Source organism: Pleurodeles waltl, chromosome 10 (genome assembly GCF_031143425.1).
Source record: "Pleurodeles waltl isolate 20211129_DDA chromosome 10, aPleWal1.hap1.20221129, whole genome shotgun sequence".
NCBI classification, from domain to species: domain Eukaryota; kingdom Metazoa; phylum Chordata; class Amphibia; order Caudata; family Salamandridae; genus Pleurodeles; species Pleurodeles waltl.
In genome coordinates this window covers 150,964,735-151,036,823 of record NC_090449.1, presented here as the reverse complement: position 1 = coordinate 151,036,823, position 72,089 = coordinate 150,964,735, and the positions used below count along the sequence as shown (strand labels likewise).

At 43.9% G+C, this 72,089-nt stretch overlaps 1 protein-coding gene across 1 annotated transcript; it reads right to left on the bottom strand.

Annotated features, from left to right (window-relative positions):
* Window positions 1-18,071: 18,071 nt before the first annotated feature.
* Window positions 18,072-68,475, bottom strand: MED9 (mediator complex subunit 9). The gene is made up of 2 exons (XM_069210065.1): window positions 68,292-68,475; window positions 18,072-20,594 (listed from the first exon to the last, which is right to left on the bottom strand). Exons 1-2 carry the CDS (start codon window positions 68,423-68,425, stop codon window positions 20,378-20,380), a joined length of 351 nt encoding a protein of 116 aa, XP_069066166.1. The 5' UTR covers window positions 68,426-68,475; the 3' UTR covers window positions 18,072-20,377.
* Between the last annotated feature and the right edge of the window lie 3,614 nt (window positions 68,476-72,089).

Below are 72,089 nucleotides of genomic sequence, written 5' to 3'. Positions count from 1 at the left end.
GTTCTGTGCTACTTGCACACAGCAAGGGATAGCTATGCTGCCTGTGGTATCTGATGAATAATCTGCTGTCCCTATTTATATGCTGCCTGAACACAGCAAGGGATAGCTCAGTTGTCCCTTGTCTATGCTGCCTGGATTCAGCAAGAGATATATCTGCTGTCTTTAGTAAGAGATTAATAATATGTTGTTCCTTGTCTATGCTGCATGCACAGAGCAAGAAATATCTCTGCTGTCTGGGTAAGTGATGAATATTCTGTTGTCCCTTGTTAGATGCTGCCTGCACTGAGCAAGGAATATCTCTGCTGCCTCTGATAAGTGGTGAATAATCTACTGTCCCTTTTTAGCTACTAGCACACAGCAAGGGATGGCTCTTCTGCCTGTGGTAAATTATGAATAATCTGCTGCCCCTTGTTCCATGCTGACTAGAACAGGGCTATCAAGGGATAGCTCTGCTGCCTGTGGTAAGTGATGAATAAACTGTTATCCCCTGTTCTATGCTGTCTGCACACAGCAAGTGATAGCTCTGCTGTCTGTAGTAAGTGATGAACAATCTGTTGCCCCTTGTTCCATGATGTCTGCACACAGCAAGGGATAGCTTTGCTGCCTGTGGTAAGTGATGAATAATCTGCTGCCCCTTGTTCTGTGCTACTTGCACACAAGGGATAGCTCTGTTGCCTGTGGTAAGTGATGAATAATATGCTGTCCCTTGTTCTATGCTGCCTGCACTGAACAAGATATATCTCTGCTGTCTGTGGTAAGTGATGATTAATCTGCTGGCCCTTGTCCTATGCTGTCTGCACATAGCAAGAAAGCTCTGCTGCCTGTGATAAATGTTGAATAATCTGTTGCCTCTTTTACGATGCTGCCTGCACTGAGCAAGGGATAGCTCTGCTGTCTGTGGCAAGTGATTAATAATCAGTTGTCCCTTGTTCAGTGGTACTTGCACACAGCAAGGGGTAGCTCTGCTGCCTGTAGTGATGAATAATCTGCTGTCCCTTGTTCTATGCTGCCTACACACAGCAAGGGATAGCTCTGCTGCCTGTGGTATCTGATGAATAATCTGCTGCCACTTGGTCTATGCTGCCTGCACACAGCAAGGGATAGCTCTGCTGTCTTTGTTAAGTGATTAATAATATGTTGTCCCTTGTCTATGCTGCCTGCACCGAGCAAGATATATCTCTGCTGTCTGTGGTAAGTGATGAATAATCTGCTGTCCTTTGTGTTGTGCTGCCTGTACTGAGCAAGGGATAGCTCTGCTGCCCGTGGTAAGTGATGATTAATCTGCTGTCCCTCGTTCTATGCTGCTGGAACGACTCTGTCAGTGACCGCAGCCTTAACGGAGGAATAACTGTGATCCGTGACTAGAGAGGGATGTCTCTGCGTCTGCCCAGAGCAAGGGATAGCTGTGGTGCTTGTGAAAAGTTAGGGATAGCTGTAATGTCCGTACTGAGCAAGGAGCCAACGGTAGATGGACTCATGTACCGAGCGAGGGGTTATACTGTTCATCAAAGCAAAGCGCTGCTGCTTGCCCTAACAGGATAGCTCTGCTGTCTCTGTTAACTGATTGATAGCACTGCTGTCTGCCACAGCAGGCTAGAACAGCTGCAGGTATCTAGTGAGGAATAGCTCTGCTATCATGTTGACTGATGCACAGTACTAATTTCTGCAGTTATAGAATAATCAAGAGGCGGACCTACGAGTAACTGCTGTCTGTGGGAAGAAGGCGCTATTTCTGCTGTCTGCACTCAGGAACCGATGACGTAGCTGAACTGCAGATAGCTCTGCTGCTGTGACAATATGTGGCTTCTGAGACTTCCGGGATCGTGGAGACGGGGTAGGAAACGGGTAACGATCGAGAGCAGCAGACAAAGCGCTACGAAGATCCCACGGGGTCCAAGGGACCCGATTCGAATAGATAGAGGGTGGGATAATTCCATACAACATGTAACAGGTATAAGTTCTTATGCCTTATTGCTCACTAATTAGGGTGATGTGATATATCGGGGCACAGGACCCCGCTATTCATAGGTTAGGGGACCTAGACCTGAAGAGATGCCATGGATCTGCTGAGACGAATAAGGCAAGAAAAAGGTTGACCCTTTAGGTGAATGTAGGACATTATTTCCCATCATAGTCCTGCTTTGTTTTTAACTTCTAACAGGGACTTTTGTAGTAATTTCAGGGATACCCTAGCTAATTAAAATCTTTGGTTTACCAATTTACTAATTCAGTCAACACTGGGTTTCTGAGATTCCTCAAAGGTAGACGGCACACACTGGGAAAAGATCTCCGGCAAAGAGCCCCTTTTCAGGGCCTGTTGGGCCTAGCAGCGCCAGCCCAAGGAGCTAGCCCGATGATGAAGCGTGCCACCTTTAGGGGTTCGGGAGTGCTCTTGCGCCAATATTTTCAATATCCAGTCAAACCTGATAATCATTAGGGTACACAAATGGTGTTAAGCATAATTAATTTTTGAAGGAATGCCACATTTTGGTTTTGTGATTATTGCACTATTCACTTGCACACTCATGTCTGTGCTACTCCATGCGATGAATGACATGCATGGATTGTTTATGAAGAGTAACCGAAGGCACAATTTATCATGGTATTACCTGAAAATGTGTATCTTTATTTAAAGCCAGATTGCACCTTCCTCATGCCTCTATCTGTTTCTCCATAACTGCAATGAAACCTGACCCACTTACAACTAATGAGTACACAATTAAGCACCGACTGTAATTGGTTAATAATAAAGCATCCTGTATCCAACCTACAATTAGTGTCCCTCAAGACATCATGAACAGGCAGACACAACCAAAACATTGACCTTGTTTTCTGCTAGAGCTTTTTGAACAGCGATAGCGCCAAAACTACTGGACAGAATTACACCAAATCTGGTAGAAAGTTAGATCCAGGTCCAGAGAGCAACCTTTTTTTTTTGTTCTGGTGTAAATTCTTTTAGTAGTTTTCAAGAAATTAAGGGGAAAACAAATTTAGATCTATATATAGGGACACAAAGGATTAGCGACCCCTCCTGATCCAGTGTTGAGATCTGATTGGCTGACAGCAGTTCAACAAGGAAGCCGTGGAAGCGCTGTCAACCATGTTGAGACTCGGCCTCAAAAAAAAAAAAAGTAAAAAAAATAACAAAAGGCACCAGAACATCTTGATCCCTTAGCTCTGGTGCTGGGAGCCTATAGGGACTTCCCCAGGGCTAAAAAGCATTAAAAAAATGTTTTTGCCACACAGTCGCAATGGGGTTGTGAATCCACTGCAAAAATAAATACATTTTAAAAAAAAAGTGTGGACTCCTGCGCTGTGTGATTTCAAAGCCCCAGGGTGGCTGAAGTCCAGAGGGCATTGCAGAATCATACAAGGGGGTCTCCTGGCCCCTCCCGCTGGCCTGGGGACTTCTACCTCTTCAGGGCTATAAATAATATGCATAGGGTCGTGAGTCCAGCCCCCCTCCCCCCGCTGCTCCAGGGATCACACCTCCCTGGGGCAAATAGCTAAGGAAAACAAGCATTTGCAATGCAATAGGGTCTCACATTTCTCCGAGTTACAGCTATTAGCAGTTGTAAACTCCCAACCGGACTTTTATTGCCACATTAAATGGAAAAAAACAGCGCGATCGCGCTGCTACAGTTCACTCGTAGTGAAACCTATCTGCGAAAGTGAAATTATCTAAGTAACCGGCAAAAGTGCAATTAACTATGTAACAGGGTCGATGTCATGCAAAGCGCTGGACTTCTGCTAAGCGAGATCGCGCTGCGAAAAAAAGATAAAAAGTAGTCCACAAACCTGATGGGAAACAGCGAGCCTCGCATGTTTTCAGTACTTGGTCTCTGCGCTCGAGGAGGGCTAACCACCGGAAAAGGCATGACGTATGCATGCCTTCCACTAATGAAAGCAAGCAGATTTTGAAAAGCAAGCCCACGAACCAATGAAAGACACTGACGTGACATGGACGGGGCTCCAAGCCCTTTCTATCTACTAAAGCGTCTTGCAAGTAAAACGCATGCGCAAGTGCATGCGACGCCGGCTCGACCCTAAACAAGGGGGTTCCTTTGGGAGCCCCAGGTCCCAGAGATCACCACCTCACTGGGGCTTCTAACACTTTGGAGGGGACCATGCAGCCCCACTCGTGGAGCCATTGATGACCCCCTTACTTGAGGTAACTATAACTGGTGAATTTCTATGGTTTTGTACATTTAAAATGTGAGCGTAACTATAACGTTCCTGTAACCATTGTTTTGAGAGAGAGAGTGTGTGTGTGTGTGTATATATATATATATCCCCCCCGCACCCCCCCAAGTGCCCAATAATAGGACATTTAGATATTTAAAGCTTGATTGCTGCAGGACACTGGAACAAGTCAGTATCCCCAGCAAGCGCATGGGAAGAACAGCTGCACATTTGGTTATTCAATTAAGTCACATATATAGTTACAATGAATGTAAAACTGAGGGAAAACAAAAGGTCATTTGAGTTAAACCTTCTCGTAATAGTCTCATTTCAACCACTTGAGAATGTTTATAGGGGTGATCTGATAGAAGGGTATGCAGTGTTCCCTCCCTGGGATCGTTAGCTCGCAGGAAGATACCACATAGGAAAAAAGCAAGCAGGACATTTTTTGGTGCTTTACCACACAGATCCAATATTTTTAAATGACATTAATATTATGTGGGTGACAATAAGGGTGTAATGTTTTTTTTAGGGTTTGGGGCAGACAGAGGTAAAGCAAGGTATGGGTTTTTCGGTTCAGTGAAGGGCAGAAGCAAAGGGGGGGAGATGAAGGGGAAAAGGGATTTTTAGTATTCAAGGGCATGTAGAGGTTGAAGGGAGGTAAGGGTTTTTAGTGTTCAGTGAAGGGTAAGTTTTTTTTTTTTACAGGTTTATGGGTGGGTAGAGGTTAAATGAGGTAAGGGATTCGTAGAGTTCAGAGGAGGGTAGAGGTAAAGGGAGGTTAATGGATAAAACAGCAGGGGGGTCTGGAGGAGTCAGCCACACAAGAAAAAAAAAAGTATATATATATATATATATATATATATATATATATATGGAAAATGTCACTTAACCAGTGTACATCTGTTCGTGGCATGTTGCGCTGCAGATTCACATGCTGTGCACGGTTCCTGCCATCTAGTGTTGGGCTCGGACTGTTACAAGTTGTTTTTTCTTCGAAGAAGTCTTTTCGAGTCACAGGACCGAGTGACTCCTCCCTTTCGGCTCCATTGCGCATGGGCATCGACTCCATCTTAGATTGTTTTCCCCGTCACAGGGTGAGGTAGGAGTGGTAGAATGAGGATATTAAAGATGTCCATGCAATGGAATCGATATGTATGTACATAGCGTGTGGTAAAGGAATATTTATTTACATATATACAATTTAAATGCAACTTAAACGGCTACAGGCTCCCGGGGAGGTGGGAGGGCGCCTGTGAATCTGCAGCGCAACATGCCACGAACAGATGTACACTGGGTAAGTGACATTTTCCGTTCGATGGCATGTGTAGCTGCAGATACACATGCTGTGCATAGACTACAAAGCAGTAATCCTCCCGAAAGCGGTGGTCAGCCTGTAGGAGTTGAAGTTGTTTGAACTAATGTTCTTAGTACAGCCTGTCCTACTGTGGCTTGTTGTGCTGCTAACACATCTACACAGTAATGTTTGGTAAAGGTATGAGGTGTAGACCAAGTGGCTGCCTTACAAATCTCTGTCATTGGTATATTACCTAGAAAGGCCATTGCTGCTCCTTTCTTTCTAGTGGAGTGTGCCCTTGGTGTAATGGGTAAGTCTCTTTTAGCTTTGAGGTAACAGATCTGAATAAATTTGACTATCCATCTGGCTATGCTCTGTTTAGATATAGGGTTACCAGCATGGGGTTTTTGGAAAGCAAAGAACAATTGCTTAGTTTTACGAAATTATTTTGTTCTGTCTATGTAATACATTAGCACTCTTTTTATGTCTAATGTATGCAGAGCTCTTTCTGCTACCAAGTCTGGTTGTGGGAAGAAGACTGGGAGCTCTACTGTTTGGTTTAGATGAAACAGTGAAATGACTTTTGGTAAAAATTTTGGTTTGTACGTAGAACTACTTTATGTTTGTGTATTTATATAAAGGCTTCTTCAATAGTAAACGCCTGTATTTCGCTAACTCTTCGTAGTGAAGTGATGGCTATTAGAAAAGCTACCTTCCAAGTTAAGAATTGGATTTGTCAAGAATGCATGGGTTCAAAATGTGGGCCCATGAGTCGTGTAAGTACAATATTAAGATTCCACGAGGGTACTGGTGGGGTTCTTGGAGGTATGATCCTTTTTAGTCCTTCCATAAAGGCTTTAATAACTGTGATTCTAAGAAGTGACTTTGTATGTTTAATCTGCAGGTAAGAAGAGATTGCAGTGAGATGAATTTTGATGGAAGAAAAAGCGAGATTTGCTTTTTGTAGGTGTAGTAAGTAGCTCACAATGTTTTGTATGGAGGCTTCTAACGGTGTGATTTGGTTTGCTTGGCAGTAGAAAACAAACCTTTTCCATTTATTAGCATAACAATGCCTTGTTGTCGGTTTTATTGCCTGTTTAATAACTTCCATACACTCATTTGAAAGGTTTAGATAGCCAAACTCTAAGACTTCAGGAGCCAGATTGCTAGGTTGAGCGATGCTGGATGGGGGTGTCTGATCTGTTGTTTGTGTTGTGTTAACAGATCTGGTCTGTTTGGGAGTTTGATGTGAGGTACTACTGAGAAGTCCAACAGTGTGGTGTACCACGGTTGGCAAGCCCACGTTGGTGCTATGAGTATTAGTTTAAGTTTGTTTTGACTCTGTTGACTAGGAAAGGAATTAGTGGGAGAGGGGGAAAAGCGTAAGCAAATATCCCTGGCCAACTGATCCATAGAGCATTGCCCTTGGACTGAGGGTGTGGGTACCTGGATGCAAAGTTTTGGCATTTTGCGTTTTGTTTTGTTGCAAACAGATCTATGTCTGGTGTCCCCCAGCGGCAGAAGTAATCTTGTAGACTCTGGGGATGTATTTCCCACTAATGAGTTTGCTGGTGATCTCGACTGAGATTGTCAGCTAACTGATTGTGAATGCCCGGTATATATTGCGCTATAAGGCGAATGTTGTTGTGAATTGCCCAATGCCAAATTTTTTGGCCTAGGAGGCATAGTTGTGACAAGTGTGTCCCCCCCTGTTTGTTTAGATAGTACATTGTTGTCATATTGTCTGTTTTGACAAGAATGTGTTTGTGGACTAGAAGGGGTTGAAAAGCTTTTAGTGCTAGGGAGACCGCTAGTAGTTCTAAGTGATTTATGTGAAGTTGTTTTTGTTGATTGTCCCATTGACCTTGTATATTGTGATTGTTGAGGTGTGCTCCCCATCCAATCATGGAAGCATCTGTTGTAATGACGGCGTGAGGAACTGGGTCTTGAAATGGCCGCCCTTTGTTTAAATTTACGGGGTTCCACCATTGAAGCGAAGAGTGTGTTTGGTGGTCTATCAACACTAGATCTTGAAGTTGACCCTGTGCCTGCGTCCATTGTTTTGCTAGGCACTGTTGTAAGGGCTGCATGTGTAGCCGTGCGTTTGGGACAATAGCGATGCATGAGGACATCATGCCTAGTAGTTTCATTACAAACCTGACTGTGTACTGTTGGTTTGGTTGTATGCTTGACACTATTTTTTTAAACGATTGAACTCTTTGTGGGCTTGAAGTGGCAATTGCTTTTTGCGTGTTGAGTGTGGCTCCCAAGTATTGTTGTATTGGGGATGGTTGCAAGTGAGATTTTTGGTAATTTATAGAAAACCCTAGTTTGTGTAGAGTATCTATTACATATTGCGTGTGACTTTGACACTGGTCTGGAGTGTTGGCTTTTATTAGCCAATCGTCTAGATATGGGAATACGTGCATATGATGTCTCCTTATATGAGCTGCTACTACAGCGAGGCATTTTGTAAATACTCTGGGTGCTGTTGTTATCCCGAAGGGCAATACTTTGAATTGGTAATGTTTGCCCAGTATGACAAATCTGAGGTATTTCCTGTGAGATGGATGGATGGGTATGTGGAAATACGCATCCTTTAAGTCCAGTGTTGCCATGTATTCTTCCTGTTTTAGCAAGGGAACTACGTCTTGTAGTGTGACCATGTGGAAATGATATGATTTGATGAAGAGGTTTAACGTCCTGAGATCTAGAATTGATCTTAGTGTTTTGTCTTTTTTGGGTATAGGAAATATAGAGAATAAATCCCTGTTCCTTTTTGATGGTGTGGTACTAGTTCTATGGCTTGTTTTGTTAATAGTGCTTGCACCTCTATTTGTAGTAGGTCTAGATGTTGTCCTGACAGTTTGTGCGTCCTTGGGGGAACATCTGGAGGGAAATGTGTGAACTCTATGCAGTAACCATGTTGGATAATTCATAGAACCCATGTGTCCGTGGTTATGTCTGACCAATGTTTGTGGTATTTTGTTAATCTTCCCCCCACTGGTGATGTGTGTTGGGGAAGTGTGACACTGAAGTCACTTCTGGTTACTGGGGGTCTGCTTGGCAGGCTGAAATTTTCCCCTTGCTCTTGGGTATTGTCCCCTGTATGAACCACAAAACACCCCTCTCTGGTATTGAGACTGGTAGGTGTTTTTTTTTGGGAGGTGGATGGCTCTGAGGGTTTCGGTCTAAACCCTCCCCTAAACTGTGGCTTCCTAAATGTTCCCCTATACTGGGAAGAATAGAGCGCGCCCATGGCTTTGGCCGCGTCTGTGTCCTTCTTCATTTTTTCTATTGCAGTGTCCACCTCCGGCCCAAATAGTTGCTGCTGGTTGAACGGCAGGTTTAAAACCGCTTGCTGTATTTCTGGTTTGAAACCAGAACTGCGTAGCCATGCATGCCTCCTGATGGTAACTGCTGTGTTGACAGTTTGTGCTGCTGTATCGGCAGAGTCCAGTGCAGAACGGATTTGGTTGTTGGAGATGGCCTTTCCCTCCTCCACCACCTGTTGAGCCCGTTTTTGATGTTCTTTTGGTAAATGCTGAATAATATCCTGCATTTCGTCCCAATGTGCTCTGTCGTAACGGGTAAGGAGGGCCTGTGAATTGGCGATACGCCACTGGTTGGCCGCTTGCGACGGCACTCTTTTCCCTGCTGCGTCAAATTTACGGCTTTCTTTATCAGGGGTGGCGCATCCCCTGAGGATTGTGAATTTGCCCACTTTCTTGCGGCTCCCACTACAACAGAGTCCGGAGGGAGCTGCTGTGTAATAAACACAGGGTCTGATGGGGGAGGTTTATATTTCTTCTCCACCCGCGCTGTAATGGCCCTTCCCTTGACCGGTTCTTGGAAGACCTATTGTGCATGCTTAAGCATGCCTGGTAACATTGGCAGGCTTTGATATGACGCATGCGTGGACGCCAGTGTATTGAAAAGAAAGTCATCCTCCACTGGTTCTGAGTGCATACTGACATTATGGAATGTTGCCGCTCTAGCCAGTACTTGCGTGTAGGATGTGCTATCCTCTGGAGGAGATGGCTTTGAAGGATAACACTCAGGAATGTTGTCTGAAACTGGTGGGTCATATAGGTCCCAGGGGTCTGCATCATCCTGCATCTGCACATTATGTGTGGGTGACTGTGCAGTTGGCGTGCCAACTGGTGACCTTGTCCGTTGTGGCGAGTGAGGTGGCGACATCTCAGATGAGAAATGTGGGATTGGTGACCTTTCTCTAACCACCTTTGCTCTTGGCTGCTCAGTTTCAGTCTCTGCGTGAAAAGCCAATTTTCTTTTAAAGTTCAGCGGAGGGATGGTTTGAATTTTTCCTGTGTCCTTCTGGATTAGTAACCTTGGTTGAGTTTGGTCAAGCTATTCCAAATCCAGCTCCTGCTCAAACCTGTGCCTTTCTTTAAGTTGTTGGGAGAGCCCATGTTCTTCTGTATACGAAGTCTTTTTCGGCTCCGAAGCAGTTTTTTTCGGTACCGAAACACCCATGTATGCGGTCGGTCTCGGCTCCAAGAGGCTCTTTCGAGGCTTATTCGATTCGACCAATCGATGTCGACTCTTTTCGATGTCGGTTTCTCGACCCGAGTCGGAAGACTTCGGCACGATCTTGGCCTTTTTCAGTGCCGAAGCTGTTATTTGCTCACCGCTTTTCTTGTAGGTCGAGTCATGGCCTTCCGGCAGTGGCGTCCCCGAGGCCTTCTGTTTTTTCAACTGACTTTGGGGCTGGGTCGGGCAGGCGTACTCACTTTTTGTCCTGCCATCAGTGGTCGGTCTCCGTCAGAATCGTCCCATTCCGAACCCTGGATCGAGATAGCCATTTCTTCCTCCTCGACGTCGAGGTGTTGTGTCGACTTCAATGCCATCTGCAAGCGCCTTGCTCGTCAATCTCTCAAGGTCTTCTTCGACCGAAAAGCCTTGCAGGCCTCACAGGTATCCTCTCTGTGTTCTGGCGACAAACACAGATTACAGACCCGATGCTGGTCTGTATAAGGATACTTGGCGTGGCACGTCGGACAGAAGCGGAAGGGGATCCGGTCCATGAGTCTTCGACGACGGGTGTGGTCGGGCCAACCAGGCCTCGGTTGAGTGCGGAAGCCCCAAAGTCTCGCGGTTGTCTCGTCGGTGCCGATGTATCTATAGAAAACCGGTCCCGAACGCAACAATACCGACGGATTTCGATGATTTTTTTAAAACTTTCCCGATTCGAAGAGGAACACGTCCGAACCCGATGGCAGAATAAAACAATCTAAGATGGAGTCGATGCCCATGCGCAATGGAGCCGAAAGGGAGGAGTCACTCGGTCCTGTGACTCGAAAAGACTTCTTCGAAGAAAAACAACTTGTAACACTCCGAGCCCAACACTAGATGGCAGGAACAGTGCACAGTATGTGTATCTGCAGCTACACATGCCATCGAATATATATATATATATATATATATATATATACATACACATACATACACATATAGAGAGAGAGGTATACATAAACACAAACATAAATATATATATGTATGTATGTATTCACATATTTTTCAAAATCATAATGACGCAAAGGCATACATTGTAAAGCCCTGTGTGGCACTGCAATGCATAGTAATGCCAGCGAGATAAAGAAATGCGGAGTACAGACCAGCATTCTAAGGTCTCATATTTGAAAAAGGTCAAAACAAACCAAGGCCATTAAAAAAAAAATAAACATCAATAAAAAATTAACAAATCAATACACTAGGTGATGCAATTTCCACACATTTTTGTTTGTGCACTGTATACTTTTATTAGTAAAACTGTATGCCTGTGCAAATGTAATGGTCATTTCAATTGAAAGTGTATTGTCTTTAATGGCAGTGCACTACCATACCATGCATACTCTGCTGTACACCACTAAACTTGAATCTGCACTATTCCACTTTACACCTCGTCACTGCACTCTGCACCACTCCACTCTAAACCACTGCACTGTCACTTCATGCCACGCACCTCTACTCTACCCTGTACCACTCTATGCCAATGCACTCTTCACCACTGCACTTTACCACACTCCTGTCCAGCCAGCCCACACCACTCTGGACAACTCCACTCTGCAACACTGCACTATACACCACTGTACTCAATGCCAATGCACTTTACTCTGTAACACTCAACTTTATGCCCCTGCACTGTACGCCACTCTGATCTATTCTGCACCACTGCACTTTATGCAACTGCACTGTACGCCACTCTGATCTATTCTGCACCACTGCACTTTATGCAACTGGACTCTGAATCACTTTACACCATTACAATCTAAATCACTCTACACAACTGCATTCTACCCTGCACCACCCCGCTCTAGGCAACTTCACTCTATACCTCTTTAGTCCACTCTGCGGCATTCCCATCTATGCCACTCTACTCCTAACGCTGCACTCTGCATCAATGCACGGTCACTGCACTCTGCATCACTGTACTCTACACCACTCTATTCTGCACACTGCACCCTGCCACTAAACTCTATACCACTTCACTTTGTGCAACTCCACTCTACACTACTCCGCTCCACACCATTACATTCTATAGCACTATACTCTATGTGCCATTCTACACCACAGCACCCTACGCCACTTGACTACTCTGCACTACTGCCCTCTGCATCACTCAACTTTATGCCAATCCACAGCACTCTACTACGCACCACTCTAATCTAGGCAACTGGACTGTATGCTGCTGAATTCAATGCTACTGTACTCTATGTTACTCCAGACTATGCCACTCCAATACACAACACACTCTGCCACTCCACTCTTCACCATTCTACTCTACGACACTCCACGCCATTCTACCCTACGCCACTAACTTTTAGCCATACAGTAGAGCAGCCTCGTCGGTGAACAATATGGCTAAAACACACTGAAATAGACAAGACCTACAGGCTTTGCCAATGTTGATTTTCTATTTACTGGTCAAAGATTATCGTCCACAATCTGTGAACAGTAAATAAAAAACAAATGAGGGCTGTATCATAAAAAGTAAAGGTAGGCGATACTGGAGTTTCTTACCTTCTAAAGAAGCTCAGGTGGCAAGGGGGCCTTCATTGTAGTCCTTTAATCGTTCTCTGACACAGAACCTTAAGGGCAATAATGAGCGCTCCCTTGCCAACAAACCCTTATTCAAAATAGAAACAAAAACAGGACTGCAGCAGAGGAGCCTTCAATACAGTCCGGCTTTTGTGTTTGGTCAGGCTTTCATGTCCTTACTCTGCACACAAAAGCACATTAAATCCACACCTATTTGCTTTGCAACAGCTTACTGATCTAAGGTACCCAAAACCCAGAGCTTAGGTATTCGAAGTGTAGCCAAATTAGGACCTGGTACAGTGGTTAAACAAAAGGCCTTGCCACCATTTCTGTGGAATCCAAAGGGAGGCTTACAAGCTCTACTTTTTAAACAGCACTAGTCTGTGCGTCTTGTTGAGCCGGTTATTTTATCTGCTCAACACATTTAACCTGCCCTTGGTCTAGCTGCAACTATAACTGGAGATCAACACATCCTCTTACCATGATCACGTTATCTGCCACTGGTCGACCCATTTTCCAAAAGTTCCCATTCCCCTTTGAAATATTACTGCATTTTGCTTAGTATTTTTCACTGTACTCAAGCCTTGAATTGTTCAACAATTACCGAAATGTATGAACTTCAAACTGATTTTTTTGTAAATTTTATGGGCTGTGCCTATGTCAGGGAATACAGTAAAAGAGTATTTTTATTTGGCACCGACGCAAAACTGAAAATGTGGATCTCAGTTATATACACCGCACCCTAGTTAGTTACCTCACAAACACTCAACGCACTTTGAAGCACACAAATCAACCATGTTTTACCCGTTTCCACAAGCCGTAACTAGTTCCCACTGGTTGATGTAAAAAGAAAAACCTTTCTTGCAAAGTTGCATCCGATGCCTTTGCAAGGTCCAAATATATAGTATACACCAGATTGCTTACACAACTTTAAGGGCCCACAGCCTCTCCACCCGCCGAACCCCCCAAAAAAAAAAAACACAAGTTGGACACATCCATGTTACCTTAATTGGATTCTGCAGATCCAGTCAAAAGTATACAAACCACCTCTCAGTCAGAATGTGTGTGCCAAATGTAACCTAATAATGGTCACTGTTCTCTAATACTGGGGCGGCTCCTTAGCTAAGGGGGAGGAGCGTGCCCCTGCTGCTTTCACAAAGCGTTATAATTTTCTTTTTCCTGGGAGCCGGGATAGGCCGGGGCGGGGCTGAGCTGGAGGGGGCTGGATAACGGCAGGAGGGGGGAGTTTAATGTGCACAATAACTGTGCATGTCTGTTTGGACGGCCGTGTTCGGCCGGCCAAACAGACATGCGCACTTTGCATTTCTCCACCCGGCTGTATTTAGCAGCCGGGTGGAGAAAGTGCACAGGCCTTTACTCTCTCTGTGAGCGCTAGAGCAGGGCAATAGTCCTGATCAAGGAAATACCCTGCAGCATTAAAATACTGCAAACTTGAAGCGTTTCATATGAAGTGTCTGTTTAACAGCAGTTCTTGTTCCCATGTTCATCAGAGGACTAGAAGACCATGTTCAATGGTGGTTGAGTGTGATATGCCTACCTCCCCACATCCAGGGCCGCTGTACGCAGAATAACAAAGAGGTCGAAGCACTTTGGAAGTTAAAGCCAATGTTTAATGATAGCTGAAACAACATACTTCCAAATTACCCCGTCTCTTTGTCTCTAAAGGTAAAGTAGCCTACTTTAAACACCCCACCTTAAAATTAGCTACCCTTCTAGTTTAAGTGGTCTAGCAAATTGAATTTCCAAAGTAACATTTGGAGAACTGCAACAGATTTCAGGGATTTGAGTCTTTTAGCTGTTCGGACATTAAATTGCCCACTGTGTCATTTCAGCTCCACTCAAAATCCCGTCTGAAACACTACTGATTTAGAAAATGTTTTATATAACCACAAGCCCTTGTTCCTGAACCCATTGTTGTTTTGTTATTCAACCAAACGTCTAGCCACATCAAGAATGAGTCATTCCTAAAAGTTAAGAAGCATCCTTGGAAATAATTGATTCAATTTCTTCCACTTTCACGTTTTTCAAACTCTGGCTAGTCCTTTTTCCCTCTTCTTAGCTTGTGTTTAAATAACGTTTTGGGGTGCAATATTCCCTTAAAAAAACCCACAAAGGTTACAGGGACAGTATAGTTAAGCTCACATTTTAAACATACAAAACTAACGAAATTCCGCTGTTACAGTTCTAGTTAGTTCAAGTAACTATAACCCATGCTCTAAGGCAACTATAACTCGCGTTCCCGCCATGCAGTTATCTCATCAATAATTTTACTGCAAACGTTATAGTAACATTATCACGGGTGTTATAAAAGAGGTCACGAGTGCGATGATATCTGGAGTAATTAGCAGTGCATGGCGAGGGCTCGAGGGAACCTTCTTGCCAGAGTGCCGGCTTACCGGAAAGAAATGTACATGTACCCAAATTGTTAATCTGCAAATGTAAAGGGAGCTTGGAAGCCGGGATTAGTTTTAATTGGTGGAATCACTTGAAGCTTCCAGATGACACATTTATTCTTTTTTGCAGGTATTATAAGGGAGTTGCCAGCAAAGCTGTGAAGTGTGTGCTTTTAAAAGCCAGATATATAGAAAAATAAAAGATGCACCACGTATAGTCCGGGTATTACTAGAACCATTTTTGGAAGCATCTTTTGGTGTATTTTGTAGCATCCTATCTTATAATGTGTGTAATTTGTGTAGTGCCATTTAAAATAATGACTTACATGTTCACAGTACTTTCTGTCACAGACTAGGATTGTGTAGCACTAAACATACACAAGCCACTATTCTCCACTGCACCACCCAGTTCTGTGGCTCTCTGGTGTTTCATTAACCAGTTGAGGTTCAGACTGTATAATAGGGAATTTCCCACTGATTAACGTAACTACTATTTAATTTTCATTTACACTGTGCATAATCTTATATGTAGTTACCTGAAAGTGACAGGCCAAAAACAGTTAGAGAATATTTTGTATTTTTAGCCATGTCTTTGACCATGCCCCCACACTCACTCATCCCGCCCCCTTTGCACACAGTCTCACAATTCCCATGCTTTTTCTAATGCACTTTGGCCATTGGACTGAAGAGAACAGCCTTCCCTTAGAGCTTCCAAAACATCACCAAGCTTTTCCTTCACATACTGCAGCCACGCCCACTATTTCCTACTTACTATACTCTCTCATCACTGCCCTCTGATGGGCTCAGATGGTGTTGCATTTGTACCTGGTGCTGCAGTGGGAGAGGTAAAAGGAGATCACAAAGTCCTGAGCGCCTCCATCACCACGGCATTCTTCCCTAAGGACTGGAAACATGCTGAAGTGAGGCCCCTCCTGAAGAAACCATCCGCTGACCCAGAAGATCTGAAGAACTACCAGCCCATCTCCCTGCTCCCCTTTCCGGCGCAGGTTCATGACAAGGCAATCAACCAGCAATTTACTGGACACCTGGAACACTACAACCTCCTTGACCCCTCTCAATCTGGATTCCGAGCCAACCACAGCACTGAGAAAGCCCTGGCCACAGCCACCAACAACATCAGGGCCCTCCTAGAGTGCAGCAAAACAGCAGCCTTCATCCTTCTGGACCTGTCAGCTTCCTTGGATGCCGTCTCCCACCACATCTTTATCTACAGACTCCAACAAATTTTAATCCAGGAAGACGCCCTCAAATGGATCGCCTTATACCTCACCGGAAGAAACTTGGAACCCAAGAAGATCATCTGCAGCGTGCCACAAGGATCGTCCCTCAGCCCCACCCTCTTCAACACATACACAAACACCAAAGCCAACTCCAACAGATGTATGATGAACACTGCTGACTGGATGAAGGACAACTATCTCAAGCTTAACACGGACAAGACGGAGATCCTCATCTTTGGGACCAACAACTTGACATGGAACAACACTTGGTGGCCTGCTGAACTCAGCCCTCCCCCCACCCCACAGACCACATCCACAACCTCAGTATCATCTTGCACAAAAAGTTATCTATGCACAAACAAGGAAAGGCAGTCTTGTCCGCCTGCTTCCACACCCTCCACATGCACCGTAGGATTTTCAGGTGGCTCCCAATCAACACCAGAAGGACCATTACTCAAGCCCTCGTCAGCAGCAAGTTGGACAACGGTAACACCCTTTACCTAGGAATCACTGCACAGCTCCTGAAGAGACTACAGACAACACAAAACTCAGCTGCAAGACTCATCCTTGACCTCCCCAGATGGACTCGCATCACCCCACACCTCAAAAAGCTACACTGGCTGCCAATCCAGAAGAGATGCCAGTTCAAGATGTTGACCCACGGATACAAAGCCCTGTACAACAAAAGACCAGAATAGATCAAGAAACGAATGACATTCAACCAACCAACCAACCAACCAGACACCTGCGATCCGCCTAGCTCTTACTCTCAGACACCCCGCAGATCCGCCGACCCAACAACGAAGGACGCTTCTTCTCTCACCCTGCAGCCAAAGCTTGGAACAACCTTCCCCTGCACCTCAGGAACGTCGAATCACTTCGTAAATTCAGGAAAGGACTCAAGACATGGCAGTTTGAATGAACAGAGCACGACAAAGCACCCTCAATGGTGACTTGCCGCACTTTATAAATTCTGATTGATTGAGTGACAAAGAGGAGCAATGAGCTCTCCCAGTCTGACTCATTGTTCACAACACAAAAACAACATAAGGGAGATCATGAGCGAACAGTTGTTGTTAAACTGTATTTACAAAAGCTATTGGCTAAACTGTTTATAATGTTGTGTTCTGAATGCCGATAGACTGGTGGAATACTTTTAATATAGTAGTTTATTTATCCAAAGTCTCTGTTTTGAACGAGCATGTAGCTGTGATGCCTCATTTTTACTGTGTACTGTTGGAAACTAAGCTAAGTCCAGTTCTGCTGCAGTGCCCCTACAGTGTATGACCTTCAGACTGTGATGTTCTACCAAACGTATTAACTGCTTTAGTCACTTGCCTGCATGTTCCCAATGTAAAAATACCTCCAACCCACTAATCACCTTCCTACCACGTAACATGACATAGGATTACAACACACACACTCACCCTCAGAGTGATCTCTTAGCAGTATCAACAGGTGTTCACTGTTATCCAACTCTATGACGCTTCTTTTATTGGCTTCAGGAGGATAAAAGGCTGCGTGGTCTCACCAAGATTCAAATTTGTGATCATGGGATCAATTTACTGTGGTAGATTCATTATTCCACTCTGCCATCAGGCCTTATTGTCTACTCAGTGCCCCTTTGCTCACATGATGTCCATTAGGCCAAACATACCCTGGATTATTTTATGTTCTCGAGACCCATTGCCAATCAGCCTCCTTCTTTTCCACCGCAGGTAGTGATTCAGGTTCTTTGAAGTCAGAAAGCTAGCTATGTGTCTCCGTGACTTAAATGCACACCAATGACATCTGCTGTGATCTAAAGATCACAAGTTTGAAACCAAACAATGCATATCGTCTTCTATCCTTCTGAGGTCGATAAATTTAATACCGTTAAGTTTGAAACAGTAATAGCTTTTATTACAATGCTAAGGAATGCAGCATGAAGCTCAGAGTAAAACAAAAAAAAAAAAAAAGACACTGTCAATACAAGAGCATATGCTAAATAACAGTAACATGCTTAAAAAAGAAACAGATTTTGAGGTCATGCTAAGTCACAGAAAAAATATATTCTGCCTTTCTCAGTTCTCCGTTTTATTGGTGGCTGAAGGTTTTTCAAACTACATTACAATAACGTACCACCTTTTGATACACTGTGAAATTAAAACATCTTTTTAAAGGATGTTAAGAACCTAGATTACGCACTCCTCTACGTGTTGTCCTAGTTTGCCAGGCTGGGCTAATAGACCACACAAGAATCATTTTCCCTTATTCTGCAGGCAATGGCTGCCTTCTGGAGCCCAATACTTAGTCACTGCTGAAGGCGAATATGCCTTTCCTGATAATTTGTTGAAACAAGCTCTATTGCTGTTGCCCCCATTTAGCTTGGTAATCTAAGAATCGTGAATATCATGATTGTAATGGTCCAATCATGACCTTGGAAATAATTACTGTAAGATCCTTTAATTGATCACATCTTTAGGAACAAGGAAAATAGTGTTTGTTGTTACTATGGTAGGCAGACAATCCGATTAACACATTTTTAGTAATTGACAAATACAGATTTTTCGTTTTACATGGCTGATCAAGTTTCATCAGTTCCACAACAAAATTGTTTTTGTAATGAAAACTTTAATGCTGAAACCTCAGTTATTTGGATAAAGTGAGAAGATAAGTTTGCTTTTTGTAGTACCTAAGTTTAGTATGCCAGGGGCCAACTGCACATTAAGAGCAATCATCCTAGATTAAGAACTGGCTCCTAACCAAAAGAAGATCTTGAAATGCACAGATACAGTAGCTTTTAATGTGTTACTGGGCAAATTTATATAACACTGAGGCTATAGCATATATAAAAAGGTTGCATTCAAAAATATTCAAGCAGATGTGTTTGGAATTTCACACTACATGGACCTCAGTCAGATGAGGCAAGGTGGGTCACGGCGAAAAGCCGCCATCTGATTTTCAATTTTGATTTTCCATATCGACGGCCACTCACATGATGAAGTACGCTACTAGACACGTGGGCTTAATATCAGTATACCGAACAGAACAGATTTGTAAAACTTACCAACTCTCTGGCAGACCCATAACAGACTCTTCACACATGGAGGTTACAGGACTTGTTTATGGCACGAAAGAGTTGCAAAACTAAGAATCCCACAATATAACCATGGATGTGTTGGACCTAAATGGAAAAATGAGAACTAACTCCCAACAATTCAACTGATTTAGGAGATTTATTGAGCAATATATTTTCACAGTCATTTGGGGTCGGTGTCTGGATTGGCGAGATAACTACCCAACCCAAACGAAATTCACTAGGCTTTCCTGGATTCCTTCGAAGCCATCTTTCTCAACTCTAATCATTACATCATTACTGTCATGCTCTGCTGGCCCTGGGGTTTCTGGTTTTCTGCTGACCCAGGCTTGACAGCACTGCAGTCATACATGTGGGGCTTGGCCAACATTTAAATACTGGCTAGACTCCTCTTCTGGGTGGTTCGAAAAAGCTAAATACGGGTAACGCCAGCTAGCACAGAGTACTGAGGGAGTACAGAGCTCTTCATTTTGGGGTGGGTCTTCATGAATGGAAGATATGTCAGGAAAAGGTCACTTTTTTTCATACTGAAGGCTGAATAAAATATTACAAGTCACTTGCTACAATCGCGTGAGCACGGCAAGTTCGAACTAATGTAACTGAAGCACAATGATCACCCATGTGTGCTAAGTGTTGAACAAGGCTTGGGTCAAATGGTAAACAAGATTATCCACGCTAAACAACACCTGTTTCAAAATGGACACGCGAATGATGATCCTCCTACAAAATCATCCCCACTGTGTCACAGTACACCGAACTACATTTACAAACACATATTGTATTAATGGGGGATAAAAAAAATTAGATGCATAAAATGTGAACTCTAGGTCTGAGGCAGAAGTACCTTCAAAGTAAAACAAGGAGGTACTCAAGAAAACTGCACAGTTGTCATTTAAACTACAAGTACCCAATATCCTACTTGAGCACCTCTGAAGGTTAATCTGAATCACCATAGCAGTGGCACGCAAGAAACAAAATGCAAAAAAAGTTCCTCCGGTTGAATGTCACACCATGTATTTATGTTTTCATTCCATAGGAATATAGGAAACCCGTTGGACCTGCATCCTGGCTTCAGTTCTGCAGGGCTGAGTACTGAGATGGTCTACTCCTTAGGGATCTCAAACATACAGAGTGTCTTGTACTTCTGCAGGAGTTCATTCTTGGTCCGGACCTGGTCCCTCAGGTTCCGCTGCTCCTGCTGCTGCTGGTCAGGGCTCAAGTCGATCCCTGGCATGGCACCGATCATCCTGCGCATCTCCTGGAACTTGTTCTTCAGCGCATTCAGCTCCTGGTGCACATCCTGGCTGTCCTTGTCCATGCTACAGTGGGAACAGAAAACAGAATGTTGACAATATGGACAGATTTCTGATGAGTAATACTGCACCACCAATTCAGAAAATAAACAACATCTGATCTACAATGAAATATTTGCCAGCTTGTCTAAAATGTGATCGTTAATGACAATATATCTGCTTAAAGCAGCCAGGAAGCATGTCACGCTTCAGATCTGATGCCAGCTGGAGAATTAATTGACCCATTTAAATGTGATGCCAACATTTGAAACTGCTTTCCTTGCCTAGTTATCTATGTGTTGATATGTGGAGAGAGTTTTAGCTCTGAAGTGATTCCTGCTGCATGCTTTTCTGAAAAGTCAACACCACTAAATGTGGCGCAGGAAGGCAGTAAGTTCTCTCGGACAGAAAGATTGAAAAGGCTAAGATTAATGGAACGGAACCCTGCATGTCCCCGTACAACTGTAATCAAACAAGAAACCCGCTGTGGGTCTTCAGAGGAAAACAAGCAGGATTTTCAAAGGTCTGCCCGGATGTGGAACCAATGGGAAAGCTTGACCTAAGACATGGCCGCTTCAGCAGAGACAGTGTGCCTTGCCTAGGGTGGGCGTGGCTGGTTCTCACTGTAGAAATAATGGCCATCAACAGATGGGATCTTCTGTTTTTCCACAAAAGTTACTTTTCGAGAAAAATAGCAGATGCATAATCCCAGTGGCCCAGATTAAAACCAAATAAGTGTGCACGTGTGACTAGCAAAAATGCGCCTCACAACTAAGTCCGTATGAACATCACTGCGCGATGGAAATGTTAAGGAATGTATATTACAGGCACACGCTTTCATCTACACCTACTTAATTTCCCTTGTTTCTGTTCCTAAAAATAAATACATAGGTTTTATGAACCGTCTGCCATTATACCTACAAAAAAAAAAAAACAGTAAAAATACGTCAGCATTAGCCACATGTAACCATAATAAAAATATCTGCTTCTGAATTCGGACTGAAGGCACACACTTAGCTAATAACTTGAACATGAATCTCGTTCGGAAATTAATTTATTGACTTTGTTGAGCAAACAGCAGTGTTACAAACGAGCTTGTTCCATCGCAGCAGTGGCAGTAAAACAACGAGCTGTTTTGTGAATTTAGAAGCCAGGTGAATCGTTGCTGCCGATGAAATGTGGGCTTCAGGTGAACAAGCTCACCCTCGTGCATTTTTGTCGACTAGATAAACTCATTAGGTACCTGAAGATGGCATTGTGTTGGAAAGTTCGCCGCTCACTGGCTTGTAAATAAATACCCGCGCGCGGGTTCAGCGCGAGCTCACTTCGCTTCTGAGAACACACGGTGATTCACACCTGAATCGTGTCCTTTACAAATGAACACAGGTCGTGCGCGGCGTGCTACTGGGAATGGAGCTTCAGAGAAAACACGGTGCTCGGACCTCAGACGGCTGGAGCAGCGACACCAATGATCACAAGAACCCGCTACTAGAAATAGCCTCTCATTACCAGCCGGGAGACGCTATAGCTCCCATTCTCACAGATTTAATTAATAGGCGCTAGACACCTGGGTACTATTATTTAAGGGCACTCTACACCACGGAGTGAGATGGACAGGGCTACGGAGGATTCAAGAGCTTTCTGAGGCTGGGGCCCTCACAGTTGTCTCAAAGGAGTGGAGAAAAGCTGGAGGAGGCAGAGAGAGGTCTTATCTTCCCAGAAGACCTCTTATAGCACTCACAATGGATTTACAAAACACAACTGAACTGGCAGCCCAGTGCCCTCTGTTCTCATAGGTATGGCACCTCAGTGTGTCCACAAAAGTCGTACAAGTCATAGACAGCATTCCATTTGTACATCCTTAGGCGCGGACCTGCTGATGACAAGTATTCTCAAGCGCAAGCACAAGTATGCCGGTACAAAGATGACCTCTCCCACTGCGTTTGAGTTGATTAGAATTTGACTGGTCATTTTATTTCAACATAAAAAAATATCAATTCAAAAACCACACACCTCAAACTGAATTGCCTCCAAGTGTTTAAATAATAAGTCCAGTTACTGGCCAACTCATTGACGCAGAAAGATTCATCAGGGACACCAGGCTTAAGGCCAATACCATGGACAGACACCAAGCTCATTGACATATCTTACACTCTTTTTAGTTTTGAAGATAATTAAAAATGTTATCTTCAAGAATGGCTCAGCAGAACTAGAGGCCACACCTGTCTGATGTCTAGCTCGTAGAGAGACCAGTCTAGAACTCAACCCCGAACAACAAGGTCTAAACCGGCCTAGTTTCAATTCAAGCCAATTGACCAGGCTTAGCTAGACTCTATATCATCACTAATGGAGTGGGGTAGTAAGAACTGAAGGTAAGACTAGGTCAGTCTTTTTTCAGTGGTGTTAATAAGGTCACTATAGATCCTCAGGTCGGGAAGTCATAGTTGGAGAAATGTCCAAGCTAGGGGGTGCTGTGTTGTCCTACAGGGGGATGGGGGATTTCCCTTACGGACTAGATGGTCTCACACACATAATAGTGTCTTGCTTCATCATATGACCACCTAGCCCCACCCAAGTAAGATGATACTACTTGGGCGGACTCAACCTCGTGGTTAAAAGAACCCGAGGGAGTGCTGAAATTAAACTGGCTGGATAGTTACGTTGATCCAGAAGGGGTGAATAATAAAATTACCAAGCATGTCGCCAGTAGCTTCTGCTAATTTTAATAAAGGTGCATGCTGGTAAACCTAAAACTAAGGGGGAAAGGCTCGTTGGAGAGTAATGTCTCTTGGAGTCTAAAAGAAAAAGTGGATGACCAACATGTTTCTGCCCTCACTCAGTGCTGGTAGGTCAGGGGCATTCGTCAGAGCACACGCAGTAAGTGGGGTGCTCAAAAAGTGAAAAATGTGTATGGCCTACCTGAACGAGTTGTTCACGGTGGGGTAGGCCTGTAGTAGATAAGAATAAATACATCAATAGATCAGCCACTGTTAGTTCAGAAGATATATGGGGTGAAAAAATCGTGGCAAACCACTGCAAAGCACACAGCAAAAATGTGAACAAATTGTGCCAGGCACTCACACACACATGCAAGGGTGACTTACCCCAGGGTAAGGGGCAATCTGCCTCTGGTCTGGCTAGTGCCGGGGGGGGGGTTTCCTTTGTAGTCACACTCTGGGGAGATAAAGGGTTTAGGAAGGATACAGGTGAAGGGTCATGAAATGAAAAAAGAATGCACAAGACTTAAAGGAAAAAGTGAACCACGAATAGGAAATACAGAAGAGAACCAAGCTTAAACCAGGGGAAAGGCACATGGGAAAAGAGAGAAAAGGAAGAAGGAAAAATGGGGAAAAGAAAAGGGGTTGGAGGGGGAGCGAAGGGCTGCAGCAGGGAGGGGAAACAGGGAATAAAAAGGAAAAAAAAAAAAAGGGCCCCAAAGGGGCCACACTTACCACTCCAAAGGGAATACCAAGGGGGGGGCACCTACATGCGGGAGCCAGGCCGCTCTGGTACTGACTGCATGGTTGGTCTGGAATATATGTGGACCAAGAGCCAATCAGCGGGGTGCTCCGGGAGGAATCTAATTAAGAAATTGTCAGGTGTATCGGGCGTCGTTACGGGACCACGCCCTGAATCCGGCCGCACCCTCTCGGGGGCTGTGCCGGTGTGCAATGCTTGAATTAGCCACCCGCTCGTTGAATATGGCCGTCAGTATTAAACCCGCGGGACCGTTGTGCTATAGAGGCCTGCGGGGTAGATTGTGCCAAGCAATAAAGAAGTAACGTGCTCGAGTTGAGCGCTTGCACCGCGATGCGGTGTGCAAACGCGGGGAGCGCCCTGTGATGACGCGTCGCGAGGAGCGCGGCGCGTCCTATGGGCACACGGGACTCTGGGAATTAGAGTCCCGTGGTGCAGGTATACGTCGTCCGACTCGGACAACATGGTAAAAGGGGGAGAGGGGAGAACGGGAGGGCACACAGAGGAAAGGGAGAAGGGGGGAGGAAGGGGGGGGAAAGAAGCATACAAGAAAAAAAGAAAGAAAAAAAGGGGGGGGGTTGGGTGGGAAGAGAGGGTGAAAAGAAGGAAAGAAGCGAAAAGAAAGGAGGAAAGGGAGACAAAGCAAGCAGACGGAGGAGGCAAGGGGAAAAAAAAAAAGGAAAGAAAAAAGAACAAATAGAAGGCCTACACAGGCCCATAAAGGAAAAGAGAGAACAGAAAGAAAAGGAGGGGGAAACAGAGGGGGGCAGGGGGAAAAAAAGGAACACAGGGCAGAGGAGGAGGGAAGACTAATAATAGGGGGAGAGAAAAGGGAGGAGCAAGGGGAAGCTGGGACCTGGATGCGGAAGTAAAGATAAAGAAAAGAAAAGGTGTGAGAGATGAGGGACAATAGCTTCAATGGCAGGGGTTATGAAAATAACTCTGAAACGGATGGATGCTACCCAGGTCAGAGATAGTGACATGGGGTATTGGTAGTGAGACCCCCGATGGGACCTTAGGGGGAATCTCACATGGGAAAGGGTCGCCGTGGTCTTAGTTCTCATCTTAGAGCTGACCACTGTATATTATCGTTCAATCCTCTAATGTCCGTTTGCAACCTCCATATCCACCTTTGTTCATACAATAAAAGTTTTTGTGTGGCATTAGTTGCTGTTGATTTTAGTTGGTCCAACACTACCCATTGCATGTGATCAGGATGGTGATTGCTGGACACAATGCTCGGTGAGTCTTGTGGCATCTCTCTTGCATCGGATGGTGCTCCTATGCTCGCAGATGCGTGTACCCACTCTTCTTGTCGTCATCCCAATGTATCTTTTAACACAGGGGCATGTGATCATATACACCACGTTTTTGCTGTTGCAGTTCGTGAGATGTCTAAGTTCCCAGGGTGTCCGTAGTCCCACATCAAGTGTAAGAGTTTATTTGGTAAATGCGCAGACACTGCAGCTGCCGCATGGAAAGTGGCCTTTAGCGGGAGGAAGGTCCCAGAGTGTCCTTTGTTTGTTCGGGGTGAGGTTTACCCGCGGGCGGGTATGTACAATCATGTCCCGGATACTTTTAGCTTTTTTATAAGCATTCATTGGGATCTGAAAGGGAAGACCCCCAGATGTGAGGATTTTCCAGTCTTCATTGAGTATCTTTTTGATGACATTAGACGCTGGGTTGAATGTAGTCACACAGATCAATGGGTCTTTCTTGCTGGTTCTGCTTCTGGGATGCAGCAAAGTTTCCCTAGGGCTCACACGAGCACGTTTGTCAGCCCTCCTCAGTAGGTGGTCTGGGTACCCTCTGGCTCGAAGTTTACTTGTGAGCTGCTGAGCATGCTTTTTGTAGTCCGTTAATTCGGTACAATTCCGCCGAAGGCGGAGATACTGACCCACTGGGAGGTTTTCCCTGAGGGAGCGTGGGTGGAAGCTCTGGAACCACAGGAGAGTGTTTCGGTCAGTAGGTTTATAAAAAACTTCTGTTATCAAGGAGCCATTTTTTTCGGATATTACTAGGTCAAGAAAGGAGACAGCTGGGTCACCCAGTGTGGCTGTAAATCTCAGAAAGGGGTTCAGGGTGTTTAACCAATTGATGAAGGTGGTTGCTTCTTCCCTTGTACCTCTCCAGATTATCAGGATGTCATCGATGTACCTTTTCCATAACCTGATCTGGTTGAAGTACGGGTTCTCTTCAGTGAGAACCATTTCTTTCTCAAAGTGATCTACATATAGGCATGCCAAGCTGGGTGCGAAAGTGCTCCCCATTGAAGTGCCTTGGATCTGTAAAAAGAAGTTCTTATCGAATTCGAAGAAATTCCTGGTGAGGGCCAAATGGGCTAAGTCCAGGATGAATTCTGGGGGGGTGATGTAGTTCCATACACCCCTATTGAGTAGGTCACTGATCACTTCCAAGGTTGCCTCCTGTGGGATGTTGGTATATAGTGATTCTACATCCAGTGTCATGAGATGTTCTCGGTCTTTGTCAAAATCTAGGGTATCGATAAGGGAGAGCACGTCTGTTGTATCTTTTAGGTATGTGGGAATTTGTTTCACGAATGGTTGGAGGAACCAGTCGCAAAATTGGGATAGTGGTTCCAGGATGGAGCCAATCCCAGAGACAATTGGTCTTCCCGGGGGTGGATGTTTATTTTTGTGGATTTTAGGCAAAATATAAAAGTATGGGGTTTTAGGGTTGGGTTGGATGAGGAAGGCGGCCTCATGTTTGGTGATCCAACCGTTGTTCATACCCTTCTCGATCAGGAAAGTGATCTCTTCTCTGACCTCTTCTGTCGGGTCCCTTTATAGTCTCTTATAGTGATGGTCATTGTTTAGTAGACGTAGACATTCAGTATTGTACATTACTGTGGACATTATCACTATGGCACCGCCCTTATCCGCTGGTTTAATGGTGATGGAAGAGTCATTGCTCAGGTTGTGGAGGGCTGTAAGTTCTTCAGTGCTAATGTTGTGGAAGATCTCCCTCTGTGTATTCTGGAGGTCGTCGATCCTCCTGCTCACTGATTTTTCGAATGCCAGAACTTCAGGAGGCATCAGTTGGGAGTGAACTTCGATTTGGGACGTAACCCGGTGTTCCTTTCTCGTTCTGTATTGGGTTCGGGGTTCATGAGGAAAAAGGTTCTTAGCCTAATCTTACGAAAAAATTCTGCTAGTTCTATCCTTAGTTTAAAGATGTCGAGTTTGGGGGTAGGGACAAAACCCAGACCTTTCTCTAGGGCTTGGAGTTCGTTGTTACTTAATACTCTTGGGCTTAGGTTCACAACGGTAGTGGACCCCTTATTTATACCCTGCTTGTGCTGGGTGATTCGTCGTCCGTTGGTCCTTCCTTCAGGTTCCAACTGACTCCTTTTTTCCTGCCCCTTCCCCGTCCGGGGCCTCTCCCAAAAAAAGGAACATTGGGATAGGACCAGGTCGTTTGTGGCTGGGGATACATAGGGGCTTGGAACTGGTTTGGTGGCCCATAGGGGGAGGGCCAAGCCCAGGGAGGCATATTAAGTAGCGGGGGCGGAGGGCCTGTACATGGTGTGGGCCAATTATTCCGAGTATTCCCCCTCCTGCCCCGTCTTGACCGTGTTGTCTGTGTGCGGCAGGCGTCGGAGTCCAAGCTAGAGTAGCCCCCGGAGGATGTATCGGAGGGCAAAAAGGATTGGACTGCAAAGTCTTCCTTTGAGTAGGGATGTACCCTCTCCGGGGAAAACTTGTCTAAGTCTTTCTGAAATGTAGCAATTTTCCGGTGGGTCAAATACTCTTTTAACTCACTGATGGTCTTGTTAGTTTCCTCTAGTTTCTTCTTAAATGCTGCGGCCGTAAGTCCAGTTTTTAGGTTACTTTCTGCCGTTTTGATTTGAAGCACTAGAGCATCTGATAGTCTGGTAGCTGTCTTGATGATTAGAATTAGCCAATCACGTGTGCATTTCCAGGCTATCAGAGACCAGTCCTTCCTAAATTCTTTGTCCTCTAGGAAGATACGTGGTTCAGTGGTGATAATCAGACCATTTGGTGCAGCGTTTTTTCTTAAATATTCGGTTAGGACAGCCCTGTGTAATATTGTTTTCACTTGTGTCCTCTTTAGTTCTATCAGAGTGTCCCAATCCCCTAGTTGGGCTATTGTCTTGGAAAGTGAAGAATCTCCTAGAAGTGAAGGTGCAGCGAGGATGGCCTGAAGCTCCTCCTCGCTGAAGGAAAGCCCTTCAGCCATATTCAAGAAGGGAAGCGGGGATTTGTAATACTCCTGTGCATATGTTGCAGGGTTTAGAGAATAAGTAAACAAAGCTCTCACAGCTAGCCGCTGCGCTCACTATATGTACACAAAAGGAGAGCAATGGGAGTGTTGCTAGCCCACACCGCCTCCCTACAGAAATTATATCATCACTAATGGTGTGGGGTAGTAGGAACTGAAGGTAAGACTAGGTCAGTCTTTTTTCAGTGGTGTTAATAAGGTCACTATAGATCCTCAAGAGCTTTGTTTACTTATTCTCTAAACCCTGCGACATACGCACAGGAGTATTAGAAATCCCCGCTTCCCTTCTTGAATATGGCTGAAGGGCTTGCCTTCAGCGAGGAGGAGCTTCAGGCCATCCTCGCTGCACCTTCACTTCTAGGAGATTCTTCACTTTCCAAGACAATAGCCCAACTAGGGGATTGGGACACTCTGATAGAACTAAAGAGGACACAAGTGAAAACAATATTACACGGGGCTGTCCTAACCGAATATTTAAGAAAAAACGCTGCACCAAATGGTCTGATTATCACCACTGAACCACGTATCTTCCTAGAAGACAAAGAATTTAGGAAGGACTGGTCTCTGATAGCCTGGAAATGCACACGTGATTGGCTAATTCTAATCATCAAGACAGCTACCAGACTATCAGATGCTCTAGTGCTTCAAATCAAAACGGAAGAAAGTAACCTAAAAACTGGACTTATGGCCGCAGCATTTAAGAAGAAACTAGAGGAAACTAACAAGACCATCAGTGAGTTTAAAGAGTATTTGACCCACCGGAAAATTGCAAAATTTCAGAAAGACTTAGACAAGTTTTCCCTACTCAAGGGAAGACTTTGCAGTCCAATCCTCTTTGCCCTCCGATACATCCTCCGGGGGCTACTCTAGCTCGGACTCCGACGCCGGCCGCACACAGACAACACGGCCAAGACGGGGCAGGAGGGGGAATACTCGGAATAATTGGCCCACACCATGTACAGGCCCTCCGCCCCTGCTACTTAATATGCCTCCCTGGGCTTGGCCCTCCCCCTATGGGCCACCAAACCAGTTCCAAGCCCCTATGTATCCCCAGCCACAAACGACCTGGTCCTATCCCAATGTTCCTTTTTTTGGGAGAGGCCCCGGACGGGGAAGGGGCAGGAAAAAAGGAGTCAGTTGGAACCTGAAGGAAGGACCAACGGACGACGAATCACCCAGCACAAGCAGGGTATAAATAAGGGGTCCACTACCGTTGTGAACCTAAGCCCAAGAGTATTAAGTAACAACGAACTCCAAGCCCTAGAGAAAGGTCTGGGTTTTGTCCCTACCCCCAAACTCGACATCTTTAAACTAAGGATAGAACTAGCAGAATTTTTTCGTAAGATTAGGCTAAGAACCTTTTTCCTCATGAACCCCGAACCCAATACAGAACGAGAAAGGAACACCGAGTTACGTCCCAAATCGAAGTTCACTCCCTCCTCCCAACTGATGCCACCTGAAGTTCTGGCATTCGAAAAATCAGTGAGCAGGAGGATCGACGACCTCCAGAATAAACAAAGGGAGATCTTCCACAACATTAGCACCGAAGAACTTACAGCCCTCGACAACCTGAGCAATGACTCTTCCATCACCATTAAACCAGCGGATAAGGGCGGTGCCATAGTGATAATGTCCACAGTAATGTACAATACTGAATGTCTACGTCTACTAAACAATGACCATCACTATAAGAGACTATCAAGGGACCCGACAGAAGAGGCCAGAGAAGAGATCACTTTCCTGATCGAGAAGGGTATGAACAACGGTTGGATCACCAAACATGAGGCCGCCTTCCTCATCCAACCCAACCCTAAAACCCCATACTTTTATATTTTGCCTAAAATCCACAAAAATAAACATCCACCCCCGGGAAGACCAATTGTCTCTGGGATTTGCTCCATCCTGGAACCACTATCCCAATTTTGCGACTGGTTCCTCCAACCATTCGTGAAACAAATTCCCACATACCTAAAAGATACAACAGACGTGCTCTCCCTTATCGATACCCTAGATTTTGACAAAGACCGAGAACATCTCATGACACTGGATGTAGAATCACTATATACCAACATCCCACAGGAGGCAACCTTGGAAGTGATCAGTGACCTACTCAATAGGGGTGTATGGAACTACATCACCCCCCCAGAATTCATCCTGGACTTAGCCCATTTGGCCCTCACCAGGAATTTCTTCGAATTCGATAAGAACTTCTTTTTACAGATCCAAGGCACTTCGATGGGGAGCACTTTCGCACCCAGCTTGGCATGCCTATATGTAGATCACTTTGAGAAAGAAATGGTTCTCACTGAAGAGAACCCGTACTTCAACCAGATCAGGTTATGGAAAAGGTACATCGATGACATCCTGATAATCTGGAGAGGTACAAGGGAAGAAGCAACCACCTTCATCAATTGGTTAAACACCCTGAACCCCTTTCTGAGATTTACAGCCACACTGGGTGACCCAGCTGTCTCCTTTCTTGACCTAGTAATATCCGAAAAAAATGGCTCCTTGATAACAGAAGTTTTTTATAAACCTACTGACCGAAACACTCTCCTGCAGTTCCAGAGCTTCCACCCACGCTCCCTCAGGGAAAACCTCCCAGTGGGTCAGTATCTCCGCCTTCGGCGGAATTGTACCGAATTAACGGACTACAAAAAGCATGCTCAGCAGCTCACAAGTAAACTTCGAGCCAGAGGGTACCCAGACCACCTACTGAGGAGGGCTAACAAACGTGCTTGTGTGAGCCCTAGGGAAACTTTGCTGCATCCCAGCAGCAGAACCAGCAAGAAAGACCCATTGATCTGTGTGACTACATTCAACCCAGCGTCTAATGTCATCAAAAAGATACTCAATGAAGACTGGAAAATCCTCACATCTGGGGGTCTTCCCTTTCAGATCCCAATGAATGCTTATAAAAAAGCTAAAAGTATCCGGGACATGATTGTACATACCCGCCTGCGGGTAAACCTCACCCCGAACAAACAAAGGACACTCTGGGACCTTCCTCCCGCTAAAGGCCACTTTCCATGCGGCAGCTGCAGTGTCTGCGCATTTACCAAAAAAACTCTTACACTTGATGTGGGACTACGGACACCCTGGGAACTTAGACATCTCACGAACTGCAACAGCAAAAACGTGGTGTATATGATCACATGCCCCTGTGTTAAAAGATACATTGGGATGATGACAAGAAGAGTGGGTACACGCATCTGTGAGCATAGCAGCACCATCCGATGCAAGAGAGATGCCACAAGACTCACCGAGCATTATGTGTCCAGCAATCACCATCCTGATCACATGCAATGGGTAGTGTTGGACCAACTAAAATCAACAGCAACTAATGCCACACAAAAACTTTTATTGTATGAACAAAGGTGGATATGGAGGTTGCAAACGGACATTAGAGGATTGAACGATAATATACAGTGGTCAGCTCTAAGATGAGAACTAAGACCACGGCGACCCTTTCCCATGTGAGATTCCCCCTAAGGTCCCATCGGGGGTCTCACTACCAATACTCCATGTCACTATCTCTGACCTGGGTAGCATCCATCCGTTTCAGAGTTATTTTCATAACCCCTGCCATTGAAGCTATTGTCCCTCATCTCTCACACCTTTTCTTTTCTTTATCTTTACTTCCGCATCCAGGTCCCAGCTTCCCCTTGCTCCTCCCTTTTCTCTCCCCCTATTATTAGTCTTCCCTCCTCCTCTGCCCTGTGTTCCTTTTTTTCCCCCTGCCCCCCTCTGTTTCCCCCTCCTTTTCTTTCTGTTCTCTCTTTTCCTTTATAGGCCTGTGTAGGCCTTCTATTTGTTCTTTTTTCTTTCCTTTTTTTTTTTCCCCTTGCCTCCTCCGTCTGCTTGCTTTGTCTCCCTTTCCTCCTTTCTTTTCGCTTCTTTCCTTCTTTTCACCCTCTCTTCCCACCCAACCCCCCCCCTTTTTTTCTTTCTTTCTTGTATGCTTCTTTTCCCCCCCCCTCTTTCCCCCCCTCCCCTTCTCCCTTTCCTCTGTGTGCCCTCCCGTTCTCCCCTCTCCCCCTTTTACCATGTTGTCCGAGTCGGACGACGTATACCTGCACCACGGGACTCTAATTGCCAGAGTCCCGTGTACCCATAGGACGCGCCGCGCTCCTCGCGACGCGTCATCACAGGGCGCTCCCCGCGTTTGCACACCGCATCGCAGTGCAAGCGCTCAACTCGAGCACGTTACTTCTTTATTGCTTGGCACAATCTACCCCGCAGGCCTCTATAGCACAACGGTCCCGCAGGTTTAATACTGACGGCCATATTCAACGAGCGGGTGGCTAATTCAAGCATTGCACACCGGCACAGCCCCCGAGAGGGTGCGGCCGGATTCAGGGCGTGGTCCCGTAACGACGCCCGATACACCTGACAATTTCTTAATTAGATTCCTCCCGGAGCCCCCCGCTGATTGGCTCTTGGTCCACATATATTCCAGACCAACCATGCAGTCAGTACCAGAGCGGCCTGGCTCCGGCATGTAGGTACCCCCCCTTGGTATTCCCTTTGGAGTGGTAAGTGTGGCCCTTTTGGGGCCCTTTTTTTTTTTTTTTCCTTTTTATTCCCTGTTTCCCCTCCCTGCTGCAGCCCTTCGCTCCCCCTCCAACCCGTTTTCTTTTCCCCATTTTTCCTTCTTCCTTTTCTCTCTTTTCCCATGTGCCTTTCCCCTGGTTTAAGCTTGGTTCTCTTCTGTATTTCCTATTCGTGGTTCAATCTTTCCTTTAAGTCTTGTGCATTCTTTCTTCATTTCATGACCCTTCACCTGTATCCTTCCTAAACCCTTTATCTCCCCAGAGTGTGACTACAAGGGAAACCCCCCCCCCCCCCCCGGCACTAGCCAGACCAGAGGCAGATTGCCCCTTACCCTGGGGTAAGTCACCCTTGCATGTGTGTGTGAGTGCCTGGCACAATTTGTTCACATTTTTGCTGTGTGCTTTGCAGTGGTTTGCCACGATTTTTTCACCCCATATATCTTCTGAACTAACAGTGGCTGATCTATTGATGTATTTATTCTTATCTACTACAGGCCTACCCCACCGTGAACAACTCGTTCAGGTAGGCCATACACATTTTTCACTTTTTGAGCACCCCACTTACTGCGTGTGCTCAGACCCTGACGAATGCCCCTGACCTACCAGCACTGAGTGAGGGCAGAAACATGTTGGTCATCCACTTTTTCTTTTAGACTCCAAGAGACATTACTCTCCAACGAGCCTTTCCTCCTTAGTTTTAGGTTTACCAGCATGCACCTTTATTAAAATTAGCAGAAGCTACTGGCGACATGCGTGGTAATTTTATTATTCACCCCTTCTGGATCAACGTAACTATCCAGCCAGTTTAATTTCAGCACTCCCTCGGGTTCTTTTAACCACGAGGTTGAGTCCGCCCAAGTAGTATCATCTTACTTGGGTGGGGCTAGGTGGTCATATGATGAAGCAAGACACTATTATGTGTGTGAGACCATCTAGTCCGTAAGGGAAATCCCCCATCCCCCTGTAAGACAACACAGCACCCCCTAGCTTGGACATTTCTCCAACTATGACTTCCCGACCTGAGGATCTATAGTGACCTTATTAACACCACTGAAAAAAGACTGACCTAGTCTTACCTTCAGTTCCTACTACCCCACACCATTAGTGATGATATAATTTCTGTAGGGAGGCGGTGTGGGTTAGCAACACTCCCACTGCTCTCCTTTTGTGTACATTTAGCTAGACTCTAGCCTAGACTAACCCAGAGCCCAGCACAGAGGCCAGTAGCAGCCTTCCTCAGTCCCTAGCGCAGGGCTGGTGTTAGAGTGTCTCTTATTAATTTCATTGCTTCCTTGGTTTGTGGTGTTGGAATGACTTAAAGATGGGATAAACAAACAAAACAAAGAATAAGTCACATTAGCATGTAAATTTGTTTTGTCCATCAAGAGATGGGACTTACTGGTGTTGCACAAAAGTTGCTTTACACTATCAGTTAAGGTATCCAAATTACAACAAAAGCACAGCAGTACTGAGGACTTCAAAGTACAAAGTAACCCAACTTCTTGATGACGGATAACATATTAGGTACATTAACATACATACATACATATTCTATACATACATACTATATATATATACATACATATACATACATATACATACACACCATGGTTTATGTCATTACCATTCAAAAATGAAACAGAAATTGTGTATCCACTGTGTGTCCAACGCATATTAGAACATTGGAATGTTGGCAGCTCCATTGAAAACAATGGAGTGCTCCGGGCTTTTACGGGCCGGTAAAAGCCTGGAGCGCCAACATTTCAATGTTCTCTTTGTTCACAACAAGAGCTGTGAACAAAGCCTCACGGAGCCCGAGGGGATTTCAATCCCCTCGGGCTTCGTGAGGAATTTGTTTTTATTTAATAGAACATTCTGCCCTGAGTGGCAGAATGTTCTAATAGCCTTAGAACCCGCCGTAGCGGACTCTACCGGCCATTAAAGGCCCTCTCCCTTGTTAAAGGCCCGAGCCGAAGCTACGGTGGGTTCTAAGGCTATATTAACTCCTGTCTAGCTCCTTGATGGAGGAGAATGAAAACTCTGTGCTACTTGGTGTATGACACTGTGTTCACGCAAGTGGCAAACATTTCACACAGTGATCACACATTTGGCTACTTTTTCCAAGATTGGGGGGAATAAATGATAAAATGCTTAGCTAAAAAACTGAATAACATTCTCATATCACCATGCAGAATCTACTATCTTTAATGCACCGAGGACAGACATCCCCATTTACCATTAAAAGGGGCATCCAGTAAATGTCTCAATACATTGTAAAACCCTAGCAGACTTCATAAAAAAAGGAACATTCCGAAATGTCCCTTGTTGGTGATTGTTACGGATGTGGGAAGAGGGATCTGTGTTTCTCTACAGTGAATGCCCCCTTAAAAAAAGATTTAAGTGCACTGACCTGGAACTCACTTTAGGCTAATGGCCAGGCTTGCAACACATGCACATTTTTAACTATTAAGAATACTTTTGAGCCACCTGCGTTTTACCTCCAGGTTATGAATGTTGGAGAACATACACTCACTACTCTGTCTGCACATGAAGCTGCATTTACTGACAATTGGGCTCCTTGTCTCATTCAAGGGAACAAACACACCTTCAAACAACCAGCATCAACTGTCTGGTGAAATGCATTCTCACTAACATTTCATGCCTTAAAAAAACACTCTCAGCAAAACTCCATCATAAAGGGAAATGCGTTAGGTATACTATAAATGAAATATATTCAGAACTCACAATTCCACAGGTGAAGTCATTGTGCTAAGAAGATTGAAAATGAATGTCCAAAGCAAAATCCAATATGTAGGATGGTGTAGGATCCCTATACATGGGACTGCTGCATAAACATATTTGCTGTACTACATTAGGACACAGAATTTCATGAAAGAATAAAACAGCAATGCAAAATAAAACAATATAAGTGTGCAAAAAAGATTTTCACATTAAATTGCCTTTTGCAGTTGGCACTAAACATCAATATTGGATTACCCAAGTGCACACCTCAACATGTACAAAGCATCTTTTTAGTTTGAGGCTGCGAGACAACGCAAGTTGTCTCATTTGGGTAAGATTTTTATTTTTTAATCTATGTGTTGTTAGCTGAGGTCAAGGCTGCTGCTGACCGCAGAAACCTCTGAATTCAGAGGGTACCGCCAGTTAACCCAGTGGGAACCTAGTAATCGGTCTGGGGGCAGGGGAAAAGTCTCAGTCTCTCACACTCTCTCTCTCTTCACCCCCCCCCCCCCCCCCCTTGGTGGGTGGGTAGACGGTCAGCCCGCCATCCTCATAATGAGGCACTAAGCTCTTTGCTTCCCCACTTCCTCTTTCTTCTCCAGACCCTTTCCTGCTCGATGCTTTCATGTGTTCTATACAAAAATGTTTACAATCGCTCCTTTTTTAATTGTTACTTCACCAGCGCCTGGAAACAAGAGAGAAAACGGAAGAGGAAAGGAGGAATATATGTGCATATTATTCCTAGGCAATTTGCTGATGGTATATTTGCTACAAAAACAGGTATATATCTTCTTCTCAGTTACCGATGCCCCCAAAGTTTTTGCAATCAACTCATTAAAAAGGCTTACTAAGAATTTCGGTGCTGTGTACGCCATGTCTTTATGGAAGTTTAGACAGTGTGATTTCATGGACAGGTGGAGAGTATGGGACAATATCTGCTAAACGGATAGTCAGCCTATAGCCCTTTCAAAAAATAGAGAATCAATTAAGGTCTTGATGGGAACATCATCTATATCCTGTGTTAACTCGATGATGCTGTACTGGTAAACAACATTAATATATTCATTATGTAAATAACCATTAATTTTACAAAGTGAAGGGGTTAGCTTTTATCCAAGGACAGGAGGGAAGAACAATTGCTCAAGATCAGACACTGTGGTTACATAAAGTGAGGGTTAGAAGTTTTGAGTCATTATTTGATCAATCCTAATCTAACCACTAGACAGTGGTGCATTGAGTACCAACACCACGAAAACATCTATAGCCATAACGTCAGGTGCACTGACGGTGATAAAGGTGAATAGGTACAGGTGCACACATTTGCTGAATATATACCTATTCATGCAGGGCATAGAAAAGAGTTTCTGACCAAATAAAATGGGGAACTGGCCAGAGTTGCCGAGGGAGTGGCAAGAGACTGGAGATGCCATCCTCTTCTGCTGCTTGGAGAGGATAGAATGATGACCCGGTTTTAAAAAGGGACAACGGAGCACAGGCTTCACCCAAGTCAGGCAATGCTGAATGTTTTCTTCCATTCAAAAGATATCTCATGCAGAATTCTTGTTAGAGGCTACTAAACTAAGGAAGAGCTAACACTGCAAACCTCTTGAAGAATCATTGAGTAGGACAGCATGCGGCCAAAGAATAAAGTGAAGGCGCATTTATGTGAAGTGCGGTACAGAGACTGTTGTCTTTATTCAAAATTATTTCTAAGTTCCATGTAAGCACCCTCCCTTTTCTAGGTCTGGTGTGAATGTTTTCAAGTACATTCAGATCTGTCATTCATATGATGGAATAGGTGTCCCACGTTTGTGTGTAAGGGCATACTGAGATCATGTTATGCACTGTGAGAAAAAGCAGTGATTTGTTTATACTCTCTCTGCTTTCAGTGTGCAGGTTCCATCCCTGCCTTTATAGTCACTTTGTACTTAGTATAGATATTGTCCTGAGGGAGACACTAATCAGGGTTTGTGATACACTCAACCCACCCTGTGGACGCTTTCGGTTTCTGAATGTTTCATAATGGTGGAACCACTACATACTAACCCCAGCGTGAAGGTGACTGGTGATTAGTGAAAGTTGTTTTCCCTCCCTCTACGTTAATTTCCAATTTGTAGCTTGGCGTTTACAATTTCCTAATGGCAAGTCGCAAGAATTCACTATTAGGAAATTGCAAACAGCTAAGTATAACAGTGTCTTAGACACCATTTGCGATTCCCAAATGAGCCACAAGTGACCTGCCTCTTTAATTTTCACGAGGTAGGTCGGAATTTGCGAACCATTGGGAATGGCCACCATCACAGGGATGGTGGCATGCTGGAATCAGCATACCACCATGTCTGTGACTGCTTTTCAAATAAAGCTGTCTTTTTTTTTTGTAATGCAGTCCTTAAAGGAAAATAGGCTGCACTACAAAAACAGAAATGAAAAGATCTCTTTTCAGTTTTTAAGAGTAGGCAGTGGTCCGTGGGGCCACTGACTCGGACCACTGCCTGCTCTTAAAAAATATTTTCACCCCCAGTGAAAAAAGGGGAAGGGGTCCGCTTCCGGTTTGCGAATGGGTTACCGCCACCTCTACAGAGTCAGTAAGGTATGAATGTTTTGCAACTGCATTCCGTCCGCAAAACATTCATACATACCAGTGCAATTCAGTATTATGAAGGGATGCCCTAAACAAGCCCTTTCCTAATACCGAATCACAAAAGTAAAATGCGATTCAGTAACAAGTTACCAAGTCACATTTTGCCTTCGGTACATGCCAAAAAGCATTTTACCGGTTGCAAACGGCCCAACAGGCCGGTCAAATGCTTCGTACATCTGGCCCTAAGTGCCATAAAATCTTATTTCTTGTCCATCTCTCCTTCTTTCAATATTTAGCCCCACCCAACACTGACACTCTTACCTGAAGCTACCTTAGGTTTCTTCCGCTGTACCCTAACCCGTTTTCCTCTGAGGCACCGTGTCTCCTGAATCATTGGATGGTCAGAAAGAGACTGAAGCACAGCTCGGAGTAAAACCAGTTGACAAGCTTCTGGGTAGGTTAGCCTCCCCTGCACCTGTTACCTGACCCTCCACATACTGCCACAGCATCCTTCAGATCACCAGCGATTCTCCACCTGGGGGCTGTTTTGAAATACACTGATCGTCCTGGTGATCGTGTATTTGCTAAGAGATTTTTACAGCAAGCAACTTTCAAGCTTCTTCCTGGGTTCCCACTTATACCACTATAAACTTGACTTCAGAAATGCTGGTCTTGGGGCTCCCAGCTCTTGAAAGATGACCCTTACTGGTTAAGTGTTTGAGCCCATATCACACTATTCCGACATGATGCCCATGCAAATAGGTCAAGTAAGAATCAGTGGTTATAATGGATGGTGATCTTTGACTTTTGGTGGAAATGGGAATTCAGGATTTTGCCCAGCAAAAGCAGAAGCTAAGCAAACCTCTATTCACTGGCCTAAACACCATGCTCTAGACTTTTTTTCAAGACTGACTGTCCTGACTAGAAAAAGACTAATGGTAAATGTTGACTACTCTTGCAAAAGGCCTACTGAAACTGACCCTCAGTTATCCATACAGCTGAAAACTGCATCTCTCCCTGAGGTGATGTTTTTGCACTAAATTTGCTGCAGAGGTTTGATTCAGTCACTGTCCAAGGTGAAGATCAGCAGAGAAAACACACAGCTCCAATGACAACCACTTCAAAGGCACTGAAAACTCGTCCAATTGGTTTGTTCTTCATAACGCAATTGCAGGTTTCAGTTAATGGCCTAGCAGCTTCCTAAGAAGCCATTTTTACTGTCTGACCTCTCCACAAATTGTCCCATGAAATTTCAAGAGCTTTATTGTCTGACAAGGGAAGCACTTTAACTTGTTTGCCCTTATAACACCTACTGAAATGGGCTTAGCCATTTCAGATAAACAGAAGCTCTCCTGTCAGTTATGCTTAGGATGCAAGATAATTGACCTATGGCCTTCTCCCATAACTTCCAGTCTGCGGTTTCCTCAGGCAGTCCCTTTTCATCCTCTATAACAGAATCGAATGTTGTACTTGCTTAATATCTTGCCGGTTTGTCACCAAGTACTATGGTAGACGTTTGAAAGTGGTCCCACTTCCCAGGACGCTTCAGAATAATGCCTTGAGATTCTGTGGATATAATGCACCACTGGTGTCAGGATTAAAGCAGATTTGTGATTTTTTTCCACAAGCTCTGAAAGTCAGACAACACATTTTCTGACACTTTGTTTACCTTTTCGGTATGCCAGTTAGATTTCCAGAGATTAGACCCAACGCTGCCTCCATCCTCCAATTAGAAAACCACTATGTGCCGTAATGTCACAGTCTCCGAATCCCTTAAAATCAGAAAGCTGCTCACTTTCACAACCTTTTTTAATCTTTAACGTTCAAAAAGAATCAACAATTTGTGTTTTGGTAGGACAAAGTCTCATCAACTATAGATAGTGTACTTTGAGCACAAGCACAATGTAAATCTGTCTCGCCCGTCATGCACTAGGGCGTGCAAGTCGATGCAATATATTATCAAATCATCTGTGTAATCTTAAACTTGAAAGATAGCACTCTATCATCCAACTGAAATGCATCCATTACAAATATATGCGAGATGGGGCATTTCACATACATTTGCAGAGGGCGTTGTGTACTTAACGAATTATTTCACCAAAAAAGAAATTTGCATTATGGAGAATTGCATGGTATAATGGTATCTTGAGAACATTAAGATTAAATGGATGATTTGATAATAAAGGCAGCACATGAGCACCCTTTCTTTGCGTCAGGAGACAGAACATTGGTCCTGTGCTACAGCAAACAGTCTCTAATTCACCTAAGAGAGAATTTTGTACAATTTGTGATATGATGCTTTGATATAAAGGGGACTGACTGAATTCTCCAGAGCTATTTCCTCCACCCCTAGAAGAATTAAAAAAGTCATCCATCTCAGTGTCAGTGGACACTCAACTTGAGACATAGACACACATAACATTCATATCCATCTGTGATTCCTATCTAAAGCTCAGATATTTGTAGATACAAGCATAGTTCACCCTCTGGTTTCTAAATGTGTTTTTGTTTATTCGTGAATAACTTCATACAAAATATGTAATTTAAGAATGTAAAATTGCTTTGTTTGTGCAATGTATACCAAGTAAATGTGTAATTGACAGCCATCTCCAATTGGAAGCCTCTCCTCAAAGTGTTCTGATGTCTGAAAATCTGCATACATTATATTTAACCGCCTGTACATTCTTTCCTGGTCGGTCTGGGTGAATTACTGAGTTGGTCAGGCAAATGGTTTTCTATGCAGTTAAGTAGATTTCTGTAGCATTTAGTCCCTTGGACAAGTAGTTTTTAAAATTAGAAATTATTTTTTTTTCCTCCAGAAGAGTTTGTTTGCTACAATTCTTTTTACATTTTTTAACTCATTTCTGAAACTTTTCTGATTGCGCTGATGTAGTTACTAAGATTGACACATTTTTTACTATTTTCATGCATTAATTGTTAATCTATGTAGAGCTCTTGAACAATAAATACATTCTACACATCTACTGGAGGGAGCTTACCAATAATTTACAGGGGTAAGAGCCTGCCCATTGCTTACAAATGGTTGGCTTTACTGTCAACCGCCCTTGCTTGCTTCTTTTTCAATGACTTTTCTTGTCCCAACTTGTCTATCTTTGGTTTATACATCACCTTTTTTTCTTTTTTCCTCCCCTTCTGGCCTTGCGGCAAAGCATCTCCAAAAGGCATTGGCAAAGCCATTAAGTCCCAATGTCGAGACATAATGACCCTGTAAATACTTGTTTTACGTAACTATAAAGTCTGACACTTCTGGTTTGAATACTAGCATCCATCAAACACAACTCTTCGAGTCACTGTGTGGTGACAACAAAAAGGACTGGTATATGTGGTCAGCTTATGAGATGAAGAGTTGATGGACCGATAGGAATACCACATAAATTGTTAATCTAGATTAGAAAATATTACATACAGTGAAACATAGGATGCTATTTTCTCACTATACAGGGGCCATTTAGCCGAGTGAAAAAAAAGCGAATTATACCCAATCGTGAAACCCCAACAATCACCAACAGTACGCATTCCAGAATGTTTTTGTATGATGAAGTCTCTGTGGGCTTTGAGACCTACTGTGATTTTCGCCAGATGGCCCCCTTTAGAGGCAGCGCACCATGTGAAAAGTTCTGAGAATCCTGGAGCTAATACTGCATGCTCGAAGGGCACATGGAAGACCGATGCACAACAGTACACAACTTATTTAAAAGACCTTGATGAATATCAACCGCTATTTTCGTTTCCCAAGTCCAGTTTCCAAGAAGAAACGGGCTCATGCTGCCTCAAACTCATGTACAGTCAACATAAATATAGAACACCTGGCTAGAGCGAGGACTCTAAAAATGACTCTGTTGTAAATATAAACATGAGGCAGCAGATGGTCCTCGCTAGTCCTTAATATCCATCACTTCAAGTCCTACGCAAGTCAGTATTCAGAGGTCCACCACACACGTATGCCTCCCCAACACATATCACCACGGTCACCCGCTGTGGCTCAGGCGTCACTACGCCTGCACCAGTCATGGTGAGGTGGTGCAGGTCACATACGGACAAACCAGTGTTCATGTGATGTGCTCACCTTGGGAGCAAGAGGTCTATTTCACAGGTAGAAGAATAGATGGTTACCGATCTACCTTTTCTGTCATTCATTCTTGTGTGTGCCCTAGAACAAATTCTTCTCCTCTTTAAGGCACCCTTCTATAAGGGTAAAAGTTGATAAATTTAGAATATCCACTAGAGACACCTGTACACGATCTAGGGAAATGCAGATTCCAAGTTGTTGAGGTCAATTGACTAAACTGTTTGACATGTGTACCTAGCTCACATGCACAAATTCTTTTCTTTTTTTAACAAGTGTAAAACTGCTTTTGCAAATAACAATGGATTTTATACTTGTGGAAAGATTCACTTACACAAAGATTGTCATGCGACTAAATCTATTTGGAGGGCTGGAGTACCCTGACATTTTGTGCGCACTCACAAATCTTTATGCTTGTGGGTATTAACTGATTTCCACCTAAGCCAAAAATAATTTCTGTCATTGTGATTGGGAATTGAACACCCCCAAAACTGGTGGCCATGTACTGGAAGAGGTGTCTTTGAAGGGTAAATTATTTTACCAGGACAGGGAAAAAAGAACTACATTCACAGGCATGGCAAGGCATTCCCCTATTGCACATGCAGAAAACACCTTCACACATGGTGGTTGGAAGTTCTTAGAGGTTTCAAGTGCCACGAAACTGGCGACAGTTCCAGGAAATTCCAGTTGTAGGAAATGTCCTGGAATCCAAGTAACAACTTTGTGAAAACTGAGATGGAACCCAGCTCTATACAAGAAACAAAAAAGTACAGAACAGAAGTTGTTCAACTCTATGTGGAGTGGGGCCGAAAAGAATGGATGGTAATCAAGGGGGTAGACATATCTTGGGGAAGAACACAGAAATCCACCTTAAACAGGATTGTTTAAACATGGTTTCCAGTGAATATTGCAACGTGGCTATTTGTTGTCATTGTGTAGTAAGAAGGAAAGACCACAGCAAACATCCCTTGATGGATCCACAACTGGAACTGGCTCGACACTGCTCAAGCTCGCTGGCAAATAATGATGCCTTTCCATCTCAAAATGCAGTGGCAATAAACCTCATACTTTTTAAGTAATATGGATAACTCAATTTTACAGGTAATGGGGCCTTCCAAGAGCGAAAGGTTGTACAGAATTAGGTGACAGGATTCCTAGCCGACTTCAGATGTTGGGATCACCTCTTCCATACATGGCACAAATTAGATCAGCTGCGTTGAGATACCAACAATCTCCTCTGCTGACAGTCCAGCAGAGCCGCCACCACCCCTCTTGAGGAGCACTGTTTCATCACTCCGGAAAGTTGTTTAACACCTACTGAAATTTAGGAAAAGCATCAAAAAATAAATTTACGTGACATGACAAGACATCTGCTTTCTAGCCCAAAAGCCAAGTCCACATGACTTGTTCTGTGGTTGCAACACACCATGGTCATAATTATATGAGACTCCATCACAGCCTCCACATTCTGACCTCTAAAGTGTACATTAGAATCTCGATGAGGCTGCTACCTGCAACCCTTACGGTTTCAATTAAAAAAACGCCAGAAGTTCTAACATCAATCCCTTAAGCCAGACACAAGAAGCCACATAAACTGAACCATCCAAACTTTAAGCTTTAGAAGTTACTCCAACTGAGCCTCCACCATCTAAATTCTAAAATCTACATGATATTCGGTTTGAGGCTGCAGCACCCACAATTTGTCGTCCAGATTATATTATATTGGATGTTACATGAACCAACTCTTAAACTGTATGTAGAGTTTCAACTTGAGTCTACAACAAGCAGCCATATAGGTGTACATGAGTTCAATCTAAGCCTCCAACATCCAAACCCTAAGGTTTACATTACACTAACCCTAACTTGTATTCGAGACTAAACACCAAGACCCAATGATGTCAGCAAGCTTCTAAGAGAGGTGACAACACAGAGACTTCAAAGAGGGGCTCCCTCTAAAATCAGGCCAGTATGACGAGCCATGCTGGCCAAAGGCAGGTAGTCTCAATTTAATGATGAGGCCGAATTTAAATTTGAGGACCAAGACCAGGGTAAAAAACGACGTTGGTGTGTGGTAAACAAATTGCAACATGGAGGGTGCCGGCACACAGTGGGCTCATGATCAATAAAAGTGATAATGCAGAAATTATTATAGTGTTGAGTGAGCAGCTCTTGTGTAGATGTTTTAAATCATGTGAAGGGGATGGTGAATGCCACAGTGCAAGTGTAGAGTGAGTGCAGCCATAGAAAGCTGGAATGCTGTAATTGTGCCAAAAGTATACATAGAGTTCCTAACCTGCTGTTAGTGATGATTAAGTTAGGGGTCAGCGGTGAGCACCACTTCGCTGGTAGAGCTAACAGTTTTGGAGTGCAGAGTTTGACCAAAACTCTACTAGGTCTGCCAGTGGAGCGGAGCTCACTGCGTGTTCACTGCAGCCCAGTTATGGGCCACATCGTGAAAGCGCAGACAGTCTGCGATTGGGCTGTGTGGCCCATAACTCGGCTGCAGTGTGCACTCTCAGCCAGACGTCGGTGGTAGTGAGCTGCTACCGGCACCAGCTTCAGAGCCAGCTCTTCCTCCGCCAGCAGCCTCGGCCAGGCAGCAGGGGGCAGAGGGAGGGAGGCAGAGAGCCTGTCAGTTGGCAACGAGTACCCTGGAGTCGAACTAGACACAGTTAAGACCTGCGTTTTCCTTTCTCTTCTGTGTGAACACGGCAGGGTAGGCCGGTGCACAAAAGGCCTGAAACGGCAGCTTACGCTGACTTATGGCCCTGTCCTGAATGCACCAGATCTCGGAAGCGCTAAGCCCAAGATTGGGCGCATTCAGGACAGGGTGCCAGTAGGGGAGGCAGCAGTGGAACTCTGCCACTCACGGAACTCCGCCTCCACGGAATACCACTGAGTTTTAAATTAAATCAACTCCTTGAATTCCGCAGAGTGGAACTCAGTGAGCACCGCCCACCCATAGATTAAATGTTGCACCATTTTTTAAAGCTGAAACCATCTAAAAGATGACTTTCTTTCCTCTTCAGTTTCACCGCTGCCAGCTGAGCAAATGTTTCATACTTTGTCTACACCTCACATTTCCCTCAACATCTTTTCTTCTGGTGAGATGCCATGGTTTCCTGACAGATTCTTTTTCTAGACATGAGAAATAAGGGGGAAAGGACATACACCTGGGGGCATTCAAGGAAGGAGCAAGGTGTGCCTGATGTGACTGCGAGTCCCACGATGCTGCCCAATCTCTTATGGAATGCTACCAGGTATTTCAGGATCTAGGAGACTTTCCAAACAAGCTAAGGGAAACCAGTAGTGCAAACTTTACTACACCTGTGATGTGGAAGTCATTGACATTATGTTACATCTAGTAATGAGACAAAGACACAGAGGCACCTTCAACCCCAGGATCAAATTATCAAACTGACATTGGAACAATAACACAGGAAGACACCCGAAAAAGGAGATAGAGACAACCTCACCTGATCAGGCACAAAGGGATGTGCACACTGAGACAAAAAAACGCTGTCTCACAACCGGAGACAAAGACACCCGCACTGGGAGTAGGAGTAAAAAAGATCAACACAAGATAATGGAAATACGGACATGTACAACGGGGCGGGGAGATACCGATATGCACACAACCCACTGTTCACACATAGTTTGACCTAGGGCAGAACAAAAATATTCTGGCACAGGTGTATTCCCTTATTAGTTATAAGAATAAATAATTATTGGAGCTCCATCGACAATGCACAGTCTCACTTAAACACAAACCTTTCCTTTATGAGCCTAGGAAAATGAGATGGGACACCAGGACTGAAACAAATGCTATGTGAAAGATGGATAAGTGTCATGTAACAGAATCACGGAAGGTCAGAGAACACTTGCACACTATTGGAAAAGTTACACTGCAATGTGGAACATAACACCAGGAAGGACAATCACAAAAACTAGGAAAACATTGGGAAGTCTTAGTACCAGATGACACCACCTGACAAACCACCACCCCAGAGCACACCCACAAAGGACAGGTAAACAAGTTACAAGATTAGATTCCCTGATGGAACTTATAATACTTGTCAACTAACAGGAAACCCAATTCAGAAGGTGGACAAAACGGCATGATATTCTAGATCCAATCACACAGTCAGCACTATCAGGAATATGCTGACACACAAACAAGGACAGTCTTGAGGAGGCAGAAACACAATGATGTAATGGGGCGAGACAATTTTACATAAGTGAGCAAAAGGACTCGATCTCCGCCTCCCCTCCCCAGAGACTGTCTCTTGTGATTATCATCGAAATAGAGTGCTCCCCAAGTTACCAAACAGTACCAAGAGGCTGTAGAAACAGAAAACACCGCAATATACCAAAAGCATGTAATGCAGGATAACATAACCACAATTATGTACAGACTCTACTGAAGACCACACTGTTCAGCCCTGGTGATGAACAGACTATTTGAAGCTAAACACTGCAACCTCATGACATATTTTTCAGGTCACACTATCTGGGCCCCTCCATCCTTTCACTCATCCCCAGGCTCTGAAAAAGAGCTGCAACCTTGTTATACTCTCCGACAGTGACCTATCTTTCAAAATCCCCCAAAATGCTGTCTCAATCTGCTTTCCACCACCTATGTCTGCTCATACGGTTCTTACACTACCTTTGCCATTCTAATAAGATGGCCCTGTTCCTTGGTGTGGTCATCGCCTTCCTTAATTAACACAATAGCCTCCCTAGTAAATCAACCACTAACATCCAACTAGATTAGAACCATGCTGCTAATCTCCTGGTTGGCTTTAAACAATATAACCGTATCACACCTGCACTGGCATCTCTCAGTGGCTCATGGTAATGGAGTGAAATTCTAATCCATTTATTTTGTGCATAAAGCCTTAGATGAGTAAGCTCTCAACTACCATGCTAAAGTGTATGTCCCATATCTCCCTGCCAAATGCCTACGTTAACTTCCTGACAAATTAGCCAACTCCCTACAAGGCATTCAGAGAAAGGACCCTCCATATGCAAAGCTCATCTCTGTGGAACTCTCTTCTACTGCCCTCAAAACTGGAACTTGACTTTCTCAACATCACGAGGTCACTAAAACCCCATCGCCTCAAGTCAAATTTATGATTAGCCCACCAAGGACTGGCCTAATCCTGCTTGAACCTTGAGCTTTTGGGTAGGTTGAAGAAACTGACTATCGCCACTTGGTTTTGTGTTCATTTCAAAAACTCTTCTCTAAGACTCTACCTTTTTAACCGTACACATGGTGGTTGGACTCCATCAGTCAGAACATATCACTGGTGATTAATGTTTATTTCTCAGACCTTGGCACTCTGCTCATCTGGCATGCATTTAGTCTAAAGTGTTCCGAGTCCAACACAAGATGGTTTCTAGCACTTTACAAAACTCAGAACTAATTAAAACAAATAATGATCACAATGCTGAACTTTGTAGCTGTCACTGACATCTGCTAAGTATCCACTGTGTATGTCCACTTTCATATGGTACAGCATGATCGCAGCACTAGTTTGAGCTAGTGCTGTATGATAAGGTAATTGGATCTGGCTCAAAATACAATATCAGGGCCTGGGGTTTCACTCATGTATATCAACAAAAAGAAACACAGTTATGAACCCTGCTTACATGTCAATGGTAGAGTCAAAGAAAAGAAATGCGCAAGCAAGAGAAAGCTGGCAATCTAAAAATGTTGCTGCCTCCTGTACAGTATCCGGAAAGTGACAGTGGTAACAACTTATTCATGTACTTAAACTGAATTCCATTTCAACTGTAAATATGTATCTGGTATTAGTTCTCAACGTAGTGGCAAAATCTCCATGAATTTCTAGAATGATCAAAAATAGCTGTGTACATACTTCATTTTATATCATTTGATTCAGAAATGGTCCTCTCATTGGGTTGGGTTTTCTTTATGTACCGTTCATCATGCAAACATCACTTTGTTCTTTGGAGCATAATGGTATAAGAGAAATTGTTTAAAAAGGGTTAATGTAAAAGGAGAAGGCTTGGTTATCATCAGAGGTGAGTGTTAACTTTATCCTGCCTGTCTAGCTCACATGCCTTAAAGGTATAGCACTCCCATCCCTGAATTTCACATACAGGTTTCCCTTTGATAGTTTAATTATTTGCTATCTGTGCGTATCCTGTAGCTTTAACTTTATATTCAAGTAAGGAATTTTAGGGTTTGGTTGGGTTTTTGTAAATGTCCGCTACAGCGGAAGACCTCCTTCTGCTCTAACTTCGACCTAGTCATCCAGCTGGTGCCAGACCTGCCGCTGCAGGTAATCAGCAGGCTATGCTTAGTGAGCCTAAAGGGCTCGTCGGTCAGGGTGGCAGCCCGCTGCACCCCTAGGACACAGGGCCAATCTCTGTGCCCACAGCATAACGGTAGGACCAAAGGCTGCACAGAGCCAGCTTTGTGTAAGATGATGCACAATACAAGGTGTTGACAAGGACCAGCCAGTTGTCCAAATCCAGTTGGGCACTGCTGACGACTGTACTTACTACATCCTTAATTTATGTGTCAAGAGCACTGGCCCCGCCCAGATCTTGCTCGACACTGCTGAAGGCTGTGCACTGTATGCACACATACAGTTGTGCAAAGATCCTGCCTCCCTCGAGACAAGCCAATTCTCCCAGAGCCCTCTGAGGAAAGCCAAAGGCTGTATTTGGTAAACTTTGGGTGCGCGGTGACTGGTATAGGGTATGATTGAATTCCACGCCCTGTGCTTAGTGAGTACTACAGGCAGCAGTCAAAGAACATCATAACAATCAAAGTCCTAAAGATTAATCTCCGTAATAACGTCGGCTGAAGGGAAGCTGTAGTTATGATTTAAAACGTAAAAACCTTTGGCTAGCAATACAGTTATCCTGCGACCCTCCCAATGTACTGATCAGCACCACACGTCGTCACACATTATATCATCGATGACATCACTTGTGACAATCAGCATGTACTTCAGCAAAGCCTCATACGATTGTCCTTTTCACAGTATAATTACTGACAGTGGAAACGGAGCATTCCTTCTATGTGCATCCAATTTCAAGGACAAATTTGGGCATGAAAAAAATAGATAATGCAGTCTTCCGAGTAGACTGATTGCGTATGCGACTATGTGTTACTAGTGAGTAAAACAATAGCAAGGTTTATTCTGTATTCACAATGAAAACATTAGACGTGACATCATAAATAGCATCAATGTTCCCATCACACTGTCAACAATGACACCACTGAAGCCCTACGTTTCCGACAGAGTAAATGCAGCCTTTTTTCTCATGCATCAGTTTCGAGGAAGTGTGTGTCAGAATCGCAGGTAAAATTACATATCACATTACCATTAACGTCATTGTTAAACATACAAAGAGAAACTACTGAATAAAACAAAGTGGAATCATTTGTTCACTAGCATTCATAAACATTTGACGGACGTATTAGGCCTTGAAGTTTTAAAACACTTCATCAAAATATTAGTAAAGTCAACAAATGTTCACCAAAATTAATAACTGGCATGGTACTTCAAAATGGGATCATCTGCATAGATATCTAACGGGCCTAAGGAAAAAAGATAGCTTATCCTGACTTTATTTTTGAACACTATGTAATCATGGTGAGTGATTTTCAAAGTCATCTGTCAGGTACCGTGAGACTTGGGAATTATGCTGCATTTACCATTTTCGAATACATTTTTAAGGTCTGGCCACAAACAGCTTTGGCTAGCTGTTGGCAAGACCTACTGTTTCAATATATTACAAATACTTCACAGGGGACGTTAGGTCAGCCCATTGCTCATGGTTGGATATTTTGTTCATCTCACTTCCATGCTACTGATTCGATGGCTTTCCACTCTACTCTCTATTATTTCGGTCTCTCAGGGTTCAGATTGGATGAGTTGTATTTTTAGATCAAGCATAGCAGCGCGCAAGCGCTGGTCTTTGCGACATGCTGTAATCTACTGAGGGCTTTAACCACATCCATCTCTTTCATTCATTCCTGGGCCTGCCTTTCAAAAATCCCTTGAAATCGTTGGTAAATGCTTTATGTTTGTCCTGCCTTGAGGCGGTTTTGTTACCAACTTGGAGACTGACCCTGTTACAGGGTTTACTGCACAATCAGGAAGGTACCTTAGTGTGGTGCACTATTTTTAGGTCGAGCATGCAAGCGCTCTTATATGCTGTAATCTCTCTGGGCTTTTAACCACACCCACCGCACACCCAGCACTACCACTCATTCATGGGCTTGCCTTTCAAAAATCCTTTATCATAATTGGTAAATGCTTTACGTTTGTTGCTCCTTGGGGCAGTTTTGTTATCACTATGGCCATCAACTGTGTCAAACAGATAATTGCACTTTTGCTGAAACATTTGACTGCAAGCAAACTTCTTTTTCCTTTTGTGTCTCTCCTTTGCACTCACGCTCATGGCGGCCTTGGCGCTTTGAATCGGTTCGCTTATGTCAACTGTTTTACTTTTCATTTTCAATTTATGTTGCAAGAAAAGTCCAGTTAGGAATTTACAACGCTAATAGCACTAACTCGTGCAAAAGCGAGACCCACTGCAGTGCAAATTCTTGTTTATTTTTGCCTCACCACATCGCTCGTGGCGGTATGTTGTTTTTTCCATTTTCTGGCATCTTGCTGTTTCTTTGAGTTGTCTGCGGGGGCTTGTTTATTTTTTTTTTGCAGTTTTATGTAGCTCAAACTCAATACAAATGTATTGGAGCGCTTTATTTTTTTTCTTTCAGTATTATATAGCGGGAACTCTATACAAAAAGGCTTTACAGCACCTTACAAGAGCAATGGTTACATTACAAAAGAATACATTCATCGTTGGTAGCAAAGGGAGACTGCTCAGAATCACAGGATGCTGAGTCGGCGCCGAGATGCGTACCTTGTAACCCAGCTCCAAAGTACTGGCCCTTACCCCATTTCCTCTCCCCTGGGTTTCTTAGTCTGGTGTGTGTTGGGGCAGTCTGAAAATAACTCTTTTACAGGTTCTGCCATTTCATAGCACTGCAAAGCAGGTGCCATTCTTAACAGAATCGCTATAATTCATCTGCATCTACATTGCAGAGATAAAGAGGTGAAACAGCTATGTCAGAATTGTAATCTGTGACATTCTCGTTCTGCCAAGACCTCTGCATTGGGTGCATTAACAACTGACTTGAGTAGAGCTTAACACTGGGCGATGGCACGTGCTCTTGATAACTTCTAGAGAGTCACCAACCAAGCACATAGGTTAGTTCTAGGCATGAAGATGTCAAAAAGTGTTGTCTCCAAAATGGTGGAAAGGGAGTCGTGACTCCAGACCCAAGCACTTCATGGCCTCAAACCTTGATAGCAAAAAACATCTAGCCTTTGGAAGTAAATTGGGCCTCTTCAAATTGAGATCAGATAGGGTGAACTCAATACAAAGGTATTACAGCGCTTTACATGAGCACGGGTTACATTACACATTCATTTTTGGTAGCAAGGGGAGATTAAGTGATTTGCCCAGAATCATAGGATGTTGAGCTAGTGCCGAAACTCGAACCGTGTTCCCCAGCTCCAAGTTCGGCAGCTCTGACCCTTACGCCACATCCTCTCCCCTAAGGTTCTTTGTCTGTGCGTGTTGGGACAGTCTGGGAAGAACATGTTTTTTAAAATATAGTGCTTGGTAATACAGGTTCTGCCATTTCATAGGGCTGCAGAGCAGGAAGGTGCCATTCTTAACAATATTGCTATAATTCCATTTCCAGTTAAGCTTCCTCTTCTGTTATTCTCTTTGCATACAGTCAGTGTTTTTAAAAGTTAGGCTGGTATTGCCAATGTACAGCAATATTTCCTTTAAAGGTTTAACACAGAGAAATATATGTCTGCCTCCTTTTCTTTGCTCCCAACTTTTTTGACCCCCTCATTCTACGGGTTAAATGCCACAAAGGTGCCACTCTGTGGATTCTTTGGTGCTATAAAAGTTTAGGTGAACACTAGAAAGGATTGCGTCTCTAAGGTATCACAGCCAGTCTGTAGGAATGTGGCAAAAACACTCCAAAAGGTAACGGCCTTGCTGTGTCCTCTCTCCTGCAGCAACAGGCCTGGGAGGATTGCTGTGGCACCTGGCATATATCTACTACACTCCAACCCAAACACATAGGTAAAAAACATTGTCATTTATAACGCCAATAGCTCTAACTCTCACAAATGGGAGACCAATTGCATTGCAAGTGCTTGTTTATTCTTCCAGTACATGTGAGCCCTTGCATTCTCCCCCTTTTCGCTCCTACAACCCAATGCTCTCATCATGCCCCACATCCAGCTCTGTGTTATATAGGTCTTATTATTTTAATTTTTTATTTGTATTATTGTTTATTTTAAACAAGGACTCAGCAGCTGTAAAGTGCTGCTGTACCACCACTCCCTTTTTAGGGTTTAGTGTGCAAGCTCTCTAGCTCTCTATCCTGCTGAATTCTCTCTGTGCTTTTAACCATGCCACTGCACGACCATCAGTTGAGTTGGTTCATGGACTTGCCTAAAAAAAATAAAATAAAAAAGGGCTTGCTTTTATTTGTGAAAGGCATGCATACATCATGCCTTTTCCAGTGTTTAGCCCTCCGCAAGCGCACCAACCAATTCCTGAAAACATACCAGGCTCCATGTTTTCCGTATGGCTACTTTTCTTTTTTTCATTTTATTTCCTATGCAGTGCAATCTCGCTGGGCAGTAGTCGAGCACTTTGAATGACATCAACTCTGTTACATGGATAATTTCACATCTGCCAATACGTTAGACGGCGCGTGAACTTCTGTTTCCTTTTGTGTATTCCTTCATGGTCATGACATGGCGCTTCAAATCGGCTTGCTTATGTAAAACTGTATTACTTTTCATCTTCAATTTATGTGGCAATAAAAGAAGACCGGTTAGGACTTTACAACGCTAAGACCTCTAAGTCAATCAAATGCGAGACCATTACATTGCAAGTGTGCATTGTGTGCTCTTCTTTTTACATTTTAATCTACCATTCTAATCTGGCTGTCTGCCACATTAAAATGGTAATTTAAAACAGCTGCTATGGTTCACAATGCATACGTGCACACCGCTGATAACCTGGAATGCATTTTCTGCAGTAGAAACCACATGCCAACATTATAATCTGGCCTCATGTATTGTTAGGTGAGTTTGCATGGCAGTACCAACGAGAATTGACAAGGCCAATAGCTCAGCCTTTTAAAGCGGAGGCCTTTTCACTTTGGCAATTCTCATTAAGTTTGAACTGTAATGACATTTACACCATTGATGGTGAACCGCTGTTTTCTATACAAGCTCTAGCTATTGGCTTATTACCCCGAGGAACCTTCAGCTACTTGCTTGAGGCAATGTCTATCATCTTGGATTAGCCAAAAGTAGTATGTTAGGCTCACTACCTTCCTATTGGTTGTGTTACAGTAACCTTCTGCCCTCATTGGAATGCGTGGGGTACTATTTTACATTTGAGAATCGATCATCACATACTTACTTGTCCCATCATTTATGTGTGCACACACGAATTCCTTTTTTTGTTTTGCACTGCAGCAGACACGTTTAAACGTTTTGTCGTTACTCGAGTGTCAGTCCTAATGGATTTTGCCACTGCCCGTTTTAAGTACACCATTTCTAGAGTTGTGTACCTTCTCTTCTGAGAAAAGGTCTTCACATGAACTGTTTACCTGATGGACGATATTTCATTGCTCACTAAAGCATAACCTATTCGTGTCAAAGATGATAAAGATGCAGAAAGCATCATTTGATGCACAGTTTACTGCTCTTAATACAATATTCTTCTATTGTGAATGCTGAATGCTGTATCAAAACTCTCATCGTTAAAATTGTGATGCGCACCTTTTCATGTCAAAGCTCATTTTAAAGCTCTGCTTTAAGGACAAGCGCAATTTGGAGGTGTACAAGCAGACATTTTAAGTAGTTATTGTATCGCTCTTTCATTAAAACTTAATTCCAGTCAAACCATTTCAGTGGGGATCTGACGTTCTGCTCCAAATGGGCTATTTTTCCAGCGCTCATATGCAAAGAGGTATTCAAGATGACCCACAGGCACTAAAGTGCTGGCAAGGACTATTTTCAAAGGCTAACTCACCCCCAGATTCCAAGTATGCCACAACCAATTATTCGCTGCTTCCTGCAGGCAGTGGTCCTGTCTTCCTTCTGATGTCGATAATACCTTATTCTCCTCTGACCTATGCTTTGCATTCAGATACTATTTTCCTGATGTCCACTCACGTTTCACATACAATTAGTTAACCCACCCTTGATTGCCCTGTGCAGTTAAATTCCACTTTTGAAAGTCCAATATCTTTTGCTGCCCAAGTGTCCTCCCTCTTTGCAGTCCATGTTCCTGCTCCCTAATTCTACAATCTTAGTATCTCCTTCATCCTACTGCCCAAAAGTATTTGTCTTCCTTGTGTAGACCAAGTACATTGCCATGTTTCTGAGAATCACAATCACCCTTCTGCTTTCTAAAGACTATTCGCCTAATTTAGAGTTTGGTGGATGGGTTGCTCCATCACAAACGTGACGGAAATCAGTCCAATGTATTAAGATCCCCAAGGGATATTTTACGGGATCGTAATAGGACTGACGGGATATCCAACATGTTTGTGACGGATTAATTCCCTCGCTAAACTCCAAATCAGGCCCTATGTTTTCCATCACTTCACTGGTCCACACTAGAACTCCCATTGACAATGGGACCAAGCTAGCTGCCATCCTTTTATCATTCTCATTCTGCCTTCCTCTTCTTGCTTTCCAAGATGTTGTCCTTTTTTGCTATTCAAGTAAAATGTTCCCTAATTCGGCTATCCACTGTCTCCTCTTTGCTTGTGCATCTTTATTCTCCTTATTTTGTCTTCTAATCAAACATCAATAGCTGCCTGCTAGATGTAGATCAATGGATGGCATGTAAGGACCTAAAACTTACTGCTTCAAAAACAGATTTTCTAACCTGTGGTCGAAGGAAAAGCTATCATCCTTTATCCTGGGACCTCCACATAAAATAGCCAGAGGTACATAATCTTAGAACTGCGGTGGGCTCAGCTTTTTGTATGAGTGTTCAAGTGCACACCCTGTCTGAATCCACCTACTATACCATGAAAACTCCTAAATGCATCTTCTTATGTTCCATAAAACAAAACATCACTCATTCTTTTAAAGGGATTGCGGTAACGGTCTGTACCACAACATCTCACTCTTCTATGACAAGGTTGTAGAGAATTCAGAACTCAGCAACAACACTCCTACACGTAAAGCTACAAACCCACAACCCTCCTGTACTACTGGTTATCGGTCACAAAAAGGAGCTTCTTATAAGCTAGTATGTATTGCTCATAGAGCAATAAACAATAGAGATCCTAAACTCTTGCAGACAAAACTCAGCAAATATATCTAACCTAGAAATCTGCATTCTATGCTTGCACCATATCTAGTAATTCCAGTGTAAAGAAACAAGCATTGGTATAGCCAATAGGTCTCCCCTTTGGGACCTTATAAATATTTAGTAATGCAGCACATTAAACCTTTATCAGAAATAAACTGTTTGTGCATTCCTTCATACACTTGGCATTAGACTTTAATGGTCAGAACATCCCTTAGAGGGCACCACAATAAAACAAGCATTTGGGAAAAACATGGTCATTTAACCAAAGTCAGGCCCTAAAGGGCATACACACAGAAAAGAGAAGGATAGAGAGCACCGCAGTGTAACCACATACTTAGCCCCTTGAGGGCATAGTGCCTTACACATTTTCAGACCTTGCAGGCCTGCTAGAATACCATTACAAACAAGGCCCTTAAAACACAAACTACTCCCAGCTGTAAAGCAAAAGCTCCAGCCACGAGACAGCTTAAAAAGATATTGAATGGTGGGAGAGGTTATGATTTTGGGTTCCCCCAAGTTAGTGTGGGGACCCAGAAGTTGAGCCGGACAGAGAGCACATCGTGTTGAATGTTTTGGTGGTGGTCCCATTGTCCTTGGACCACCAGATGCAGAGTTATGGGCAAAAATGTATTGTGAAAGGAATGTCCCGCAAAGCATTATGGGGCAAGTTTCCTGATTGCAGTGAATATGGTAGTATCAGCTCTCCTGCTGTGCCGGGGAGAGTCACATTGGGTTTCTCCATGTGTTTTTTCTATTTAAAAAGGTGCCAGTTTGTAGATTTTTCAACTGCTAAACTTGGGAAGAATTTGGGAATGGGGTTGTAAATTTAACCGGTAATTATGAAATGTGCTCCAATCTTCCGGTCGACTTTGTACTATAAAAATAAATAAAAAAGAATCCCCCTTCAGCTTGCAGCCTTTGTCAGGTGCAGACATGCAAAGAAACATTGAGATGCTAGAGGAAAAAACAACACACCACCCACAACCACGAAGCAGAGAGGCAAAAGAAAAACAGTAGTGCGCTAACACTAAGGTATATGGCCAATTGTGCAATAATCCATGTAACAGGGTCAGTCTCCAGGGCGGAAAAAAACACCCTCAAGGCGGGAGAAATGTAAAGCATTTACCTAACAAACCAAAGGAATTTAGAAAGGCAGGCCAAGGAACAAATAAACTGATGGGCGTGATGAAAGCCCAGAGAAGTAGATTACAGCATGTCGAGACTCAGCACATGCATGTTGCCTAGGTTCGACCTAAAAAAATTGGGTGGTTGTACAACTTTCTTCATGCAGACTGCCAAATTATGCAATTTCCTCACACAAAAGATAAGAGGCTCAAAGAACCATCTTGAATTCAGAAAAATGGTTTGTTATTCAAACAAAGCATCCTATAATATGAAGATGTTGAGTATGATGCCAAGAATTATGGACACAACCATATTACAGTCTACATCAGAGAATGTGATTCAACAGTACTGAAGGTCAAACACATTGCTCAAGATGACAAAACATACAGACCTCATGCATGCAATAACCACTAATCCTCTAAGACTAAGCATGAAAATAAGCATGACGTCCCTCTTTGAAGTTCCGCCTCACCCTATCAACCTCCCTTCACTTCCTCTGCACCTCTTAATTATATTTTGCTATGGCTTCACAGGACATCTGCCTTCAGCCCTATATGCACCTTCCTAATCCATCTGTGCACCTCACTATCTGGATCAATGCACAAATACCTTACTAGCAACAGCTTCCACAATGTAATAAAGAAAATTAATCACTTAGTTATAATTCTGTCTACCCTCTAATCATCCTAACTGATAAAAAGTTAGGAAACTTTATATCATAAGAACCTTAGACTAAATGTACAACACGGTTATCCTGAGGGCAGAAGACTAAAACCTGTTAATTTCAACCACAAAAATGCTAGAAAAGTGAATAACATGGTTATGTAATAAAAAAGAAATAAGCAATGGACTCATCGCTAATCCAGGGTTTATTGAAGTGTTGTGCTAGAGGCACAAAAAACTGCTTGTTAAGGGTGTTGAGCGCTATATGAATGGAATTACAATGCCATACCCTGCCAACCTACAGTCCCGTTCCCTTGTCAATGTGTGATAGTTCTTGTTGATTATACCTGCACCAGTGGTCTTCATCTCCCCTACACCCTTTCTGCTGTGCATGTTTTTATCCTTGCTTTCTGCAGTATGGAATCCAGTCACATTCCCATGTGGTCTAATGTCTCCCATCTGCAATGTACATTTCCTCCCTTCTTTGCCTGGCCTATCTCATAAGTATGTTTCTGCTGAACATATTTATCACATTCCTCCACTTGCAGAATGCGATTTCCTGCTCTCATATAGCTCACTTCCCGTCTTGACCTTCTGTAGTCAGTGTTTCTGTTCCGTCCGCCAGAAACACCTTCCACCTGGTGTGGTCAATCTCCCTTTGATCATCCTTCCCCTCTCCTTCCATATAGTCTGTTTAACTCTGCCATGACCAATTTACAACTACTCATCGTCCTGGGATTCGTTTCCCGCCTCTCTACACCTGGTCTAACTTGTCACACCTAACAATGTACGACTTAGGATATCATTTTTCACTGCTGTAACCCTAACATTTCACCACTCCATCTCACCTTGGGTGGGAGCAACTTGTTGGCTCTCAAGCATCATGGTGTTGTGAAAAGAGGATGGTGCAAGGGAAAAGCAAGGGTGGCAACAGGAATTATATTTAGTTCACTTTCAAATGACAGAGAAGTACTCAAGAGCTGATACTTCACCAAAGTACACTGTTGGACGAATCAGGAGAGAATAGACAGGTTCAAACTTCATCAATAGTAAAGTGAGAGTGGAAATCATCATGGGAAGGTATGCAAAGAGGCAAGAGGAAAGTTTCATCTAATAAACCCTTACTCCGTTGCCTCATAATGTGGCCACATGCTCACTGAATTTGGTTACGAGTCCACTAATGGAATTAATTATCCACATCTGAACGCTTGTCCTTTTGCGAGTTGTTAAAATATCCTGAAAAAACCTACTGACCTTTGGGAGGTGCGCTTTTGCTATATTACTCCAGAGGAGTTTAAAAGTATTATGATTAAGCACACAGACTAAGAAAGTGGCTGTCAAGAACAATGGCTGACTGGTACCCAAGACAGCAGATACACCAAACTATTTGTGAAAGCCTGACCACAACAGCGAAGCACTACTTCGATGAAAATGTAGGCTCAGCAGATTCAGCACAGATGTTTTGGGAAGCCTACAAGGCGGTAATAAAAGGTCAGGGGATCTTACTGATGCAGGCCAAAAGAAAGATATGAGGGCACGCCTAGAGGCCTTGGAGAAGTAGATTCCAGACCTAGGGTCCAGGACAAGAACCAGTGCATCACCAATAAGCCTTGAAAGGGAAAGATTTTAGGGATATTGCGACAGATGCGGCCCGCTCACAGTAAATAGCACAGCAATGATGCTTGTATGAAGTAGGCAATAAGGCTGGAAGATTACTGCTCTTGCTGGATGGCAAGGAAAGGGCAAACCGATGGGTACCTGAAATCTTGACTGACAGTGGGGACAAATGAAAAGGGGGCAGCAGATCGCGGACTCACTAAATGCAGATATATTCCCCTACTTCACCGGCTACAGTACTCGAGGCTCAGGAATTGCTGACCTCCCGGTCCGGTCTAAATTGGATAAAACTCTACTAGACCAGGAGATAACAGTAGATGAAATAACCCAAGCTATACACAACTTGTCTACTGGTAAGACCCTGTGACCTAATGGTCTCCCTTTTGAAATATACAAACTTACAGCTACCACGATTGCCCCCACCTCCTAATGATGTTCCATGAAAGCCGCGACAAGTGAGTCCTACCTAGAGATCAGAGGCGTGCTACCATAGAGATCATACTCAAGGATGGTAAACCGTCAGAGTTTTGTACTTCATATAGACCAATCTCGCTCCTTAAAGCTGAATTGAAAATCCTTGCGAAACTCTTGGCCTCCTGGTTGGTCAAGATGATCCCCTTCCTGGCCCACCCCAACCAGTCCAGCTTCATGCTGGGACAAAGCAAAGCCCTTAATCTGAGACATCTCTATGGCACCCTGGGCTGGCTGCCTTATTTTCGTCAAGCCGCCTTGGTCTTCTCTCTCGATGCAAGGATGACCTTCGATACGACTGAATGGCCATATCTATTAGAGGTCCTTCAGCATTGAAGCTTCGGGCATGCTTTGTAGCGTGGGTGTGCCTCCTCTACACAGAGCCGCTGGCTCAAGAAACTGGTAATAGAAGTAAGTCTGCACCATTCCAACTACGGCGCGGGCATGGGACAGGGCTGCCCACTAGCCCCCCCGATCTTCGCTCTAGCTCTGGAACCGCTGGTGGTCTGGATACATGGCGACCCCCTGATCCGAGGCCTGAAATGGACAGAGGATTGGGAGGACAGAATATCCCTATATGCTGATTATATTTTACTATACGTAACGGACCCTGCACGTACACTTGACAGAATACTACATGTCCTAATGCAATTCCTCTAATATTCAGGCTATTCTATCAATTGGGATAAGTCTCTGATCTACCTTCTCTGTGGCAAAGTTCCGAACCTGCCGGCTGGATGCAACACCCAAATAGCTACAGAGGGGTTCCGATACTTAGGCATCTATGTCACTATGGACCAGAGTGAATTTAGAACCCATAATTTGACACCCCAGCTGACGCGTTAACAGAAAGATGTGTAAGGCTGGTGCTCCCTTCCCCTGTCACTTTTAGGCAGGGCAGCCTTATTTAAAATGATGGCTCTGCCTCGCTTTTTAAATGCTCATCATACACACCTTACCCAGTTCCTGTCTCCTACTTATTGATGGAGTGCTTTGCACCCTGCTCTGGGACACCGGCCCTTCACGTATAGCCATTAAAAAACTCACAAGAAGTTGGTACGAAGGAGGCATCATTGCCCAATGTGCAGGCCCATTACCGAGCAGCTCAACTGGTACCTATTAATCATTGCGTCCATCTCCCCGAGATGGCTTATCAATTGGACCGCAGGGCCATGCAACCTGGGGGTTCCAGTGGGTACTATATGGAGGGAATAAGCCCTGGACCTTCCCCGTTCCCACAGCGGTAACTTTCTCCATCTGTCACGAAACTCTTCACTCACTGGGTTGGAAAAATACGATTACACAGGCCACCCCGCTGTGGAACACTGCAAGTTTGGGCATGCACCGGAGCTTCGTAACTGGGACGTTATTGGAATATCGAAAGTGGGAGATCTGTGGAGCAATGGCACACCTTTCTTTCTCGGATCTCCAGGCAAGATTACCAGCTGACACCCACAGAAACATTCCAGTACCTACAAATCCGACAGGCACTGTGCATGGCGCTACCAAAAGAGGTGGACCCCTCACCCCCCCCCCCCCCCCCCGCCCCCAAGAGTCCTTGAAGAGCAATTATTGCCCAAGAATGCCATCTCTCTTACATATTGGAAACTCATTAATAACTCCGCTGACGTTTAGGGAATTCGAGGGGCCAATGGGTGCGATGGGAATGGCAGGACGCTCTCACTCCCCCCAGAGAGGTGGCTGCGTGCTCTAGATTCTGGTTAGTTCAGCTAAGAATCCTCCACAGAAGCTACTACGCCTGCACGACTTTGGCAAAGATGGGCAGAGTGGGTACCCCTCTTTGCTTTCAGAATTGTGGACAGGGAGGGCCTTTTTTATCAGTTGCTATGGAGCTGCCCAGTCATAAAGAGTTATTGGGAATGAGTGGTGTCATGCCTCAACACTGTGTGCGGGAAGGTTGTTGAGCTTCCCCTAAGTGGTGCCTGTTGAACAGATAAGGTGAAATGGATCTCACCCGCCTGGACCATGTATGGATGACTCTGGAATTGATAATAGCGAAACGTAATATTGACCGCGCATGGAAAGCAAGTCGACTGCCGGCACTGGCGGACTGGAAACTTGATCTGGACTGGTGCATGCTGGCAGAGCGAGTGGTCTATCAAGCAGGGGATGCCCAAGGAAATGGGCTGGAGTCTGGGGTAAAGTAGAATGCCTACAGAGGGGGTTTGTGCTCTCCACCCAGCCCCCTTGGGGGCAGAGTACCTTAACAGATATGACCGTATGTTCAAGATATGCTTTGACTTTGCCAAGGCAGAGAGGGAGGTAGTGAGTCTCCAGGACTCCTCTGAGAGATGTAGCGTGGTCAGAATCACATCCTAATGTTGTCTAATATGCTGCTGCAACACTTTGATTATTGTTTATATGCAATAAAATAAATGATTAAAAAAAAGTAAGACTGCAGGTACACGAAATGCAACTAACATGCCTCATTCAAATGACCGAGATGTTTTTGACCAAACAGATTCTAAAAGACTGCAGCTGTGAGGAAAACAGGGAACGATATACTACTCTGTTGTGGATAGTCACAGGGAGGGCACAAAGGAAAAACCATGCAATGTTCAGCTAAAAAGTCAAATCTCTCTAAAAACGTCGAACTGAAAAACTGGTGTAAATCCATCATCCCAGTCTTCAATTTGGAAGGGCCATCTGAGAAGAATAAATTGCCCTGTGATCTTCCATGTTTGAGGGTAATACGTGGTTGATGGCTAAAGCAAACTGCTTGATCCTGTGAAAACTAGTGTACCCTGTACCTCAATTCCATTATAGAAATAATAAATGACAGCACATAGAAACAGTAAAGAGAAGAAGCACTTACACCCTACTGGTTAGACTATCGAATGGTGTGGTGATGCTGTTACACTGGAAGTCACATGGATTAAGGAATTATGGAATTATAATACTGAGATTGGATAATTTATAAGATGTGAGAATACATTGATCTAAGATGAAGTTCTGCATTGAGGATGAAAAACACCGGGTGGGCTGATCAATTGTTGTGGCGACTGAAGAATAAAATTGAACATGCAATGAATTTGTCTCCTTGAATTTGGAAGGAACTGTAATTGCACTCTAGGAACTTGGTGCAACTGTGATAACACAGACTGCGGATTGCAGTATGCACATGTATTATGAGTGCTCCTCTCTCCTTTGAGTTTTTGTGTTTTGTCACTCTACTGAGATTCAGTGGCAGTAGGACCTCATTGAAGCAAGCACCAGAACTGAAGATTTTACAGGACTTTTAAACAGTGTGGATGAATAGGACACCTACTGCCATGCACGCTATCATCTCAAGCCGTGTAAGGAAACTGATTTTTGAGAAAGTGGAGTGTGCAATTTGATTTGTATGGGTTTTTGACTATTTTGCAATTTATAAACGTCAGACTGGTCGGGATTCTGCCTGTTGTATTGGGAGGCATGAGTTTGGTGGGGTGATAAAAAGAGGAAAAGAAGAGAAAGAAGAGAGAGAAAGAGAAGGGGAAGAAGACACCGAGAGAAAATCATAGATCTATTGCAGATCTTAAACATTGTGAGTTTTAAGACACTGCGAAGAAAGATGTGCTGGCAAGTGAGCTGAGAGACAGGTGAATGATGCATGTCTGAAGAGCAAGGTATGCATTTCTGTGGATGACCTGCATTTATTTCCGGGCAGACACTGAGCCTTGACACTACTCTTGTTGCTCACAGATTTATGTATCGTTAAATCACTGTTATGCTTGTTTCTTCTGCTGTGATACTCATAGAAGTACTAAATAAAAGCACTCAGGTCAAACAGCCCCATCCACGAGCCTGCTATTCCCTTACCATTCAGCTTACTGTGGGTTTTCCCTTTCTTATGAAGCATTTGCTCTGTATTAATGCAACTCCACTCGGTCTGTGGCTGTGAGCCAATACAGGAATGTTGTCGGATTCAGTAGAGAACACTAGGGGTGTTGCCAATGAGTAAATTTAGCTAGCAACAGAAAGTGATCCTACTTCATAGTCCAGGATACGTACTACTCCATCTGTTCGCAAGGTTGCCTTTGAGGGGTTAACGCTACAAATACTACTCAGAGAGGTGTTCACAATACCAGCAGGGTCCAGTAGTTCTACTTCTGATAGGGGGTGGGATTCATGCTTATGTGTTATAATCTATCTAAAATACATGTTTATGTCACAGTAGATACCATCCATTCCCCGTTCCCCACTTAAGGGATAGGAAGTACCATTGTCTCTTGTCCCCCTCCCCAGTAACCCTTTGGTTTGTCCTTGAAGAGACTATTTAGACTGTTGACAATCTTGTCAGATGAGGCAGATGGAATAAAGCTTGTATTTTACCTCAGTTCATCTGCCTGTGCATTTGCTACAAAATACAACACACAACAAATACCCAACTTAGGCATCCAAAGATATTAAATACAGCACATAAACGAACCAAGACGTTTCACACTTCACAGGGATCGAACATGAACGTAGGTGCAGTTCCCTTAGGAGTCCCATCCCAGATTTAAAATTGGGGTTGTTTCTATTCACAGTTTACATCACATACAAGGTTTGCTTATTCTCAGTTAATGATAACACAGATACTTTGTATAGCTCCCTGTACTTGGGAAGCACTAGACGTGTACAATGTGTACCTTAGTAGAGACGTTTCTTATGCGGTTGTGTAGATCTCAATGCTAGGTCTTCATAATATAATGCAGAAAATGTTTCCCAACAGTATCGGAAAGGAAATATAATTTGGTGAGCAAAGTGAATATGCCAAACTAGCTCTGCAATTTCTGCAAAGTAAGCAACAGGAATAAGCTGTTTACACTGATAACTTTTGCTCAGCCTACTGAACCAGGACGCTTCTTCCCAAGTCCAGAGTATACTTGCTTTGAAATTTGTCAAGATATTTTCATTTAGAAATCACAAAGGCAGCAAGCTCGGAAGCAGAGTTTGTTGAAAAGCTGCCTAGTGCACGTGTGGGGGGTATGGCAACATATTGGATAATGGGCCTTTCTATAGGCATGGTGGACCAGAGTAATGTTACTTTCTAGGTCAGTACATATTACTAGACATCATTGGCTTGCTAACCAAACTTAAACCTCTGATGCACGCTGCATCTGTGAAGCCGACTGCTGAATTTTAGTTTAAATTAGTTTCTGTATGCTTACAGAATATTAAAGTTTGCTGAAGGGGTAGTAAGTGACAATCTGGTCGAGCAAAGTCACAAACAAGAGTTGTTTTTTTGGCAAGGAGGTGATGAAATAGTGATCAGATTCTGGTTGGTCTTGCTATGCCTTCCACAGGTACAGTTCATTGGACTTTGCCTGTCTGCCACTTGGTTCCTGGTTACCGTAGCTCATTGTGAGCATGTTCTTCTAATTCATTATTTATCTCTTAGGACCACAGTGAAATTGCCGTTCTAGTACTGTTTCTATCACTATAGAGAAGTGTTAGCATGCCAGTCTTGCGTCCTGTTTACAGTTACACACTGTCATTCATATTTAAAATGATACTGCTCTTAGTGAACGTGGCAATAGGGAACCTATTAATGACACTTGCTAATTTTCCATGTGCATCAGGCATAATATTTCAATGTTGTTCACTTTCTAAGATAATATTACTCTATCTGGCATGTAAAGCAAGAACTCCTCAAATGTTACCGCAATATCTCCATCTCCGAGGTTTTGTGTCAATCATAAACTATTATACACTTTCGGATTTGCACTGGAGTTTTCCAATCTAATTGATCTGAGCTTTCCTTTTACATATCATTGCCAAAAGCTGCAATAAAACATTTGATTTAATCAAAACATTCCAAGGCTAAAATTCACATAATCCACCAGAATGTCCATTCTTCCGTGCCCAGGACAGAAAACATGCTTTCCAAATAACAGGGAGGGGGAAGGGTATGGTCAATTCTCATACACATACAATTTGCAAACCTATGTTTGTGACAGCATTCTGTAAGCTATAACCGGTTTCAGTGAACCATCCATACAGTGCCAACAAATCCACATGGGACTCGTGCAGCAGTGTCTGCACACCTTAATTGTATGGGTGGTATACCCAGCGCAGACTGCCTCGTGGGTGCCTTATGCCCTTGTATTCTCTCATTAGTGCCATAAGGTGGGCTGCTCTAGTCTGGTGAGTGTGGAGGTGTCAATTCTATAGTGAGGGCTACATTTCACCTGGAAGCATGACCAAATGCTTCAGCTTTACCTCTGGTGGATATACCTATGAGAACAGGTGGCTCTCCTCCGTAATCTTAAGCCATTGATCAGGAAAAGACACTACACTGGTCGAAGTACTCTTTAGTGGTAGTATCTTGATGTCCTTCCGGGACCTTCTGGATCACTACTGCAATCACAGAGGGCAATTTACAATTCATGGTCATAATATTGCAGCATTTTTCTCACAATAGCATGGGATGCCGCATGAGCTTCTGCGAGGGTTGCAAACTATATGAGAAAGTCGTCACTTGATTCCTAGGCTCTACCAGGCCTAGTTGCAGCGTAAATACCATGGTGCTCTTGTTGCTCAAGGACAAGTGAGATTTAGGCAAAAGCAGAGTGTTTAACAACAAGGAATGGGGAAGGTAACACATTATTCACAAATCTCAAATTGTACAAGTTGCACAGTGCCTACTTTATCCACCCAGAGCAGCAAGTGTTTTTCCTGGTGCCTCCTAGTGCTGCTCGAGATGACGCTCCCCTGAGACTGGCTTTATACGTCCTCTGGTCCTGCCGACCCTTATGCGATACTGGATCAATGTCCCAGCTGTCCTTTCTAGATGCACGGGTGTCCCAAAAAACTCCCCAGAGATCTGCTTAATGAGGACCTTTATAAGACACAAGCCTGACAGAGCTTTTCCTGGCTAGAAGTAACATCACCACGGTATGGAAAAGCACCCTGCCCCTTAGCCGTGGTATGTGGCTCAGGTCACTCATGGTTTGGGCTGCTGCCAAGAGTCACTCTTTCAGCAGTGAGGAGCTCATAGAAACTCCTTCTAGCACAGCGTTGGGAGGAACTGACAGAGGCTGCTAGCTCACGCCCAGGATAATAAGATCCATCCTTGAGATCCAGCACCTCCAGTTTTTCATCCTGCCTTTATACTCCTTCACCTCGTCTGTTCAGGATGTGGGCTCAATACATGCTCCTGCTGTACTTGCAGACTCTGACCTCTGAACCTTGGGCGGTAGCGCTGTGGCATTTACACACCGATACAGAGGGCAACCAAGTGGGATACTACAGCTGACAACTGTTAACCCTCCTCCCCCTCTCCAACGCAACACAGACTTTTAATTAGTTTTGACTGGGCTAATGCTTGCAAGCTGCTGATGGACTTACAAGTGCCTTGGGTAGTTGGTGGTTTGTTCCTTTCTTTTGGATTCTTTTTCAGCAGAAGGAGGGTATGGGTGAGGGGACTTGCCCTTATCTACCTGCATGAAAACGTAATGTACAGTATTTTGCTATTATGATTTTGCATCCTGTACTTGCATACTGTTAAGTGGACTCATTTTCGCAAAATTGCCAAATAAAAAAAATGTTTAAAAAAAAAAGTGTATGGGTGATAAGAGCAGCAACCTGCATTGCAGGGGCACTGGGGAAACCATTTTGTTTCTGGCATAGCCTGGCTTCAAAATTAATGCCTCACTTAACGAATACCGAGTAGTTGTATTTGTCACGGCTACGAGCAGCTTTTGAAGGTCAATGGGAGATGTTCACATCTTGACCGCAGACTCAACATCCCATCAGGGGAAATGGAGAGAAATTTTGCAAATTGACAAGTGATAAACTGCGATCTAAAAGCATATTTTATTTTCCCAAGCTCCGTATTAGTGTAAAATACATAGGTCTAAGTGTGTTCTCTTGGATTGTCTGGTAGTATTATGTGCAATTCATCAATTATCACTATTTACTGGGCATACAATACAAAGGGCAACCCATTTTATCAACTTTAGATAGTTCAAAATCTCAAGACTGCTCAAACATTTGCTTAGCAGGTTAGGTGCAGCTGTTTGCATTAATGCATAACGCACAAAGCTAATTTACTGTTGTTGAAAACGGGGAACTGTGGCTTATACAACGGGTTCTTCAACAAGCTATTTAATCCACTGAGATAACTAGCACAGAATACAAATTAGTGGGCCGAATTTTACACGCAATGCTTTGCAGCAGACACGTTACATCCACAAACTATGCTAATATGAACAAAATCTGTCTGTTGTAGACAATCTACACGGATCCATCCAGCAATTACATTAAACACCTTAATGGGCCATTATTGCAGCACGAGACTTGCCACATCTCTGCAGCAGGTTATCTAAGTCTCGAAGGTATGTGACATTAAGCAAATCAAGTCACCTTTACTAACTGTAACCTTACTGTCAATTTCTTTTTGGGGCCGTTTATAAAAAATATCTGGACTGGCAGCCCCGCAGCAGACTTTCATTGAACTCTTTTATTCCTGACGCTGCCCTTCATTGTGGCTCCGTCCCTCACACTCCACTCTTTTTCTCCCTCCAGTCACAATTTGTAAAGTCGTCATTTTCCACTACCCAGATCCTGTCATGCCGATTCTCGTATTCATTTCATAAGTAAACTTAATACAAAGCAGTAGTGACCTTTGACTTATGTCTACAGCTGCGATGGCATCTCCCCGCTATCGTGACCTAGGTCTTGCTATCGTGAGCGCTTTGTGTCCTGTCCTTTCTTAATAGAGAACCCATTACCATTTGATAATCTCATGCACCAACGGCAGGAAGGAATACTCTTCTTCCTCCTCCTCATCCTCTTCTTCCTCCTCTTCCCCTGGCCCTTCGGACGGCCTCGCGGCTTGAGCCGGAACCCCCGGTGGCGTAGCCATACTCCCCTCGGATAGTTTACTTTCGGTTTCTATACGTAACGCTCGAGCGAATCACTACTTGCGTGACGTACAATGGACGTTAATCCAATGACTGAAGGTCACGTGATAAGCACAGAAGCGCCTCGCGCATGCGCTCTTGCCACGCTGTCCTGAAAAGCTTTCAAATCTAGCTAGATGTGTAATGGAGAGTTTTGGTGGCTGGGTGTCTGGGTTTGGTAATGGAAAAGCCTGGTTGAGGTTGGGTCACAAAAAAGTAATGAAACGGTAGTTAGAGTCTCTCTATGAAAACAAAACAAAAAACTAAGGCGTAGGACGGCTGAAGATTATGTACGTGCACCTTAAGGATGTTAGGCTCCAATGAGTTTGCGCCCTTGTTCTGCATTGTTCGTGCACCCCGAACCCGCTCTTCACAAAGACAAGCAAATAGAATCCCGGTTACTTTGTGGTGGGACCCTGCTCGTAGAAGAGGGCTAGCGGTTGTAAACAGATGGTGTGAGGAGAGCGGTGGTTGAGTCAAGAACAAAGTCGGAATGATCCAAGTCAAGGCAGTGATGGCAATGATGGAGGGAAACTAAGAGAGCTGAAGCATTAAGTTGAATTAGGAACTTTTAGAGGTGGGCGAGACACAGAGATTTAACCCCTTCGCTGCCAGGCCTTTTCCCCTCCTGTGCCGAACCTTTTTTTGGCTATTTGGGGCAGTTCGCGCTTAGGCCCACATAAGTTACACATGCCAAATTTGCGACCTTTTTTTCCAACATCCTAGGGATTATAGGGGCACCCAGACTTTGTGGGTTCCCCTGAAGGAGACCAAGAAATTAGCCAAAATACAGCGAAAATTTTGTTTAAAAAAAAAAAAATGGCAAAAAAGGGCTGCAGAAGAAAGCTCGTGGTTTTTCCCTGAAAATGGCATCAACAAAGGGTTTGCGGTGGTAAAATCACCTGCTTTCAGGATCAGGCCGACTTGAATTAGAAAACCCAATTTTCAACACAATTTTGACATTTTACTGGGACATACCCCATTTTTACTATTTTTTGTGCTTTCAGCCTTCTTCCAGTTAGTGACAGAAATGGGTGAGAAAACAATGCTGGATCCCAGACAGCTAAACATTTCTGAAATGTAGACAAAATTCTGAATTCAGCAAGGGGTCATTTGTGTAGATCATACAAGTGTTTCCTACAGAAAATAACAGCAGAAATAAAATAATATTGAAATTGAGGTGAAAAAAACAGCAATTTTTCTCCACGTTTTACTTTGTAACTTTTTCCTGCGATGTCAGATTTTTGAAAGCAATACACAGTTACGTCAGCTGGACTCTTCTGGTTGCGGGGATATATATGGCTTGTAGGTACATGAAGAACCCTAGGTACCCAGAGCCAATAAATGAGCTGCACCTTGCAATGGGTTTTCATTCTATACCGGGTATACAGCAGTTCACTTGCTGAAATATAAAAAGTGAAAAAATAGGTATCAAGAAAACCGTTGTATTTCCAGAATGGCCACAAGATACAGTGTTGAGAAGCAGTGGTTATTTTCTCATCTCTGAATTCCGTGGTGCCCATACTAGGATGTGAATTACAGGGCATTTTTTAAATAGACTTCTTTTTTACACACTGTCTTACCCTTGGAAGGAAAAAATATAGAGAAAGACAATGGGCAATAACACTTGTTTTCCTATTCTGTGTTCCCCCCAAGTCTCCCGATAAAAATGATACCTCACTTGCGTGGGTAGACCTAGTGCCCGCAACAGGAAACACAAAATGGACACATCACATTTTCACAAAGAAAACAGCTGTTTTTTGCAAGGTGCCTAGTTTTGGATTTTGGCCCCTAGCTCAGCCGGCACCTAGGGAAACCTAGCAAACCTGCGCAGTTTTGAAAACTAGACACCTAGGGGAATCCAAGGTGGGGTGACTTGTGGGGCTCTGACCAGGTTCCGTTACCCAGAATCCTTTGCAAACCTCAAAATTTGTTTAAAAAAAGCACTTTTTCCTCTCATTTCGGTGACAGAAAGTTCTGGAATCTGGGAGGAGCCACGAATTTCCTTCCACCCAGCGTTCTCCCAAGTCTCCCGATAAAAAGGGTACCTCACTTGTGTGGTTAGGCCTAGCGCCCGCGGCAGGGAATGCCCCAAAAAACAATGTGGACACATCACATTTTCAGAAAGAAAACAGAGCTGTTTTTTCACAAAGTGCCTAGCTGTGGATTTTGGCCTCTAGCTCAGCCGACACCTGGGGAAACCTAGCAAACCTGCGCATGTTTGAAAACTAGACACATAGGGAAATCCAAGATGGGGTGACTTGTGGGGCTCTGACCAGGTACTGCTACCTAGAATCCTTTGCAAACCTCAAAACTTGACCAAACAAACACTTTTTCCTCTCATTTCGGTGAAAGACAGTTCTTGAATCTGAGAGGAGCCACAAATTTCCTTCCACCCAGTGTTCTCCCAAGTCTCCAGATAAAAATGGTACCTCACTTGTGTGGTTAGGTCTAGTGCCTGCGACAGGAAATGCCTCAAAACAACATGGACACATCACATTTCAGACAGAAAACAGCTGTTTTTTACAAAGTGCCTGGCTGTGGATTTTGGCCTCTAGCTCAGCCGGCACTTAGGGAAACCTAGCAAACCTGTGCATTTTTTAAAACTTGACACGTAGGGGAATCCAAGATGGGGTGACTTGTGGGGCTCTGAACAGGTTCTGTTACCCAGAATCCTTTGCAAACCTCAAAATGTGACCCAAAAAACACTTTTCCCCTCATTTCGGGGACAGAAAGTTCTGGAATCTGAGAGGAGCCGCAAATTTCCTTCCACCCAGCGTTCCCCCAAGTCTCCCGATAAAAATTATACCTCACTTGTGAGGGTGGCCCAGGTGCCTGCAACCGAAAAATTGCAACAACCTGAAGAGATTGAAGGGATAGCACAGTGAGTTGATAAGCACATATTTTTCTTTTATACATCTTTTAGGCCGACTCTGCTTTGGGGACCCACGCAAGTGAGGTATCATTTTACTTGGGAGACTGCGGGGAACGCTGGGTGGTAGGAAATTTGTGCCGCAGTGGTAATCCTACAAAGAAAAGTGAGGAAAATATGATTTTCTAAGCAAATTGTGAGGTTTGCAGAGGAGTCTGCGTAAGAAAATGTTGGGGGATCCTGGCAAGCCACACCTCCTTCGGCTCCTTGGGGTGTCTATTTTAAAAACATGTCTGGGTTTGGTAGGTTTCCCTAGATGAAGGCCGCACCCGGGACCAAAAACATAGGTGCCCCCCCCAAACACAGGTAGGTTTGCAATAGATCCTTTTGGTGTGTCCACATCCCTATGTGATGTTCCAAACACTAAAATTATGAAAAGAAATGCACTTAGGGTATGTTAAAAAGACCCCTCACCCACCAACCATCTTGGTGGCATGCTTCATCATCGGGGTCCCACCGAGACACCTAGCGTGTCACAGGTGTGCTGGGACGCCTGATTACAGCAGAGCAGGTTTTGTCATTTTTACCACACATACTGGTTGGATTTGGCACGAGGGTGAGTGATGGTTCAGTGGATCAAATTTTACTAACAAGAGATTTCTCAAAAATGAAATGCACTGTTAATAACTGAAATACCCAAAAACTGAACCAATGACACACAGTTCGTGAGCTGTAAAGCCACGGCAGGGCACCAA

Excerpts from the sequence above, each read along its gene's own strand:
- MED9 (XM_069210065.1), bottom strand. The coding sequence starts at position 68,425 with ATGGCTACGCCACCGGGGGTTCCGGCTCAAGCCGCGAGGCCGTCCGAA. Across the intron at positions 20,595-68,291 it reads GTGCATGAGATTATCAAATG|CATGGACAAGGACAGCCAGG; the intron begins GTAATGGGTTCT and ends TTCCCACTGTAG.